The 70284-nt window shown below is 55.5% G+C and overlaps 3 protein-coding genes across 3 annotated transcripts in view; 2 read left to right on the top strand and 1 right to left on the bottom strand.

Moving 5' to 3' along the window:
• The window catches only part of Lkb1 (Lkb1/serine/threonine kinase 11), a 9583-nt gene extending 5049 nt beyond the window's left edge, over positions 1–4534 (top strand). Inside the window, exons 5-8 of the mRNA XM_037237493.1 lie at positions 73–209; positions 521–706; positions 1250–1419; positions 4347–4534. Coding sequence (XP_037093388.1) covers positions 73–209; positions 521–706; positions 1250–1419; positions 4347–4474 — 621 coding nt within the window. The 3' untranslated portion in view covers positions 4475–4534. The remainder of the gene's footprint in view (positions 1–72; positions 210–520; positions 707–1249; positions 1420–4346) is intronic.
• Positions 4535–12137: 7603 nt separating this feature from the next.
• LOC119111835 (solute carrier family 41 member 1) lies at positions 12138–24357 on the top strand. Its single transcript, XM_037235668.1, has 10 exons — positions 12138–12438; positions 13884–14178; positions 14880–15059; positions 15450–15594; positions 18285–18431; positions 20767–20914; positions 21664–21881; positions 22464–22612; positions 23475–23570; positions 23955–24357. The coding sequence occupies exons 2-10, from the start codon at positions 13900–13902 to the stop codon at positions 24042–24044; spliced, it is 1452 nt and encodes a 483-aa protein (XP_037091563.1). The 5' UTR covers positions 12138–12438; positions 13884–13899; the 3' UTR covers positions 24045–24357.
• Positions 24358–32799: 8442 nt separating this feature from the next.
• Positions 32800–45945, bottom strand: LOC119111418 (myelin expression factor 2). The gene is made up of 11 exons (XM_037235230.1): positions 45648–45945; positions 43196–43336; positions 42822–42910; positions 42284–42483; positions 41654–41989; positions 41200–41393; positions 40827–40957; positions 40200–40343; positions 39752–39782; positions 39322–39568; positions 32800–33017 (listed from the first exon to the last, which is right to left on the bottom strand). The coding sequence occupies exons 1-11, from the start codon at positions 45689–45691 to the stop codon at positions 32826–32828; spliced, it is 1749 nt and encodes a 582-aa protein (XP_037091125.1). The 5' UTR covers positions 45692–45945; the 3' UTR covers positions 32800–32825.
• Positions 45946–70284: the final 24339 nt, after the last annotated feature.

Here is a 70284-nt window from a genome sequence, read left to right as displayed (position 1 = left end):
TGAGCGCGCCCCTGTCGTGTCGGGTGGGAGCGGGTGGCTTGAGCTGGCGGCTGAGCGCGTCCGGCGCCGCAGGAGCTGGACCGGTACCGGCAGAGTGACGAGATCGCCGTCAGCCAGGGCTCGCCGGCCTTCCAGCCGCCCGAAATAGCCAACGGCACCGACACCTTCCCCGGCTACAAGGTGGACATCTGGAGCAGCGGCGTCACGCTGTGAGTCTGGGGGGCGCGGTCAGCTGCCGCCAGTCTGGTGCGCCTCGCCTCACGCCGCACTGTCGTCGCGCACTGTCAAACTGGTTCAGCGCTTGAAGTGGTGCTATTCTCGAGTGACGTTCGCTCGCAGGCTCGTGTTTTATCACTTTTATCCCATAGCCTTTCGAGCGAAAACAAAAGGTCACGCGGCCCGTGTTCGACGCTTTCATCGGCTGCTGTCACTGTCCGTGACGTCTGAGGTCGGTCTCGCTCGGCGTGCCGATCTCCACGGTGACCTTCCGACGCGCTCACGCCACCTCCGCCCTGTCCAGGTACAACTTCGTGACGGGCCAGTACCCGTTCGAAGGCGAGACGGTGTTCAAGCTGTACGATAACATCGGCCGCGGCGAGTTCGACATCCCGGAGCCGGTGGGGCCGTCTCTGGCGTCGCTGCTGCGCGGCATGCTGCACAAGGAGCCCGAGCAGCGGCTCGGCGTCGCCCAGATCCAGCAGCACGAGTCAGTGGCTGGCGCGGCCCGGGAGCGGGCTGGTGGCGACGGGGTAGCGGTGTGGACCGGACGCGGACTTTCGCACCGGGTGCGGGTGCTGTGCGCGGGTGTTGTCGCTGCCCGCCATTTCAGCACGTCCGCGCTGTCTGTTTCCCTGTCAGTCTGCGCGGCGGGCGTGCGGCGAGCGTGCCGTGCAGATGTGTCAGACACGTCGGTCATCCCGGGAGGCAGTGCTCAAAAGGTCGACTGTCGGCCTCGGTTGCCTCGGCGCGGCCTGGCGGCTGACTTGCTGGCAATCGCTCTTGTATCGGTGGATGCGCCGGCCGCGGACGTGCGGCCACGCCGCGGGTGTTTACGCGCGGCCCGTGACTTTGTACGTCCTCCGGTCAAACCGGACGGTGCATCGGCCGACCGCTGACGTGTTTTTGTGCCGTCCACGCCGCGTGTGGCGGCGCACGGCCGGCGGCGTGTGTGGCCGGCCGCCAGGGCGCCGCTGACGAATGGTCCGTGCGTCCGCTCGCCCCGGGGTAACGGCCGCTGCGCCCGTTCCAGCTGGTACCGGAAGAAGCAGCCGCCGACGTCCGAGCCGGTGCCGGTGCCGCCGCGGAACGGCAGCGAGTGTCACGCACTCACGGTGCTGCCCTATATCCGCGACCTGCACTACGGCGCCGACGAGGATAACACCAGCAGCGAGGAGTATATCACAGAACGGCAGCTCAACGGTCAGTGCGGGCGGCGTGCGGAGTGCCCCCGGGTCGGACTAGCGGTGGGGGTGGCGCCCCTGGTCTGAGCGTCTGAGCGCCGAGGGATGGCCCGGCGGCGGGCCGGCTCAGCAGCCACCAGCGTCTCATCCAGCTCTTCCCGAGGTGAAACTGTAAAATAGTGGCACTTTGGCATGTGGACAGTCAAATTTGTCCTGATTCATTGTTTCGGGTATGTGATGCCTGTACTTTTTATTTGCATCATATTTTGTTAACCAAAAAGCTAGTTTACATTGATTGAATTTCAATTAATTAAATGCAATTATTTTGCATTGGAACGGTATACTTGGCATCTGCCGCGTTTGAATGCGCCTCAGTAGGAAATGTTGGGGATTTAGTGCACACTCCCAAGCCGGGGTTTAGCTGTGCACCCCAACTGGTCGCTGGCAATGTACTATTGCGAGCGCTGTGTCGCGTCGTAACAGTTAGTCTGGTGAGCGCTTTGCGACACTGTACGGAGCGCCGACTGGAGCGCGGTGTCAGCTGCTGTCGCTGCCAGGTGACCCGGGGGTTGTGGTTCGCGGCATCGGCGGATGTTAGTTTGACGGCCGGTGAGTTTATCCCCGAACTGCGGCCCGATGGCGTGGTTCCGGGCGGCGGGCAGCTGCGCAGTCCTGGTGGCCAGCCTGCCAGCCCGTCAACCGGGCGCAGTTGCCGTACGGGGGTCTCATAGAGCAGCCCGTGCGTAACACGTGCGGTGGTTAAAACGTGGCTGATCTGAAAGTCGCGTCGGAGAACGATGCATAAGTCTCGTCTAAGAACGCCATAGGGTTCGCGTCTGAGAACGACGCAGAGTCCGCGCCTAAGAACGACGCAGAATTCGCGTCTGAGGACGACGCATGGCGCACGTAGGAATGCCTGGCGGTTGCACAGCCGTCTGTGTGTGTTATCTCGCAATACGCGCACGTTGCCGCGTCTCAGCCGTCACGCAGGTGGTCGCTCGAGCTTCCTTCCTGGTAGCGCGGAGAGGGAAGGGAGCTCCGCCCTCTGCCCCTTCAGCTTTTGTTTTGTTGCGGAAGACATTGCGCTATTTGTTATATAATCTGTTTATATAATTAATACTCATCCATTCATATAATTCTCACTTGCGCTTGGCTCCATTTTTCTTATCCGAATAACAACATTTGGTATGCGTTATACCTGCCTGATGACTTGTCGCGCTGATATCGTCAACGAACCATCACCCGCAGAATTCGGGTTATTGTGCGTTTTTGCCCGTCGCCGGGATCGACAATGCCTGCGCACCCGACCGCACGGCGACTCCCGGGGGCGTGTTTCGTAAAATGTTTACCAGCGTAAGCCCGTCGCGTACTCCATCGCATTGCGGAAAGCTGGCGCTGTAAGACACGCTGTTGGGGTCTTGTTGTTTACTGGCGTTTTAGGGGGCGTCTTCTCCAGTGGTTATTTTGCACCAATAACGATGTTTTTACTTGACAAACACGTCGCAAATCGTCAGGGACCAAGCCTGCGGTCCAAAGTGACGTCGTCGCTCTTACACGATAAAAGTTCTTACGCATCATTGGTGATAATAAGTGTGTTATATGTTAATAATACAAACAATATGTTATATCCTGGTAGGCGTGGCCATGTCGAATAATGCGGTTGTTTGCCTCCACGATGAGCATGTTTTTACCCGCCGCACATTATGCCTCTGGCCGGAATGCTAAAAAAACAGGCTAATCCCCGCGATCTCTTGTTCATCTTTACGCAGAATTGCGTATCGTTTAGCTTGCTATGACCAGCCAAATAGTTAAAGTAATGATAAGATCGTGACTTCGCGCCTGGCGACCGGGTCAGGTTGGTTAACGCCACAAAAAGTTTCATAGGTCGGTCAGTACAAAATAAGTATATATATATATATATATATATATATATATATATATATATATATATATATATATATATATATATATATATATATATATATATATATATATATATATATTTGGGAGTACGTAGCACTCCTCACTTTCACATGGTGAGCGCAATACCGAGAGAGTTCCGGGAACCCGTAATCCTGGTCCCAACTAATGGAAAGGTCAGATGTGTGTTTGTCATGACTGCCGTAATTTAATAACACGAATGTTGAATCTGTCGAATCCGCATGCACGGAAAGCGTAGGCTTGACCTGCGTACGTAGGCTTGACCTGCGTACGACCCGCCCGCCTGGCCTCTGTCCATCGTGCGGCAACTCAACTGACCTTTTCAAGCCGCCCTGCGGACTGTGTGAGCGACGTCACATTGGTGCGCCGCCCTCGGCGTGTCGGGCGTCAGGCCAGGGGTGGTGGTAACGGCAGCGGCTGGTGTGCGTGCCGTGGGGCGTCGTCAGATGACCGTGCACGATGGCTCGTGAGGACACCGTGAGCTAACCGCGCGGGATGGCTCGTGAGAGCACCGTGAGCTAACCGCGCGGGATGGCTCGTGAGAGCACCGTGAGCTAACCGTGCGCAATGACTCGTGAGGGCGCCGTAAGCTAACCGCGCGAGATGGCTTGTGAGGAGACCGTGAGCTAACCGCGCGGGGATGGCTCGTGAGAGCGCCGTGAGCCAAACGTGCGCGATGGCTCGTGGGAGCACCGTGAGCTAACCGTGGACGATTGCTCGTGTGCCGTTGTCGCCTGACCTTACGTCGCACATGACCGTGTTCCGCTCCGTCCGCCCACATCTGTTCATCGATGCTGGAATGAAGACGGGCGAGGTGACGTTTGTCGTTGTGAAATGAGTGGATTTCCACAGAACTGCTTCCTCTTAACCCGCACTGACATAAGCAATATGTTTCGTGTTGATTTTAAATCAAGGGGAAAAACGTGGATCAGCGTCAGTCGGCGCAGACATCGCCCAACCCGAAAACAAACCGTGACCGTGTTGACTGTTTGTTCTGTCCGACAGAGCGCGAGGCGGCGCGAGCGGGCGGCGGCGAGGCGCCGTCGGAGAACGGCTCCTCGGTGCGCCGGCGGACCCGCAAGCCGCGCGCCTGCCTCAACGTCAAATCCTGGTCCAGCTGTAAGCAGGCGTGACTGCCGCGTGACGTCACTCACGCCCGCCGCCGGCCGCGAGCGGCCTCGGGCTGACGTCACGGCGGGTATGACGTCACCGCCGGCCGGCCGCGGCGTGGTCGCACCACCACGGCGGCCGCGCCCGGCCGGCCGGTGCTGTGGACACGTCGGCGCGGGCTGCCCGGGCGTGACGGACCGGACGGAGGCGGGCACCGCCGCGGCCGTGCACCGCCCCCCGCTCACGGGTTTTACGGGGAGACGCCGGCGCGACGGACGGCGCGTGGCACCGCGGCGCGAATAATACGACTAGTCGGGCGCGGGCTGTCGCCGTGTCGCGGTTTGCCAGCGGCGCGCCGCCGGCTATTTTTAGAGATGCACGTCTCGGCGCTGCGGGCCGAGGTTACAGGGGCTGTGCGCCGGAGCAGCGCGGGTCAGGTGTGGCAGGGCCGGCCAGCCGGCGGACTGGTGGCGCCGCGCTGGGTCGGCTGCCGCAGCGAAGGCGTTAGACGGGCCCGGCTGCGGCCGTCCCGCCGCGCGTTATCAGTTATTCGGATATGTCGGTCGTTGTTACAAGTGCAATTTCATGATGTGCTGAAGTGGGACGGCGCGTTGTCATCCTCTCGCTTTTCCGTTAGTCAACACCGTCTGTGATTGGTCGCTGTTGTTTGCGTTGCCGCTCACCTGATGTGACGCGGCATTCCATTTGCAATCTCGCTTAATATTGTGTACAAATGGCTTGTGTTGGACGCTCGGTGCCAAACTTGGTTGCATGAGTACGTTATCGAAAGTCTTCAAGGTTTGTGGCGCTTTCCCCCAGCTGCCGGCGGCCGCTTGGGCAATGCGAATGCGACAGACTGTGTGTGCGGCCGGCTGGCGGTGAGGCCAGTTTCGCCAACAGACTAGTCCATTTTGAATATACCGTGATGACTGCCCCGGATCGTTTCTGCACGCTCACGATAGCCGTCGGGAGTCTGCTGAAATCGGTCAGCAACCATCCGGGGCGACCGACGGTGTTCGCCTCCTCCGGTCACATTCGATACGTGTTGGGGAAGGGGGTACGGGTTTGTGTGGTGAGGGCCAACGACTGGCGCAGCTGGTCACCTGCGCTGTGACCCTACGGGTGCATGGGTTCCGGCTGTGTGCTTTGTACTGTGCGTACACGAAGTGACAACTGAACCACCACTCGCGGACGTCGCGCGATGACATTCGCACGAGATTCTCTAGCTCCGTGTCACTGGCCGTCACACTGGCGTGGCGTCAAGGAACACTATCGGCGGCTGGGATACTGCGTGTGCTCCAAGTGTTTTGGAGCGTCATCGCCCATGCGATCGGAGCCACGTGTCGGCTGGTGGCACGAGTGACCGAATGGTCTGATGGTCTGACGCGCCTTCGAGCAGGCAGCTGTGTCGGGGTCACGAACGCGCGTGCTCGCACCCGTTGGCTCTCTCTCTCTCGGTGAACAAGGCTCACCAGGAGGCCTCAGACAATGTTTTGGACTTAAAAATAAGTCCGGGTCGCAATTTTGTACATCTAAACTCACGGAGCTCAAGGTATCGGCATGTAAAAAAATGAGATGAAAAGCTCAGTGGGCAGTCTTGCCCTTTTGGCCCGCGGATTGCAAACGTTTTGGAACACACAACCGCCAGTTCGGACGTGTTTGTACCACGTGGATCAGCAGTGGCGCATACAGGAGCAGTGTATCGGCAGTGGCGGATCTGGAGTTTGGTGAAGGGGAAGGGGCACGCTACATTCCCCCCCTCCCCCTGGATTGTGGATGCCTCTTAAAAAAATCATATTCCGGCCATTGAATTTTAAGATTCTTGTGTACGCTCTTTTTTGCGGGAAATCATCTTCCTGTGCGCAGCCCGAGAAGACCGGGCGTGATACGCGTGTACCATGAGTGTCGATTTCTCGAAATGATTTGGCGGCCAAAGTCACGGCAGTCGCCATGAGAGGTAGGGGACGAAAAAATTCGCGGATTTTGTTCACTTATGGTCTGCTTAGTCGTTATGAATGTACGGACTTCCAAGTTCTTTTTGCGCCAATGTGCGTAGCCACAGCATAAAGTATGGAAATCTGGCAGTTTACATCAACTTCAAATAAACGCACGTGTTTCGTGCGGCTGAAGTGGTGCAGCTGCATCCTCCAATTGCATGTGAAGGAAATCTGGGTGTATTTATCATCGAATGCTTTGGAAATATTTTGCGCATTTATTCATGTATTCACAATAGAAGTGTTTACAATATGTGTGGCTATCACAATCCGCTTTTCACTCAGGTCCTTCAGTTCTCGACACGCCTAAACTACATGCATAGTTAGAACATTCCACGCATATCAGTTAATCTAGAACAAACCATTGCACTCCTCCACCAGCCAGTTCAGAGTTCAGCCATCAAGTGTCTGAGCCCCACTGACGGATCTGGCACCAGGTGGCAGGTACAGTGAACACACCGTGATGTCGCGACTGTTGAAACAAACACGTGCTGCGTCAGCTTGTAGTGACGATTTCAAGTCCAGCCTCTGGGCTGGTACGCTGCGATGAGCCGCTAGGAGGGCACCGCCGTGCGCAGCGGTGTCAGCGGACACGTCCCTGCGGAAAATTGCGCAACCTTTTAATGCGAAATAAAAGTTCGGCTTCACCTTTGCTTATTGCAGACCTTTATATCAGCCTGGAGGTCGACTGCATTAACCGGTACTCCTCTGCAGCTTCACTGTAAAAACGTATGTGAAAGGACGTGTTGAGGGGAACGAAAAACGTCGTCGAGAAAAAGGCGAAATTTAAAAGAATTGCGTTGCTGCAGACGAGACACCAGACACCTCAAACCTGGAACAATGTTCCACAGACCCGTGCTCCAGCCTGGGTCGGGACCTTGGGCTGTCCGTCACTTGCAGACAGCGGTCCGGACGGGACACGCTTGGCGCCAGCATGCCCCGTGCGGGGTGGTGGCGGGGAGGACCCATTGCTGAGCCCCTGCCCGCCACCTGGTGACGAGGTAGGACCTCAATCAGTCTTCGTGGTGAGGGAGTGTTATTCCGAGGGGCGGGCTTCTTACCCATCCCTGCCAGCATAATGGCCGCTTTTGCCCGCTTCTGCTCAGCCAGGCGTGCCCGTGAGGCAAATCGGGCACGCCTGTCTGTCTCATGGCGCTCCAGGGTCTCACGCGCTCGTCCACAAGTGCTCGCAACGAGTGTCACGGGATACAACGACAGCGGGGTGCCAGACGGTGGGGCCGGCTAAGCCCGCTGACCTCGGCCGCGCTGAACCACCGCCCAACCCTCCCCTCCGTCGGCGCATCCGACGATGCCGCGGAGGTCGGCAGCACGGTGTGCACCGGGCGCCCCGGCACCGGCACCGCCACCACCGCGGCCGCAGCGGGGCCGGCCGCAGATTGGGACGGCGACTCTACCTGTCGTGTCGCAGTGTCCAGAGGAACAGTCGGGAGCGGGACAGAAATCCATGGCGCCACAGACCGACCGAACGTCTTCGAGGAGCTAAATAAGCTGTGACAGTCATCTGGTCCGCCCGACTGCTCTGTGGGACTTGTACAGTGGTCATGGAGGCATGGCCGACCTTCGGATGACTCACCTCGTTTAAATTATTTTCCCGAAACAATATTTATTTAGTGCATTTCAGTGTGATTATCTCGTTCTCTTTGGCATTAGCTGGACCAGGGGCGGATCCAGGATTTCATCAAGGGGGGGGGGGGGCACGCAATATTGTGGGGCCCCTGGAGTTTGGGGCCCTCTCCAAAAAATATCCTTGCATTTCAGGTCATTGCCCCTTTAAGGAGTCATATGTAGCATTATATATATATATATATATATATATATATATATATATATATATATATATATATATGTGTGTGTGTGTGTGTGTGTGTGTATGTATATGCACATATATACATATGTTGCATATAGGTATAAATAGGTATATATGTATATAGGCACACATATGTATGCATTTACCTATTCATTCATTTAATAAATACGGAAACCCACCTTACTGTACACAGCCCTATAAAGCTAGGCGTGCTACGCATGCACACATATAAAGCTCACTCATTTTCTACATATCATTTTGAGCGCTGTGGTTTTGAGGCGACGTGTTTTGGAACAAAAGGCAAAGTAAACTTGAGTAAGGTGCTAACAACCATCAAAACTAAGCATGGACTTGATTCCTAGATTATGTTTGTACGGCTAGCCGGCTAGGCGATGTACTCAGCTAATATTTTATGACTGGTGCAAAATTTGCCTTTGTTATAAAGGAGTGCAACATATTCTAGCATTCAGAACATGTTAAGAACGTAATGCACCAGCATGATAAGTGTCACACACTCAATAGGCAATGGAGATAACACATACGACGTCCGCGGCATATAAAATTACGTTCGGCAATTACGGGTAAAAAATCATCGGCGCATGTTTGACTGCTGCTCTAAGGCGAAGGCACCGAGACCAATAGGGACGGAACCTGAGTGATCATGGGTGCCGCGGAGGCCAACAAAGTGCTTCCCGTCAACAAGTATGGGGTCCTCAGAGCAAGCAAAACGAATCCTAGACCGCCGATGTGGGCCTCAAATGATCGGTAGTGCCTCGGCAGGCTGATATATAAAACCCCGGCCAGAGCACGGGGCCCCCCGAGCAGAGGGGAATTATCCAGTACCATGAATTAATACCCCTGTGCGATCAAGAATCTGCGGGCAGGTTCACAACACGAGCCTCGATAGGAGTGAAGAATCCTCCGCAAATGAGACCGAAGGGAGAGAGCCCTCGATCAAAGTAGAGGGCCCCAGAGCATCGAGTGTCTTCGTGCCTTGCCTCTAAGAGCCCTAGCAACAGCACAAGGTCTTCCAAGCGATTGGAAAGAACTCGATACTTATATGAAGGGCCCCTGAGCAAATGAGTGTACCCTGGCGTATTGGGCCCCGGAAAAAGCGCATGGAGCCTTTCGGGCGAATGGGAAGAATCCGTGGAGGAAAACCTGATCGAGCAATGATGCTCAGGCGTGGAGATAGATAGCGTCCCAACAACACATTGGACCCTACGAGAAAATGCAAAGAGATCAAGGGCAACATAGAAAGCTCCTTAGCGATCAGATTGACCCAGCAAGTGGACGTGGACAGATGATACAGATGGACAGATAACAGATGGAGGCCCGGCAAGAGCGTAGGGTCTTACGTTAAAATATGAAATACCCACGACACGATGCAGAGGGCCCGAATAATCGGGTGCGCTAGAACAGGTTAGGGAATATAGGACCCTTGAAAAGAGCGGAGGGCCCTCCATTCAAAAAGGAAATACCCCAAACCAGATGTAGATGTCCCCACAGAAGGGGCCCCACAGGAGCGTAAGGCCCTCCATTCACATCCATTTCTACTCTTAAGCGGTGAAAGGGATGAAAGGGCTTTTTCAACACTACGAAGAACCAATACCGGCGCAGCAGGAGCAGAACCTTTGCAGCCGGACTCAACGACAGTCCTTCCCCCTTTCGAGGACCGGGCGTTGTTGATAGCTTGAGAAGTCATGCGATGTAAATTCAGCTTTCGGCATCGGGGCTCCCCACTTACCTCGGAACCCAACTGGGGGACATCCCAACCCTCTCTCGGGAGGTTGTTACCGCCAAGGCCACCCCGATGCGATACGGGGCAAACGGCGCCTCCTATACAGCCAGGTGAAGCCGGGGAGATCCCATCCGGGGTGAAACCGGGGAGATCCCATCCCCGTCCTGACTGTGGTTTCGGCCCGCCTCCCCTTGGCCTCTTGGCCGCTGCGCGCGGCCAGGCGCCCCAAGCGGAAACCCGCACGGAGCACCCAGCCGCAGCGCGAGCGACAAGCCGTTAGATGAAGCCGTGTGGTGCCCTACGGGTCCCCGCGCTCCCGGATATCCCGGCCGCGCCTGGCCAGTGGAGTGTTGGGACGCGCCGTGGCTGACCTCCCGCGAGACGCCCCTCAACCACCAGGATCTGATTAACCTGGGGACGCGGATGAGGAGGTATGGCGACCATGGTACGGGTGCCCCTGCGGGGTAGACGTAACTGGTCTCGAGGTTTCGCTGGGGCGTTTTCCTCCAAACCCAAACTCCCTTCAAAATCCGGCATGATGCGTACTCGCTGAGCTCCCCCCTCAAAAACATATGGCTGCACCCCTGCTTTGATTTGAGCCCCCCCCCCCCCCTCCCCAGTTGCTGGCACTGGCCTGTCCACTGTCCTTGGACCGTCTCCAGAGACCGCGTGGCTGGCCGGAGGTACAAAGAGTCGCACGTTGAGAAATGGCCGTAAATACCCGCGCGCTGCCAGCCGTAGCCGGGCGCGGGACCTGGGGCGGCCAGGTGTCCGTCCACAGCCGACTCGCTGAGGTCAACTCTCTGAGAGGACCCCTGCCACCGGCAGCACAGGTATGGCTCTGCTCTCCAGCGCGAGCTTTGGATAGGTGTAACACTCGTTAGCTGGTAGTAGCTTCCCGCTGACATTTGGTCTCTGTTTACTGCTCTTTCTGCTCTTCTGTACAGTACTGCGTGAAAGGTCTTTATGTTTGCTTTTTAACTGTGGAATTGCCTGAGACTTACCTGCACTTAAACTGAACAGGTACGCCACGACTGAATCTCTGAGTTCATGGTGTTAGCGTTGGGTAGCAAGATTCGTTAGATATCAATTTGTAAACGACACCTAACAAATCTTGCCAACCAACCGGTTAGACCGGGACCAGCCGGTTAGAATAAACGTAGGTCCAGGAGTGGTGGATCCAGAGGGGTGGGGCGGGGCCATGCCCCCCCCCCCCTCAGGGTCCCGAATGAGCCCATGGGGTCTGAAAGGCCTCTTAGCCTTTTTTAGGACGCAGTTTTTGAACACCAAACGCAACAAAATTGGACGCCTTTAGGCCTTCAGGCGACCAAGAACAATCGTCTGCAAAAGTGAAAGTGTCATGAGCGGACAGAATGAATTCTTCGCAGATTGAAAGTATGGTGATTGGGGATATTTTTAAGCTCATTACGCTGTCCAGAGGCCCTACGCTGTTGCCGGGGACCCCATATGCTCACTTGTGGGGTCAGTCAGATCGCTAAGTAGCCTTCCACGTTGCCCTTGACTTTTCCATTTCCTCGGGGGGGGGGGGGGGGGGGGGCTCGCACCGTTGTCAGGACCCTATCTGCTAACATGCTGGGGTATCCCTGATCGATCAGGGGACCACCGCGGATTCTTCCGCTTCGCCAAAAAAGCTCTCAGCGTTTTTGCCGGAGGCCCCATATGTTAACTTTCTGGGGTACTCTCGGTTGCTCAGGGACCCTTCACATTGGTCTCGGCTGATTCACACTTGCTCAGAGGGTCCTGCACTGTTGCTGGGCAGGGGCGGCGCGGAAGGGGAATCCTGCCATGGCTGGAATCTGAGGATTTTTGAAGGGCCCAAGACTCCAGGGGCCCGCCGCCACTGGGTGCCAGGTGGCCGGTTCAAAGCGTTCCAAGCTGCCCGGGCCGTGAAACTGGGCCGTGATCGGTGTTAATAAAAGTGCTGGCGCCAGATAGAACGCAGCGCTGCTGTGCTCTTGAGGTCAAATTATTTTTCTTGAAATGGTAGCTATTCATTTTTGGTGCATTTCTGGCGCTTTGATTTCATTTAGCTCTGATGTCGTCAGCTGAACTGACTCGTGTGCAAGAACTGTGGACAAGGTAGCGCTCTTGTGTCAGTCGGTCGCGTGTGGTTTGTGGGTTGCGGTAATAGACCGGTGCTGCGGGAATGTCCCGAGCATTGTAAATTGTTGGACAATAGCACTCCTTACATTTGAGGAATAATCTTGTGGTTGTGTTATTTAATTCTCGAGGCCGACAAATTGGGGCAAGTACTACAAATACGTTTGATTCAACAACGTATAACATCACTCAACAAGGCTCGCGTGTGCTGAACGATACTTGGCCGACTAATTGAGCTCAATTAAGATTTTTAAATCTCACGTAGCTTGTACTTTTTGAAAAAGCTACCCAGCAAGGTTTATGGTGAGTGAATGTTTTGCTGTGTGCAATTTTCCGCACGTTTGTTTCAGCTTTAGATTTGTGTGCCTCGGAGAAAAGAGGCTTGAAGTGGTCCTCGTACTTCTATGTTTTAATGTTCTCCAAGGGTTTTAGAATCTAGCAAAATCTGGCCTTTGTGTTAGCTTTGTACCCAAATATGTTTGACATATTGTTACAGGCTTTGTTGCAAGTCAGGTGCATATGGAGGATTATGGAGGATTGCAAGTCATGTGGAGGATTTTGGAGATGCTTGGCTCCAGAAAAAATTGGAATTAATTGTAAAACATCTGGAAAAAATGAGTGGAATGCATTCCTTCATCCTGGCTGTGGCAGAGCTTGGACATGTTGTAATCTGATCAAAGAGAGGATATTGGTAAAACCATGGTTAATGAATATATTTGATTGTCAGTCACCTATACTGCAAACAAACTTATGCAGAATAGGATTGTTAGGCCAAGCATTTATGTATAGCAGGGCATGTCAGTAACAGTTTCGGCAAATGTATGCCTTAAGCCCGAGGCCTCAGTGATCATTGCACAAGGCACCATCAAATTCAGCCCAAAGAGAACCAATATTTTAAGAAATTATAGTATCATGGTGAATTTAGGAGAGAATACTCAAAAACATCTTGCATGCAAAGATAATCTGAAATTCAGCAAATTTGACCTGGTGTGAAGTCAGTACTTGCAGGCACTGCACAAGAACACAGTGCAAGCAAGCACAAGCACCTGTATCTGGGCCCGTTGTCATTGCAGAATGATGCAAGGCTTTTGTTTATATGATGAGCATCAGGAGTAGCTTGGCTCCCAACTTTGGTTCCAGCCCTTCCCAACTTTGGGAAGAAAGTGGGTCAAATTTGAGAGAAGTCTGTTTGTTGACATCTTTTTTGAGGGAAGGTTGGTTTATTTTTCACTGTTCAGCTCTTCCCCCCCCCCCCCCACACACACAAACCCAACCCATTTTGTAAAACTAAGCTCCTGTGAACCATTGAGTATGTCATGCATCTGCTGATTTGATATAACATGGTGTGTAGATCTGTTTCATTAGCTGGATATTTTGATCTAATTTTAGTTTTAATGTGTCTATTACCATTCATCAGTGAACACTCCTATTCTGGATAAATTCATGCTTTTTATTTCTTACCAAGGTACAGTATGGCATTACCTAGCCTGTTCCATGCTTCCCATGTCATTTGTTGGCACAACATTTGATTAGTTTTTACCAATAAGAGTTGTGAAGAAGAGCATTGAGTACAAATGTATTGAGATGTGAGTACATGTTTGTCGTGATTATCATTACATATGAGCATGATGCCGTGGAATTAATGATTGGCTCGTTTTTTTTGTGCATTATGTGGCGGATTTTTTTTCGAACCTCACAAATGATCGACACCTGTGTAGAAATTGGCACTGGTCGCCTGTTGTTACCAGGCAGCGTTTGCGGACAATGGCGTCGGCCGGTGAGCCGGAGGGCGCGCTGCGCCGGAGGGCGGCGGCCATGACACCGCCGCTGGAGCTCTCGTCTCTGGCGGACGACGCGGTGCCGCTCACGGCCGATGAGGAGCAGCTGGAGCAGCTGGCCGACTCGGAGGACGGCTTGATCGAGTTGCGCAAGTCGCCCGCCCACCAGGAGACATGGTTCTCCATCGCCGTGCAGGTGTTCTTCCCGTACCTGGTGGCCGGCTTCGGCATGGTCGGCGCTGGTATCGTGCTCGACATCGTCCAGGTCAGTGGTCCGCGCTTGTGGAGGGATGGGGTGGGTGCGTCTCTCGCGTGTCAGTGTTACATTCATTGAGATTGATGCACGCTCTCGTGAATTGGAAGATGTGTATGGATCTGGCGAGTCATCAGGATTTGTGCTGGTTTGATCCCTTGTTACAAAGTAGCCTGTCATGTAGTAGCAACTGCATCTGCATAGACATGCATCCATGCGTGCACCTGTTTATGCATGCATCCATGTACTTACATGCAGTAGCTGCAACTGCGCAGCTGTAGGACATGCCATAGTTATTCTCACGTGACCACAGATCATGTGATCATGCGCCGTGATCTGTCGCATTGTCACGTGATCTGTCGCGTTATGTGACGTCACTCGCCAGGAAAAGTTGCTTGATCTACCAGCTTACGCGATCTTTTACGTCATGTTATAGCGTCCGTCATGACACGTTTTGACCTGACGACGTGACGTTGTGCGATTGGTCGTGTTTCTTTGTGTTATGTGATGTTGGACGTGATGTATCACTTGTCGCTACCCGTTCCGCCATGTGATGTCACGTGGTATGTGGCAGTAACTTGCCGGTGGCCACGCCACATTTTTTTCATGGATTGCATGGAGTCTGGCAACGAGCCAGATCCGCCACCACCACCACGTTGTGTGGCGTGCACCGTCACGTTACGTCACTGTGCCACGTGCCCGCCTGCTGGCAGCACTGGCCGGTGTTCACGGAGGTGACGGAGGTGTTCATCTTGGTGCCGGCGCTGCTCGGGCTCAAGGGCAACCTGGAGATGACGCTGGCGTCGCGGCTCAGCACGCACGCCAACCTTGGCCGCATGGACGAGCCGCGCGCCATGTGGAGCCTGCTGCTTAGTAACATGGGTCTCATTCAGGTGCGTCACGCCACCTCGATAGGCGAACCGGTCGTTCAGTAGCACGGTTCCAGTGCAGGCACGCCACACGGGGTGGATGCCTAGCGCTCGGGTGCTTGGCGATATGTTCCTCACTCACATGGGTCGCGCCATGTGTGTCCCGATGTGGAATTAAAAGGCTATGTATAATGAAGGCTGCTATGCTAACTGAATGCTGCTGTATAAGGAAAGTGATGGATATTTGCTAATAGCGGGTTTGCCTATGTCCGGCTAGGTTTAAAATTCGTACAGTAGCGGTATGCAGGCAGGAGTCGCACTTAGTTTTTTAGCTCATTCGTGTAGGCGGGCATCTAATACATGGCGACAAGTTATTGGAAGTTCAAGTCAGATTGCACGTGTTTCCCGTTTCAGTGTCAAGCGATAGTGGTGGGCTTCCTGGCATCAACGGCGGCAATAGTGATGGGCTGGATACCGGACGGCGAATTCAACATCCACCACACTCTGCTGCTGTGCGCTAGCAGCGTGGTGACCGCCTCGCTGGCCAGCCTCGTGCTCGGTATGTGACCCAAGCCTGTGTCACGTGATCTCGGAAAATAGCGACGCAGCGTGCCTCCGTGCGTGAGTGGACGGCTGTGAGCGCGGTCGTGTCCTCCGCCGCTGGCCGAACCAGCTGAGCCGACGAGCCAGCTGCCAGCTGAGCCGACGCCGAGCCGAGGCGCCGCGGCACGGCCAGAGCCGGAGCCGGGCCGACCCGAACCCCGTCGGCCGGGACCACGGGACGTAGCCGGGGGGAGGGGGGGGGGGAGTTCTATTCCCGGCGCTCGGACTAAGAGGCCGAACGGAAAAAGTTAACAAGGATAAAGTTGAATTAGAAAACACCGCATTGAAGAACTCTGGTGGCTGAAAGCCAGAAGGATTAAACTCGAAGGGATAAATAAAAAGTCAAGAGGCTAAATGTCTTAAGGAACAAAAGCCGGCTGGAATTTGCGAGGCACTACTGAATTCTCATGCTGGCCTACTCTTATCATAAGCGCGGCTTGAAGCATCGAGTACTGGCAATAGAATGACTGCTTTGTAACGTCCTTCAACCTAGCTCTTGATGTACTGAAGTTTGATATCTTGGTATAGGAACTTTCAACTCATGCCGAGTACAGGGATGTAGTTTTCTATTCATTTGGGTTGGCGAGGGGAAGACGGGTGTCCCCCGACCAAGTTTCGGGAAAAGTATATTTATGGATGTTTTGAAGGAACGCTGCGTCAGTTCTTCTGCTCCACCCCTCCTCCCCAACTCCTTTTGCTAAACCACGCCCCTGGCCGAATAACCAGGCAGGTAAGGTCTTCCTCCGACATCGATATCAAGATGATACATGATATCAAGCGCCATAGTTTTGAACAGGGAGCGGATGTAACGATGTGTGTTTTTAGGGTTTCATAATGCACTCGCGGGTTCACTGCCGACACAGTCGCACAACAGATGTCGTCCGCTGTCGTGCGGCCGCTCACGTGCCCTGCTGCTCTCCCTCTCCCCCAACGTCAGGCGTTGGTATATCGAAGCCGCGGGTCCCCCGTCTAACCGACGAGAGCCAGGTTATGTTGCAAAAAAGCTGAGGCCGTTCTGTTGGCGTCGTATTTAGGCCCTTTAAGGCCCTTTTTAGTTTTCCCCTAAGGCTTCCTTGAAATGTGTTTGGCCTGATCCTGTCCCGTCCAGCAGCTCATGCTCCGTCCAGTTCCGGCTGATCTCGTCCGTTCCCTCCGGTTCCGTCTGTCCCGTCCGGTTCCTTTCGATCACGTCCGGTTTCGTCTGTCCCGTCTGGTTCCTTTCGATCACGTCCGGTTCCGTCTGTCCCGTCTGGTTCCTTTCGATCACGTCCGGTTCCGTCTGTCCCGTCCGGTTCCTTTCGATCACGTCCGGTTCCGTCTGTCCCGTCTGGTTCCTTTCGATCACGTCCGGTTCCGTCTGTCCCGTCTGGTTCCTTTCGATCACGTCCGGTTCCGTCTGTCCCGTCCGGTTCCTTTCGATCACGCCCGGTTCCGTCTGTCCCGTCTGGTTCCTTTCGATCACGTCCGGTGACGTCCGATACCGTCTGATCGCGTCCGGTCACACGGGGTCTCGTCTGGTGCCGTCCAAACCGGACGGCAGTCCCGTCCGGTCCCGACCCACCTGGTCCCATCTGGTCCCGGCCGGCTCCGATCCAGTCCCATCTCGGCTGTTCTCGCCCCGTCCCGTCCCATTCCATCCCGTCCCGTCCCATCCCATCCCATCCCATCCCGTCCCATCCCATCCCATCCCATCCCGTCCCGTCCCGTCCCGTCCCGTCCCGTCCCGTCCCGTCCCGTCCCGTCCCGTCCCGTCCCGTCTCGTCTCGTCTCGTCCCGTCCCGTCTCGTCTCGTCCCGTCCCGTCTCGTCCCGTCCCGTCTCGTCCCGTCCCGTCCCGTCTCGTCCCGTCCCGTCCCGTCCCGTCCCGTCCCGTCCCGTCCCGTCCCGTCCCGTCCCGTCCCGACCCGTCCCGTCCCGTCCCGTCCCGTGCTAGTCAGTCCAACCAGTCTCTTCCCGTGGCCATAACTTTATTCATCTCTCGTACCAGTTATTAAGTCCTGATAACTCTGCTGTCTTGAATCATTTTGACTTTTAACCGTTTTTACACATCCGAGCTGACCTTTATCACTGTCAGTGCAATGTCAATGTCAATGTCTATGTCACCGTCAATGTATTTTGACTTACTCCGTTTTTACTCTTATCCCTGTTGGGTTATTTTCCTTTGACATTTCTCCTATTCACCTTTTACCCTTGTTGACTGTTAGTGCGCTCAACGTTTTCCGATTGGTCGCTTGCTGCTGTCAACATTTATCTATTTCGACTTCTCGTCCCTGAACTTTTTTGTTCGGCTTTGTTCATTCGACCTTTTCACATTCAAATGTTTTCCCTCTTGTCCCCCTTGCCCCCCTTAAGCCAAGAACTTTACACTATATAGTGAACAATTTTGCAGGAATTCGGTCTGACTTCACCGCAGTTTTGACAAAATTTAATAGTTGCTCCTTCCCCCCCCTCAGGAAAAAATGTTAGTACGTGCATGCCCGGGCCGACGCGGCTGGGCGGCGTGTGGGCGGACGGGCGACCGCCGCTCCGTGGCTCTCCGCGGCGCGGCGACGACGCCTGTCTCTCGGCGGCCGGCCGGTCAGCGGCGGCGCGGCCCGAGCCGGCTGGTCGGAGCCGGCCCACTGACTCAGCGCCGCTGACGCCGCAGGCAGCGTCATGATCGCCGTCATCGTGCTGTCGCAGCGGTTCAGCATCAACCCCGACAACGTGGCGACGCCGATCGCCGCCAGCATGGGCGACCTGGTGACCCTGGCGCTGCTCTCCTGGATCGCCTCCCTCCTGCACAGAGCCATCGGTGGGTACATCCCTCCTGCACAGAGCCATCGGTGGGTACATCCCTCCTGCACAGAGCCATCGGTGGGTACATCCCTCCTGCACAGAGCCGTCGGTGAGTACACCCCTCCTGCACAGAGCCGTCGGTGGATACACCCCTTCTGCACAGAGCCGTCGGTGGGTACACCCCTCTTGCACAGAGCCGTCGGTGGGTACACCCCTCCTGCACAGAGCCGTCGGTGGGTACGCCCCTCCTGCACAGAGCCGTCGGTGGGTATACTCCGCGGCACAGGGCTACTGGTGCCTGTTATGCAACTTTTGATGCCCCGTGCTACACAGAACCTTCGATTAAATACTGGTGGCTTTTCTGAGGACGAAAACCGCAGGGCGGATGTAACTCAGCAGAATGTGATCTTGCATGTGCTTGTGGCCTCACGTTGCCAGAAGCTGGTCTGTGCGCGAAGGCCAGGCTTCTCAGCATAGCCATCAATCTTAGGCTTTATCTTTCCAATAACTATACGTAATGACCATGTCACGTCTTCCGTGCCTTTCGGGACTCGCGGTCCGAGCCGAACAGCGATATTGTTTGGTCTACGCTGTAGAAAGGAGCACTATAAAACCGGGCACGGCTGGGTAGAAGCAATTATGTCGGGCTATAAGCGGCCGGTATTTTTAGTCACGGCATTACGATTTGGGCAGGTTTGGTCACGTTCCCGCGTCGACAGGACGTTTGCAGACGGGGACGCGCTTACATGTGGTGCATGCGTCGTAGACCTGCAGCGCCAGCTTCCATAAGCGGAATATCCGTGTCATTTGGTAGCTGCCACTCAGCTATTGACAATGGTCGGAAACTCCGTGTCGAGCTCTGTGTTGCGTGACTTGATGGCGGATTCGCACAAATCACCGGAGAATGTGGTATAGTATCCTTCTATTGAGATTCGATTGGTGTTTTTTTTTTGTTGGTATTAAAGGAATCGTTCCACTTTTGAAGATGTTAAAACAAGCAAAGATATGATGGCATGAGCTCACTTATTACTATTGGTACACTTAATTAGAAAAGACTGCTCTAGACAACATAATGTTCATGTTAAGTAAATATGCTTTTTAATGCGTCATTGTTTGATAATGTCATCGTGCGTGGTACGATATTGATTGAGAATCAATTGAACGGCCATTATATATGGAAATCGTGTACACGATCGCCAGGTATGGACGACTCTACAATTATATTTTTATCGGCCTTGATCTCCGCATGGCGAGTGTAATGTCAGGCTTGGAATGACGTTGTTTTAGCGTCATGAATTCCTGGGTGACCTTTCAAAACCCCATACAAATATGGAACACTCTCTTCAAACCTGCTACGTCGCAACGTTGACGCTTTTTGTGTTGCGTTTCTGCTGTTATTGCATTTTGATATGATGGCAACGTCATAGAATATAGTTAACGTAAATGTATTACCCCGACTGTCGAGATCAGCTGTCCGCCGACCCTCGGTCAGCTGGCTCTAGTCACCAGCCTCTGGGCAGCGACTCAGACAAGCAGACATGAGTGGCGTACGCTGCTAACTTGGTGTACAACGCGGTCCTAGGGGCGTTTGACGCTCGCCGTCCTGTTCCTGTATAATTCTGCACTCCCCCCTCTCTCTCTCATCTCTCTGATGCTAGCGCCCCCGCTCTCTCTCTAGCGCCGACGACGCGCGCTTCGAGAGAGCGCGAGGCGAGCGCGCGTCGAGCGAGAGAGAGGAGAGCTCCGAGGAGAGAGGCAGACGAGAGGAGAGGTAAGGAGGCGAGAGATGCGGAGCGCGAGAGAGAGAGAGAGAGAGAGAGAAGCGCGCGCGAGAGAGAAGAGAAGAGAGAGAGAGAGAGAACGAGTAAGAGAGCTAGAGAGAGAAAGAGACTTCTAAGAATCCGCTCTAGGGATAACGAGAGCGAGATAGAGCAGGAGAGAAGGAGAGAAGCACCGCCTTCTACTCTCTTAGAAGCTAGAGAGAAGTGCTCGACGAGAGAGAGAGAGAGAGCGAGAGAGCTTCTCTCTCTTCTCCTCTCTCTCTCTCTCTCTCTCTCTCTCTCTCTCTATCTCTCTCTCTCTCTCTCTCTATTCTCTCTATCTCTCTCTCTCTCTTCTCTCTCTCTCTATCTTCTCTCTCCTCTCTCTCTCTCTTTCTCTCTCTCTCTCCTCTCTTCTCTCTCTATCTCTCTCTCTCTCTCTCTCTCTCTCTCTCTCTCTCTCTCTATCTCTCTCTCTCTCTCTCTCTCTCTCCTTCTTGCTCTCGCTGTCTCTCTCTCCCGTCCGTGTGGAGCGGGCTGGCCGCCGGGCCCAGGCTGTGTGTGTGTGACGCGGCGTCCGTGTTTGGCCAGAGCCGGACCCGTGGCTGGCGCCCACCATTATCGCCGTGTACCTGCTGCTGATCCCGCTGTTCGCCTGGGTCTCTCACCGCAACCAGTACACGCGCGTCGTGCTGCTCGAGGGCTGGACGCCTGTCATCGCAGCCATGCTCATCAGCAGGTACGCAACGGAGACGGGCGCCAGCCGGCTACTCAGGGAACACGACATTCACCTGGTAGGTAACGGAGGTGTTTGGCAGCGAACACCGAGGGAAATGGTTATCAGCAGGCAGCATGGTATCTCTGGTGTGCAGAGGTAATCTCCACAGGTTTGTAATGGGGCGGCTACCGCCTGACATGCAACGGGGCAGCAGTCGTGATCTTTGGTTAGTGAGCGACAAGCACGTGGAGGCATTACAGCCGTCAGATATGTAAAGAGACGTGAGCCGCCGTGATTCTTTCGACGGGCTTGCGGTCAGCTGGCGCGGCCGGCGGCGGAGTCGGCCGCTCGCTGAGCGGGCCAGAGGCGGTCCGTTTTCGCACAGTTGTGCGGAGCTGATCGGTGCCTGATGGCCGTGCTCATATCGATTCGGCCGCTAATGAGTGTGTTGCTCCTCGCTGCTGGTAAGTGGTCGGACGGATGGGGGCGGTCGTTAGGTGGCACGCGGCCGGATGGGTTTGACACGCCACAGCCGTACGGGGGCCATCTGCGTGTGTCTCAACCTCCGAAGTAGCTGCTGTTGTGGTGAACTGAGTTGAGTGAGCTGTGGGGCGGATGAAGACGGTGAAATGCTGACGGAATCTACAGAAGTGACTCGCTGCGATCAACATTGGACGCTCGCGTACGTGGTCAGAAGTTACCGCTCTGACGGGCGTCATGTATGACCTTTCACGGCAGTTTTGACCTGACCTGACCTGCTTCTCCCGCAGCGCCGGCGGCCTGATCCTGGACTTCGCCGTGTCGGCGTACGAGGGCGTGGCCGTGTTCCAGCCGGTGATCAACGGCGTGGGCGGTAACCTGGTGGCCGTGCAGGCGAGCCGCATCTCGACCGAGCTGCACCGCGCCGGCCGGCCCGGCCAGCGGCCGCGCGCCGAGCACGCGCCGCTCCACGTCTGCCTCACGCCCTGGGCCGCCTTCTGCCAGACAGGTGGGCCGGCCGGCACGCGAGGCAGGCGCGCGCGCCCACCTCGGCGCCGGCTGCTGCGGCCGCTGTGGGGTTGTCGGACTGGCAGGTTCCCTTGTGTGGGAGGATGAATGGCGTGGTACGTGAGAACCATACGCCAGGTGACCACACTTAAGCTTTAGCGGTTCGTTTGGGTCTGACAGTGTGAGCATGTTTTTTTTTGTTTTGTTTTTTTTTGTCCGTATTAGGTCTCGTTCAACGTGTTCGGCTTTCGGACGAAGTGTGTGGCCCGCATTAAAAATCTTCACATCTGTCCCATTATGCCGGGCGAAATCGGGCGCTTCGACGTATCGGGCCACGCCGTGGCCAGTCTCCGACTCCTCGATAGTAGCGCAGCAGCTGTCCCCACAATTTCGTTCTCACCATTTTAACCACGCTGAGGGGAAACAACGACAATAGCAGCTGATGTGGCTGCTGAACCGCGCGAGCGGCCCGGACTGACCCCCACCCGCCTGTGGTGCGAGCGCCCCGGAGTGGCCCCATTCCCACCCTGTGGTGATTCGTGCGAGCGCCCTCGGACTGACCCCCCCCCCGTCCCCCCGGCAGGCGGACACTCGCGGACGGCACGCGTCCTGCTCAGCATGGTGGTGCCTGGCCACCTGGTGTTCACCTACAGCATCAGCTACTTCCGGGCGGGCCACACGTCCCTGACGCCGCTCTTCCTGGTGGTGTACAACTGCGCCGCCGTGCTCCAGGTCAGTGGCGGCCGCCGCCTTCAGACGGGAGCGCAGCGCTCGGCGGCGGCGGCGGCGGCCGGGGCGCGGTCAGGACTGCAGCAGCGTGAGAAAGCATACTTCGGTAAAGCAAGCGTAGACGGTGGCTGTTGCTTTGAAGGTTTTCCGTAGTGGGTGAATTCGGACGCCGTAATAATTTCTGTTGCGGATGCGATTGGTCGGAGGTGTTTGTGACGGCATTCGACGACACGCTGGTTGGCGAGGCTTCGTAACGCCAGGGACGTCGCCAATAGCTTAGACCAGCCGCAGGCGCGGAAAACATAGTGTAGCGTCCCGATTGCTGGCGCCCGGCGGGGCGCTTGACCGCCGCGATAAAGTCCGCACGAAGACCCTGAGCCGGGGCGCCGCCGCCGGCTGGGCGTCCACGCTCTGCTCTCGGAGTGTGTGAACGTCCCCCCGCCCCTCCCCGCCGCAGCTGTGGGAGTGGCGGCGAGACGTGTCCTGTCGCCTCGCGACAGGACAGGACGCGAACGGCCGGCGCCCCGTCTTCTGCGCCGCCCCCGCCGTGTCACGGCGGCCGCGAGCTCGGCTGCCCGGGGCCTGTATATGCGAGGCCCGCTCTGCCTGGTGGCACCAAGTCCGTCGGTCCTGACGTCATATCCCCGGTCCGAGTTGGATTGGTGTGTGGGGGCCTCACGCGTTTGAAACGTCCGAGGTTCCCGACTGCATGCTTTACGTGCGGGAGCGTCTATTGCCAACTGGTCGATCTCTTCACCCTCGTCGTCTAGGTTGTGTTGATGACGATTGTTGCCGAGCGAGTGTGCTCCCCGTGGTCGCCGCTGATCCCCCCCCCCCCCCCCCCCCCCCCCCTCCCCCCGGACAGGTGGTTGTCCTGCTGTACGTGGCGCACTGCATGATCCACTGGATGTGGAAGAACGGGGTGGACCCGGACAACTCGGCCATACCATATCTCACAGCGGTACGTATTGCCGGCGCCGGTCTGTCGTGTCAGCGAGCTTCTTCCTGCCGCTCCCGGACACGGAGCGGTTAAACGAAACGGCCTCACACGGAGACCTGCGTCCGCTCGTATTCCCTGCCCTACGATGCCCTAGCGTGCTGGCGGCCCTGTGAAGACCGCCAATAACGCGGCAGATATTGATCCGGAAGATATTTGCAGTGCAGATTAGATTTCTTTCCGCTTTCTTTTGAGGCACGTGCCAACCCGTGTCGTGATGTGCCGTGCTGTGCCGTGCGCCAGCTGTGGCCGTCCACCTCGCATCGTGCTGTCTGCTGTTGACGGCCCACCCCGTGCTGTGCCGTGCCGATGACACCACGCGCTGAGCAGCCTCTGCCCGGCCCGCAGCTGGGTGACCTGATCGGCACCGGCCTGCTGGCGCTGGCCTTCCAGTTCCTCTTCATCATCGGCGACCGCGACTCGGACCTGGGCGACTGAGGCGGCGGCGCCGGGGTCCGGTCTGCCTGCCCGCCGACGCGCGCGGCCTGACGCGGCCAGCCGCACGAGCGGTGCGGTTCTTCCACTGGCGGTGGCAGGCACGCCCGCGGTGATGAGAGCCTACTCACGAGAGATTCACGACGGAACTTTCGCGTCGAGCGTGGCGGCAGGGTCCGCGATCTTACGGAGAGTGCGACGCGGCTCACTATTACTGCACCGCGTCCGTCTCTGTCTACGTGGCATTTTGGCATGTAGTCTGAAGTCTGCGGATGGCCTGATGTGGGACTGTCCGGGTTTGGGGGGTGGGGTGGGGTGTCCCGGGTGGAGGCTGTGCTTTTGATGGGGAGTGGATGGACGGGGCGGGTGGCGCTCCGGTGTTTTATTTCGGTGCGCTTCCGTACCTGTGGGGTCGTGTTTCCGTACGGAATGGGAAGACGCAGCTCTTTCACTTTACTAAAGAGCGAGAGTACTTAAGGCGGCCCACCGACACGACTGCGTTGCGGAGCTGGTCATTCATGAGCTTTATAGCCAAATGTGCGTGGCGTTTCACCCCAACCGGAGCTGGGCGGGTGTTGGCGTGGCGGCGGTCGTAGTATCGCGCGTCCGGTGGCCCCGCCCGATCCCGTCGGAGGGCAGGCACCGCCGCTGGGTATCATTCCGCGCTGCCGTCCCCTGTCGGGGCATCGGTAGGAACAAACAGCGAGACTTTCAAACCGTCTGCGGTCATCCCCTGACTAGATTCGCCAGCATCACCACCCACCATCACCGGCCGGCCCGGAGCGCAGCGGGCGGCCACCCTCGGCCTGGCGCGGAGGGCGGGCGGCGCCGGCCTGGCCGACGACGCCGCCGCCGCCCAGTCAGCGACGACTCAGAGCCGCCGCCGAACGGAGACGGCGGCCGCGACGTCCGACAGACGACCGAATGCCGGTTAAACGAGATTAGTGCGGGCAGGCTCGTCACCATGTGCACTGCCGGCTCGAGGCATGCGAAAATGTGTATAGCGTGTGTCGGCCATCACCGCCGGGCTTTAAAGTGCCTTCTTAAGACAGCTTTTTACTTAGCTCCCTGGTCTCATTTTTTCAGTAATCAAACAATCACGAGGCGCGGGTACGTTGGGCGTTTCGTTGCTTGGTTATTTATTGTTTGGCGTAGCTCTAGTTGAAACCTCTGTAAACGCGCACGTGTTCAGATATATCCTGTGACCTACGAAAAGGAACGTTTATACCCAGAGAATATAGAATTGACGGCGATTTGCTTGTTTCTATCGAACGTCATTTCATTTGACGAAACGCAGAAAAAGAACTAACTTTATTTGCGCAGACACGGTGATCGGCACGGCCAGCAAACAAAACATATCTCACGGCCTTGTCGCGGCTAGACGTGTTAGCTCGAACGACGTTCCGCACCAATGTCTCTATCAAAATATCACAACATCAAGATACTAATATCAAATATGATAACAATATCACGACCTTTTCAAGTATTTATCACAGCCATTTCGCGACTCCTGGCCGCTCGCATTTCTCGCGCCACATTTCTCGTGTGGCGCAAGGCGATCACAACATCTGCATCGCGCCAAAACAATCGGTGAACCTACACTGACTGGCATATCACAGACGGGTTACGTGCTGCACAATATGGTGTTGTCGGGCGGGTGCCGACGATCCTGCGGCCGCTGTCCCGGCTCCAGACGGCGCGTGCCGGCGGGGAGTCTGGACCCGGTGGTCCTGCGCCCGCCGCCCCGGCTCCAGACGGCGCGTGGCGGCGGGAGCCCGGACCCGTTCCGTTGGCGGTCCGCCCCACTAGCCGGCCGTGACGCTGCGGCCCAGGCTGATATCCGCTGCCGGTCCGCCAGCCGACCGTCGGCAGTCGCTGGTGCCCCGCTGCAACCACGGACAGCGTCACAACAGGCCAGCGTCACGTGCGACCAGCGCTACAGCACGGCCTGTGTCACATGCGGCCGCGTGCGAGACCACCAAACCTCCCCAGTACACACGGAGGCGAGCCCAGCGCCGTCGTTGGACCCCGGGAACGGAAGAAACGCCTCTCCGGGTGAGATGGGGGGTATGTTACTGCACCCGCGGCAGTGCTGGGCCACCTGGTCCTCGCCTGCCGAGCGGACCAGCCACCGGAAGCGGGCCGCGTCGGCCGGCGTCGGCGGAGTTGTCAGGGCCTCGTGACCGGCCGGGCTCCGGCGACCCCCGCCTGGCCCGGCACCGCCAGCAGCAAGGCGTATGGATCCGATCCGGCTGGCGTGTGTGTGTGTGGTCGATCGCGGAAATCGCGCCCCGTCGCCGACTGGCCGTCAAATTAGGCCCAGCGCCCGGGCCATTTCGTTAGTGGATATATTCGGGAAGGGTGGGTGGTGGGCGAGGTGTCATCATCCTAAGACTGATTGGGTGGCAACTGAAAGGCACGACGCCGTGGCCACGTATTTTCTGATGCAGAATACGTTCATGGTTATAAATAACGATACATACAAGATACGTACATACATACAAGATACAAGCACGAGATAGATGTTCCCCGTATTCAAGTCGCCGGACATCAGGCAGCGCGGAGGTTGATTGTCTAGCTGCGGAGGTGTTGACTATGCATGCTGCTGAAATATTTACTGAACAAGGGCCAGCATAGGAGAGATGGAGTGCACATGTAGCAGAGATGGTGTGTCTGACATAGAGATAGTTCATGGGGCTGGTCGCGGGCATGGTTCAGGAATCAGACTCGAGTCGATATTTTCATTCGATGAATTGGACCAGCGACGCCGAAACGGAGGATGAGAACATTCCTGGCCGCTTCGCATCCTCACACGTCGGCGTAAACACGCGCCATCAAAGCACCATCAAATCAACCGCGAGGGCCTGCCTCAGCTGTTCGGAGATCAAAGCGGATGCCCACGTAGGCGCAGACACCCACTCCATGGGCCGCGACGATCTCGGGCGCTGCGCGTGACCCCGCACCTCAAACACACAGACGGCGTGCTACAGGCCGGAGCGGTCGCGAACTGCGCTGCTTACCGGTGCTGGCGACGGACGGGAGGGAGCAGTCGCAGCCCAGAGCTCTGGCGGGCCGCCTCTCGGCGCCGACGAAGACGGGGCGCCGCCCACTGACCGCGCCGCCACCACAGTTGACGGGGCCGGACGAGCCGGACGAGCCAACGGCGGGACGCGGTCGGCCACGACGACGAAAACGATGAGCGAACAGACGACGTTCCAACACCTGGTGGGTATGTCCGAGAACGGGGGGCGACGGCCAGCAGCACATGGGCCGCTGAGTTTATCAGAAAACGTGAACGGCTCCTGTCGAGGAGCCCCCGTGCTTCACCCGGAGGGCACGTCGCTTCGAAAAGTCAAGCCTCGCGGTGGTCTCTCGTCACAGGTTCAGAGCCCGGGCACCTGTTGCCTGCCGCTCAGATTACAAACTTACTCACGGCGCACAGGGATTGGAAGTAACTGAAAGGCTTTCGACTTGAATATGTAACAAGACGGGCGACACACCTTATCTATTTTCCGCTATGATAATCTGCAATTTGACCTTAGCGCGAGCCTCTCGAGGCGGACAGGCGGTACTGGTGACTCCATTGAGACAATTCATAGCGCCGCGGCCCAATGCAAAGCGTCAAACAGGAACTTCCTCCGTTTCTCAAAATCTCCTGGGACAGAAAAGCTGCTTTTTTTACATATCAAAACCGTCCGCTCGTTCTAGAAAAGACGAAAATGCAAAACTTGTTGGTTTTAAGCCCAATCAATTCGATACGTTTGCCAACTGTATGCATTAATTTTCCACACACTTATACATTTTGGTTATAGTGTATTGTAAGGTATTAATATGTCACGGCCCATCAATGCTATAAAAGACGTCGGTATCAGATTTTTACAGACAGTACAGCAATGGATAATTCAATACATGTTATGCCAAAAAGAAGCCGGCAGCGGGACGGGGGTCAGTCACGCCTGAACAGCGTTGACCGAGGAAGACGAGGACAGATGCTCGTCTGCGCTTACCAATGATATCCCACCTACTAGAGCGCCCAGCATCATCAGGTCGTGTACAAGGCATCCCGCGTCACCCCAAAACTTCAGGTTCAGCTCACACCTCAGATCATCGGCCACGCAGCCGGCGGAGGGAGCCGTCTCCAGAAGTCTCTCAATCCCTATATACGCATTCCATGTTACATCACACCTCAGATCATCGGCCACGCAGCCGGCGGAGGGAGCCGTTTTCAGCAGTCTCTCGATCCCTATATCCGCACCCCATGTCACATCACACCTCAGATCATCGGCCGCGCAGCCGGCGGAGGGAGCCGTCTCCAGAAGTCTCTCAATCCCCATACATGCACCCCATGTCACATTACACCTCAGATCATCGGCCGCGCAGCCGGCGGAGGGAGCCGTCTCCAGTAGTCTCTCAATCCCTATATATGCACCCCATGTCACATCGGGCCGACCGTATATCCCTGCAGAGTTGTCACAAGGCGTCTCCGAAATAATGTCGTCACGGGGTGTCTCCGAAATAATGTCGTCACGGGGTGTCTCCGAAATAATGTCGTCACGGGGTGTCTCCGAAATAATGTCGTCACGGGGTGTCTCCGAAATAATGTCGTCACGGGGTGTCTCCGAAATAATGTCGTCACGGGGTGTCTCCGAAATAATGTCGTCACGGGGTGTCTCCGAAATAATGTCGTCACGGGGTGTCTCCGAAATAATGTCGTCACGGGGTGTCTCCGAAATAATGGGTTTACCTACGCTGGACAAAACAGACGTCCACCTGTACGGCTGCGCACGTCGAACGCATCAACGAAGCATGCGTTTAAGCAAGTGTTTTGTGATCGCTTGCAACAAATATAACATTTAATTGCGGATCAAATGTTTCGCTCACATGGAGACAATGCAATCCTACTGAGATGGAAGTTGACCGATGCGTCCAAGACCAGTTGCACGCGGGGAAAACCGTCCGAGACACGCTTTGCTGGTACACGAAGCAGGGGAAATCGGTCAAACCTGTCTCATGCCTGCCTGTAACGACTCATTCACTGCAAGCAGATGTCATTGCAGTCTGTAGGGAACCACTTAATACACACAAGGTTTATCCCCAAAGATCATTCCGGAATGCGCGGCTTTCTTCGAGGCAGGGGAGGGCAGCGAAAGCTGTCACACAGGTGGCCTGGACTGGAGCTGACATGACAACGGCCCTTGCCAGGACGTAGGAAGCATATCAGAACAGGCCGGCAGCAGAGCAGGTTTGACGTGGCTGCTGCGGTCTACACTGCACCAGAGGAGCGCAAGCGGGGCCGGCTGCCCGTGTCGTATGAACGACACAGCAGAGCATCGGGAGGGTCGACAGGGAGAGCTCGCCGGGGACGGCATACCACACCCCACTAGGGGCACCTCAGACAGGCTGACCCCAGACTGCACGACCCCAGATGCTGACCCGAAGCCCACAACACACGGGACGTTTCCAGACGCCCATTGCAGAGCGGACGCGCCCTCGGCCACCGCCGTCAGCGCCTCACCAGTCGGGTCAGGCGTCACCGTACTGGTCGTCGATGCCTTACCGGTCACCAGAGCCGCCAGGAGCTCTTGCCGGCTGTCGGCGCTGGCGCGCTTCCGGAGCGATGCCGCCCGCAGGTGGACTCCTGTTCCTCGCCTCCGCATGGACTCCTTCTCTTCGGCATCTCACAGAGTCCTGCTCGTCGGCCTGACCCCGGGTCCGACGACACGTGCCCCGCGAGGGCGGCCATAGACAGCGCCGCCTCGCGACGACTGGGACTCGCCCCTCGTGGCCGCAGAGCCCGCACCGGCCGAGCTCCACGCTGTCCGGTGCGCGACCGGGGAGACACGGCCGCACCACTACCCGGTCGTCCCAGCAACATCACCACACGGCGGTCGTTCCGAACGCCGAGCAAATTGACAGGTTGGAGGCAAGACGGACACCGCAGGCGAGGAACGACTCCGTCCCACTGAACGGCCTTCGCGTCAGGGAAAGCAGACTTGACCCAAGAGTACGACCCACAGCACCGTCCAGCGCCGTCACCCTGGGCCCCTGCCGCGCTGGAAGCCGCACAATATCTTCCTTCCGTCACAAGGCATGTTCTCACCAACATGACAGCTCATTGGCTGCGCATCCGGTAGCAGATGCTGTCCGGGAGCAGCTGACGCGCCACCGGACGTGCGGAACGCACCCCAACAGCCCAGTTGGGCACAGGCGGACGACGCGTATCTAGAGCCCACTCCAAAAACTGCTCTGTTTGACACCTGCCAGTTGGCGGAGTCCGGTTCCCGACACCCGCCAGCTGGCGGAGTCCGGTTCCTGACACCTGTCAGCTGGCGGAGTCCGGTTCCCGACACCCGCCAGCTGGCGGAGTCCGGTACCCGACACCCGCCAGCTGGAGGAATCCGGCTCCTGACGTCGCGCACGGCGTGACGTCTGAACCACTGACTGACAGCCACCCAGATCGCCCGCCCAGAGTGACTCGGCGCGACGGCACTGCTACCCCGGCAGTCGGTCGACCGTGACGTCACGCCGTCGTGGCGGCTCCTGGCACTGCGTTGTTCCGTTCCCTTTAAATCTGCATTTTATGAAAGACTCACGTGTTATTATACTAAATGTTACAAGTCACTTGAAAAATCGCATGTGCCCTCATATGTAGGTAGAAAGATTGTCCACCAACACAACACCAACCGTTACAAACCACCAGTCTGTTCACACAGGCAAGCGGTAGGGATGGTATTTGACGCGCCTAGTCCTGATCGGTTTGGTTGGTTGGTAGGTTATTTGGACTTTAGGGAACAAGACTGCTTGGCTTGTACAATCCGGAGACAGCTGTCGTGCACCAGTCGTGCGGTGACCGCGCTACTCAGCAGCATCGCAGGACACTCGGGCCCGGTACATTGGCGCGACCGATAGCGTGGCGGAGCGGTACGGAGGCCAGGATCACTCCCGAGAAGTCTGAGCCGGAGTGGGAATAGCCTCAGCCCACCGCGGCGTCTGGTGAGCGTCATCGACCCACCGCGTCATGCTCGGGTCGACATCGCCTGGTTGATTCGAATTACGGTTAGCGGGCTCAGTAGATCAACCGGAGGGTCAATTGCTTTTATGAGGACATGAATGTGAGGCAGTAAACCTGTTCGACTGGTTCGAAGCGCTTCTCGATGATTGCCGCCCAAAATGTGATATTTCCGACCGCCCGTGCAGACGATGTCGTGGCGTCACCGTCAGTGGTCTTGTCGGAATCAGGCGGCGGAGTATCACGTATAACTTTAGTCACACTGCCAATGCGGCCACCAGTAAGGTCCAGGTCACATCTTGTTGGACACGACGGGAGTGCTCAGGGAACCGGGAGGCCCCAGCCGCTGCGCCCAGCCATCCCCGGACGTCTCGAAGCAGATATTCCGTAGCAGTATGCCACAAGCCCAACGATACACGGCAGAGGCGAGTCGCACCGCACAGTGACCGTCTCGTTCCTATCGGCAGTCTGCGGTATGAATCCGCCGCCGTGGGTCGTTCCCCGACCGCGCAGAGGTCACAAAACGACGAGTCATCCGTTCTGGGGCGGCGACAACAACGCCGACCGAGCGGCGGGCATCGGTGGCATCGGAGCTCAGCCGTCGCGTCTTCACACCATGCACCACAGCGCGGTCACCGAGCAGCGCGCTGCACGGATGTGCGGTCGGGGCGTAGGTGACCTGCGTGAGTTAGTCGAGAGCGCAAAGCTTTTCTCAGGGAGCGCATACTGCTTCGTAAATGCTGTATTTGAGACGCCGTCCACAAGCAGACTTCCACGGCATCCAAATGCCATTCTCAGCCCCGCCAAGACCAATCAGAGGCTTCCCATCGTAATAAGCCCAGTCAGCATTTGTGGAGTTGATTTTCCATGCAGCTAGAGTGGACCCCAATAACGACAGTAAACCTTCCAAGAAAATGCTCCATCCTACTTATCTGCTATGGAGACGACCGCTCACTTATCACACAGACGTTGCACCATTCATCAGTCGCTCAGCTTATTCCAACGGCGGTAGCTGACTGAGTGGACAGTGAGCGTGCGGTGGCATTCAGTGCTCACGACCAATAAAATAACGTCAGTATTCACGTAGCAACAGTGAAACCAGAGGATTGCTGTGTCGTTCGTCGTCGCTTCGCGCAGGGTTATTTGAGTCAGGAACGGAATGAGATCTTGCCGGCAGACGACCACAGCCTGAAACTGCCCGCCTTACACTCCAATGGCAACCAACAGAGTCGCCGAGTCCACATCCCCTCCGGGCCTTCCAGCCAGGCACCACCTCAGACCTCACACACACATGGACGGCGTTACAGGTGTTTATTTCAGTGTTGCAGCGCTAAATGGGCGGGACAGGCATTGATGAATGAACGGAGCGGCCGGCCAAGCTCAGCAAGCGGTGAGGCGGCGGCCCTGACGGCCGGCCAGTCTCTGGCGGCCGTCGTCTGCCGCCGCCGCTGGCACACCCGGCTCTCCTGACTCCGGTTACTGAACAGCCCGAACCACGATGACCAAACACATACACACAGACCGAGCGGCGCTGCCAAGACGGCAGCCGCCGGCTGCGGCGCAGACCCGCCGGCTCTGTCCGAACCAGGCTCGCCGCGCCGCCGACCGAGCCTTTGTACAGCGCCGAGAGCGTGTCCCGAGGTCAGGGACCGAGCCCGACACGCCGCCCGAGGAGGCGGCGGCGTCCGCAGTCAGCCCCGCCCCGCCGGCCGGCCGCGTTCGCCGACCGCGCCCCGCCGCCGGCGTGACTCCGCTCGGCCGGGCGCCGGCGCCGCTCAGTACGAGCGCACGTCCAGCATGCGGCCGTCGCAGCGGGCGCCGTCCATCAGGCTGATGGCGCGCTGCGCCTCGTGAGGGCTCGAGAAGCGCACCACGCCCACGCCCTTACCCTTCATGTCGGCGAAGCGCACCTCGCCGATGTCGCGGAACTGGTCGCGCAGCATCTGCCACGTGAAGCCCGGGTCCAGCTGTGGAACAGACACACACGGGCGGCCCGGTCAGAGCGGCGGCAGCGCCACGCTCCGGCGCGCGCCCGGCTCGGCACCTGGGGAGGGCGGTTAGAGACCACGGAGGCGAGCGGAGGAGTCGCCTTCCGCAGAAGTCGCGGCAGCCGGAGAGAGCGGAGCAAGGTCGAGTCGAACACAGTGACGGTCATGCGACGCAATCGGGAAGACACGATGGCGCGTCGGACGGTACTCTTTGGATCTCAGACACGGACCAGTGGACTTCCAGTGTTATCCAAACATCTGACAGCAGTATGCCTTCCCACCGTGCACGAATACGGGTAACTGACCGAAGTGCAGGGAGTACATCAGCCAGTGCCGAGCGAACGGCGCCCCCGGTCAGGCGTGTCGGACGTTGTCAGAGAGCGGAATCAGAGGCAGAGCCGAATGTCGTGGGTTGACCAGTGAAGGGAACGTGACCATGGTCGGCCGATCAGTGATTTTCTCAGGCCCGGTCAGTATTCGAAGCAGTGACTAACACGAAATATTAGGAGCAATTGGCTGGCTTAGCCTGTCACCGCCGGGGCAATCAAAGGAGAACGTGCTAATTCGTTCACTTACTTAGTCTTCTAACACCCGCTAACATCACACTCTTATATAAAGGTCACTCTTATAGAAAACAACAAGCATAGCTGCCCAACAATTCATTTGACCTCCCTTCAGCAGACATATGGGCGGCTTTCACGATCATCTCGTTCCTCAAATGTCAAAACAGTGTCTTCGCACGTCAAATGTCCTAGCCTCTACCCGGCGGCTGGGAGCTTCTGAACGACTGCTGCTCAGTGAAGAAATAGACGAAGCCTGCGGCCCACACGGCCCCAGCGTCCGAGTCATCGGTGCGTACATGAAGCAGCTATGTCGCACGATACCCCATGTAAACTTCCTCGACTCTAGCCAATCATCGCTTGTCGGTGGCCGGACCCAAATGATATTTGGGTGCGTACGAAGCGCAGCGTACGGAACGAAAACAAGTAATGGCACTAGCCGCCTGTCGTCCTGCCGTCATAGCGGAACGGTTGTCTGCCCAGCCAGCCCTACATCTAAAGCCTCACTGACCGTTCCAAGCATGTGAGTCCTGATTCAGGATTGCACAGAGGCAGGCACCATTCACGTGGATCGGCAATGAGCATTCGCCAGGGTAAATCATACATTTTCCTTGGCGAGCGGCATCGTTCAACGTCACTGACTGGCACGTCCCCGATCTGTCACCCTCTGCTATCTTTCTCTCCGCGATTGGCGATCAAAATCGATTACAGAGACTTGATGTGGAGAATATGGACTGTTGCAGTGGCGCGGCTCGCACCGGCTCGGCCCGCGGTGCCCGCGGTCAGGTGTTGGAGGGCGGCGGCTGGCGCATGAGAAAAACTACGACCGCGGAAGGAAAGAGAACAACGCTACACCATTTTTACACAAAACACTTCACCGTACTGGGTGGGACGAGGTTCAATATGTACAAGGAATTTCGGAGTAAGTCGAAAGCGCGCTATGACCAATGTTCACGTGGAGACCGTTTTCCTGGAAGGCTGAAGATCCAACACAGACAACAGATACTTTTGCCGGCCATTTTCCAGACAAGTAAGTTGTAGCAGTCGCTGCCCTGTCCAGATAAGAATGAATGCCTGTTCGAAAAAGAGCGTAACGTAAACACGTTATTAAACGCCAAAACTTACCGGGGAACAATTTATTCCTTGGCAATTTCTGAGGATCTTTGTTCCAAAATCTCCTTCCTTTGTACGATCCTCCTTCCTATCCAGATGGAGGGAGGAAAGTCATCAAGTCACCGCGGAAGTAATCGCCACTGCCAACATCCTCACTGGCGGGGACGTTGACAGTGACAGTTGGCTGCAGGTCATGGATACGTTATTTGTTGATGTCCTGTGTGGTCGTCACAGCAGCCGCGTGCTGCAGATGAGCCCCAGCAGTCGGTCAGCCTTTTGAGCTGGTAAGTCGACGTGAGTTGAACAAAACAAGAGTCCGGTCAATATCAAAAGGTGACAAGTATCTACGACGGCAATCTAAAACGGCCCGATCAGCAAGCAAGAGACAGCGCTGCGTGAATGCTGCTCACCACCAACGGTTTCGTGCATTTTCTGGGAAAACCTGGGAACACACATTTCACGCATGTGGCAAAACAAACAGATGAATTTCCCGCCTGTAAAATGCGAACCTTTGCAAATGTATGAGCGACTCGACACCTGATGATGTGCTGACGATGTTTGCCTTGTCTGTGCCTCTGCAGCCACCCAGAATTCTCCTTCCGTTTGTCTTCGGGAACATGGCTGTCGCTGTAGTGGACACAGTCCTCGGAGGACTATCTTGTCAGGCATTTCGGTCATCAGCACCCTAGAGGTTTGCAGGACCATTGATTTTTACATATTGTCCTTCCTCTCGCGAAAGCATCGTTCGCTGTTTATAGTGGTGAACGGGTAGGTACCTGATTGATGTGTTTAGCCTCAAAAACCCTCTATTTCATGCGACTGTGGTCAAGTGCTTGGACATCATGGTCACTTATCGGTAACTGAAGTCACCGTGTGATGATACTGCTCATATATTTACAATTCTTAACTTATTGGATGTAGCTGACCACCTGCGAATTTGGTAACCTGCCACTAGGTGGGTCAATGAGCATAGCGATGTGACCTGGCCGAACGTGTCAACAGTGGCCCAGTGGACGGGGTGTCACCAGTGGCACAGTGGACGGGGTCTGTCGACAGTTGCCCGGTGGGCGGGCCTGCCAACAGTGGTCCAGTGGACGGGGCCTGTCAACAGCGGCCCAGTGGGCGGAGCCTGTCAGGAGGGACGGGAGGTGCAGTGGGCTCAGTTTGCGAAAGCGAAGGTCGGCCCGTGTCATGTGCTTTGAGCCTGTCGGAAAGGATGTACGCCACCGTACCAGAGATCTATGACAACAAGTACAAAGACACACCGTCACGATCGATTGTCAGTGAGCATTTAAACACACGGGCAAGGTCAGACATCCGTCTGCTATGACATCCACGCCATAACCAATATGCACCGCCTTATCTTGCTCCCTTGCAGTGCCTGTTCTCAGCAGTGTGCCCCGACCGTCAGCGGTGAGCCGGTCTCAGCGACGCCACGTTTGGCTGCTCCGGCCGGGGAGCCGCACATACGTAGCTCGGGCCCTTCGTGCAACGTAATGCTCAGTGTCGGTCACCCAGGAATGCCACAGCACTACCCCAGCTGCTACCGAGGACTGCCACAGCACTACCCCAGCTGCTATCTCTCTACCCAGGACTGTCACGGCACTACCACAGCTACTATCTCCCTACCCAGGACTGCCACAGCACTACCCCAGCTGCCATCTCTCTCTCCTTACAGGGAGCGTTCCACATCCGTGTGGAGTTTTGAACTGAAATAGCCATCTCGAATAGCATTCAGTATAGCTCGCAAACCCCGCCCTTCTTGAGACCTAACCCTTCTAGTTTTTTAGCTTCTCGGAGCGAAGATGTGTGCATTATTTAGCGGAGACTATTTTGAGAGTACACAGACATCCATGACGCTATAATAACATTTATTGCCGTTCCGTTGGCCATACGTCTTTCACGGTCAGGAAAAAACAAACTGTCGGATCACTCATACCTGGCGTTCGTGAGCATGATTTCCGGAATATGGGCAGTCAGTTGGCTCTCAATCAATGATGTGCAAGGTACGATGACATAAGCAATAACATGTTAGGGTGCATATTTAGTAAACAACGAATATGTGTTGTATAAAGGAGGTCTTCCACTTAAAGGACATATCAAAACCTATAAGTGAGCTTATTTCGTTACATATAATGCTTCCCTCAATACCTTCAAATGCTGGACATCCCCTTTAACCTACAGTTTCGAAGTGGTGAATGACCGCTGAAAGAGCCGTAATTTAGCGAGCATAAAGACCGCTTACCCGATATGAATGTGCTACTAATTGATGCACCGCTCAATACCTCACCTGTGTATCAACACTAAGTAATGGCGTTCGTATTGTCTTTAACCCAAGTGGCTGCAAAATTCGTTCGTTTTGCTCCAGCTTTGCACATGCGGCAATATAATAGGCTGCGGGAAGTATCGTGCTATGGCAGTGGAGGGTTTCGAGGTCAACCCCCCCCCCCCGCCCACCAAAAAAGGGAAATCTAGTGTCGAGCTTATGGCTGTGAATGGCAAGGAGTGGTTCAAAATGCCTTTCAGGGCCCCTCCAATCCTGGACAAACTCCTATGCTCCTGGACAATATAACCGATGTTTGTGTGATAACGTCGCTTAACTCGCACCTTCTGGTATACGAAAGATCAGTCATATCAGCAGAAGAACCCCAAATTCACAATGCTGAAAAACCAGGAGCTTTAGGCGTTTTTTTGCCACCAGTACGCTCTGATTTTCTATTAGTGCAATGACGCAATTGGGCCCTTTCATGTTAGGCTTGTTTTGGGGCATAAAGTAGTCCTGCAATGCAAGCAACGCTGAAGTAATGACATTCACTTGTTGTAAACAATATTTCCCAGCTCCTTTTGCGAAGGAGGCACATTCCGATGTTATCATTTACCGATTTTACCTTTTACCGATACCGATTTCATACTTTTATCTAATCATTGGTAAAGGCAAGGGCAGTCAGGCTGCTTGTTCATCCATCCCGCTTTTCCTCGACGCCCTAAAGCACCACATCCCAGTAAGATTCCGGTATTGACAGTATATTTTCAATCAGTTGTCTAACATTGACTCCGGTTAAGACGACTCATGTCTCCGCGGCCACCTGTTAGTGACGCGTGTATGGATTGGCAACGCCTATGCAACTGGAACCACGAGCATGCGATCGGAATTATGAGGATATTTCGGGATATCTCAAACAAAACCCGTCGGCGGTTGCCAAGTGAACCGCGTCCAGCAGAACGCCAGCGACGCCACCAATGGCGGTTTGAAATAATGTTTCCAGAACTCTCACACAAAATAACTCCAGATCATAACTTCCCAGGATTTTCGTCCACCGACAGACCATGCAAGTGGAGGACAAAGACTGTGATGAATTAAACCGACAGACGGTACAATTAGGACACAGACAACATAAAAACGCCCTGCAAGGTTATTATGATCATGGACACCTGGTAAAACACATCCAGCCCGCTCTCCAAAACGTACATTTTGTATTTGGGTTGGGTTATATACAGAAAGCGCAGGTAATAGCACTTTGATTGGTGTGATTGTGACAGACCAACGCCGGATGAAGCATGGCTGGTAGCGTAAAGTTGGACCACTCCAATACCTCACGGGGTTTCGTACCATCTGACGAAGTCCCGAAAACACAAAATTTTCGGGCGGATTGCGGAAACGATCGGCTGATATTGGGCACAGCAACGACACCGCGTGGTTGTAGTTATACCTCACAGTGTTTCCAAAGGCTTTTGACGCTGCCGCCAGGACGAGACGGGCCACGGGGCTGCGGCATCCGCCCCTGATGTCAGTGGAAAGCGTCTCAGGTCTGCGTAACCCATACAGCACCTCTTCGTTCGGGCCCCGACAGCTGCTGCTTGGACAGACACGGAAGAGACGACCCAGCCTCGGGAGAGGATCAATAGGCAAAGGCTGGCAGTGCGGCCATGCTGGAGCTTCCTACACTACCGGCTGAAGCACGCCGCGATAGGGAAGAGAAGCTCGCGATCGTACCGCGATAACAAAGATACGAAGCTTGTCGAACCGTATGATGGAAACCTGTGCGTGACGGGACATACAACCCGTCATGATGGGGAACAGAAGTTTGTCGAGACGTCAGATCGAAACCCATCCTGCTACAGGACAGCAGATCGTCAACCGTGGGATGGAAGCTCGTGTCACGAAACAAGTCAGCACGCGACACTTGACGCTCATCCAGTTTAAATGACAGTGGCGCATCCTGCTAGCCCGAACGCTGAAACGGGCAAATGCGACACATTTGGACGCCGTTTGGTCGCTCACGCCCCACTGAGCCGTTTTCGATTCAGCGTCACGTAGGCTTACGGAGCGAAAATGCGGACCTTCGAACCTACAAACTTGGAATGGATACCGGCTTCCCTTGAAGACACATCGCCTCTGGACACGAATGAAGGTTCGTTGCACGAAGGCGATGCCGCAGAATGTCCGAAATCCTTCTCGAACACCGGAAAGTCAGGGTCATGACCCGGCGCGCACCAAGCACTTCCGCAGTAATTACCAAAGAAGGACATCATGCGACGGAGTTGGGGCCTGTCTCAGTCAGACCACGGCAGCAATGCGAGACCGCGGCGGCTGCCGATCTGCTACTCACGTTGCTGACGATGATGGAGTCGGAGAAGGACCTGGCGGAGCCGTTGTAGTCCGCGCCGGAGTTCATAGACGCGCCGTACCCGCCTCCTCCGCCGCCGCCGTACGAGCCGCGACCAACACGCCCGGGCTCGACGCCGGGCCGACCTTGGTCGAGGCCGCCGCGGCCGCCCAGGCGCGACTCGTCCAGGCCGCCGCCCAAGCCGTCGCCGCGCAGGCCGCTCAGACCGCCGAAACCACCGCCGCCGCCGCTGCCGCCGCCGCCAGACGGCAGCCCGCCGCCCAGCTGAGCGAGCGCCGGTGATGACAGCTGGCCGAGGCCGCCAGCGCCGGCCAGCGAGGTGAGCGCGCCCGCGCCGGCCAGCGTCGAGAGGCCACCCGCCGCACCCAGCTGGCCCAGCGCGCCCAGACCGACGCCGGCGCCGCCCGCCGACACGCCCACGCCCGGGACGCCCACCGGGAACCCTGCGGTCGGACAGCGGCCGTCAGACGCTGGCTCGGCACGCGCCGGGCCGGTGACGGCAGATCACGTGTCACCCAGGCGCCGACAGTCACGAGCGCAGGCGCAGACGTGTCTGCTGCGTGCACCCGGAACGCACCTCATCACATCGCGTCAAATTCTACACAACACACACGCACACACATATACACGTGACTCCGGCGCCCCTGACGACCTTCGCCCGGTCCACTGACGTCAAGGCCTGGCCTGGAGAGGGCCCCGCCAAGCGTCACTTTCAACACGGACGGCATTGCTGACGTCGCTGCTGGTCCCCTGCGTCCCTGGTCCCATATCATGCCTCGTAGAAGCACAGCGCGCGTGCATTGCCCATGACCGGACATTGGTGATGGCGGTCCAGCGGCGCGTAGCTGCGCCCGACTGACCTGCGGCGGCGGCGCCAGGCGCGGCGCCCATCAGGCCGAGCGCGGCAGCACCGTTGGCTCCCGCCAGGTTGGCCGTCAGCCCGCCCAGCTGCGCAGCAGCCACGCCGGCGGCCGGTGCCGCGGCCGCCGTCGGCGGAGACTCCGCTGGCAGAGCGAACGTGACGTCAGTGGGCGGAGTACGGACATCTTCGGACACACAAGGACACACGCCGGCAGCACACAGCGGACGCGGCCTCATCAGTGGGCGGTTTGTGACCACGTGTCACAACCCGCAAGGCTCGAAGGCAAGGCAAGGCTAGGCAAGGCTCGATCAAATCTCCTAACCGAACCCAAGACCACTCGCACCGTCGCACTCGGTGGTGGCAGCGCGACACCTCGCGCCGGCGCAAAATGACATGATTGTCGATTGGGGTGTGGAGGAAGCGCCGAACATCAAAGGGTCATTTTGCGTGGCATAAACCACGCACGCGCTTCGCAGTCGATCGGCGCCAGCCCCTCCCCCCAGCTAACTGCGGGACCGGGAGCGGCCACAACAGGGCTACAACAGCAAGACGCATACCAGGCTCCGTCAATCACTGGGGGTTTAGGGTGCTCCGACTGCTATGATCACTGGAAGCCCGCACGTACCGAGCTTGGAGGCGACATCGGCCAACGGTTTGCCGTTGGAGCCGAGCCCGAGGCCGAGGCCCTTCAGGCCGGGCGGCAGCACCGGGCCCGAGTCACGCTCCTTGCGGTCCGTCACGCGGTCCATGCGCACGCTGCAACGGCGGCCGACCGGTCAAGGGACTGCCACTAGCGGCGGGCTGAAGGCGGCGGCAGCGGCACGTTCCAGACACGGCCCCCGGCACGCACGGCCGGGTCGTCACCACCGCACGGCCGAGAGCGCATTCAAAGGCACTCGCTGTAGACACGAACCACACGACACATCCGTGATAGCTGATGGCATGGCATGGGTTATCATAGCAGGGCTATTGTCGGAGAATTGCGGGCTGCATCTGACCTGATGACCCTGTCCATGTACATCTGGTTGTTCAGCATGGAGATGGCCTGCACGGCCTCCACCGGGTGGTCGAACTCCACCACGCCGTGGCCCTTGCTGTTGCCCTCCCGGTCCTTGTTGATCGACACCGAGACGACCTTGCCCGCCAGACTGAACACCTCCTTCAGCTGCTTCTCGTCCACCTTGTAGATCAGCTGTAATGAAACCAAACAAAAATCAATGGACATCACACAACTTTCAACAACACAGCACTGTGGCTGCATGACAACACGGCGTCTTCCGTGCACAGCTCTTCGCGCGCTATCAATAGGGCCCTTATATCGCCCTTACGCCGCATGCAACGCCTACAAATGCTGGCTTTTCAAAACAGTCAGCTGTGCTGATAAGTGTTTAACCAAATCAATGGATTATTTGACATAGCAGAATGGCGCTGAAACGGCCATCCCGAACTCACGTTGGCCACAAAGACGCGGTTGACCAGTGGACTCTCGATGCCGAGGCTCTCCAGGAAGCTGACGTTGAGGCCGTACGTGTTGGTGTACTTGGCCTCTGGTGGCCCGGGCGGTCCGGGCGGCCCGGGTGGTCCGGGCGGTCCGGGCAGACCGGGCGGCCCGGCCGGGCCGGGCCCGGGGCCGCCGCCGTCGCCCATGTAGCCGCCGCGGCGGCCATCGCGGCCGGCCATGTCGCCGCGCGGCGGGCCGCCGTGACCGCCGCCGCCCACGCCGATCTCGCCGTGCGGCACGCCGTCGCGCATGATCCGGCCGTACCGGTCCCGCTCCACGCCGAAGTCCTGCCGGCAGCGGCGGCCGTCAGCCGGCGGCCCGTGTCGCGCTGCGGCCGAGCACCGGCCGCAGCCGGGGCGCAGACGCCACCACAGCACCCGCACATGACCTCGGACTCACGGGCCGGGGCTTACGGGTCATCGAGAGAGCAACCGACATGCCCAGGTGCGCACAGGGATCTGCAGGTGAGGAGGCGAAACCACGTGCACCAAGCTACCCCAGCCCATAGGACACACCGAGACCGCACCACAGCCGCCGCGTCCCCCGCCGAGCAGCGGCCGCGCCGTCCCGAGCCTGCTCACCGCCGAGGCGCCAGTCGACTGGCCCGGCTGGCCGCCAAACCCCACCTCCTTGACGACGAGCTTGCGGCCGTGCAGGTCGTAGCGGTGCATCTTCTCCAGCGCCAGGTCCACTAAGTCGTCCGACTCGAACTCGATGATGCCGCAGCCGCGCGACTTGCCCGTGTCGTCGGCGAACACCTCCACGAAGGAGACCTCGCCGACTGCGGCACACGGCGCGCTCGTGAACAGCGGCACGCAAAGGTCGCCGATACGACGTCATGCTTTATTGGCGAAGCAAACTTGATGTCGCCATGAACTTGGTTAATGAACAGGTTGATGTCGCCATTAACTTGTCCTAACTGGAGCACCACCTGTGCAAACCCCAAACAAAGGTTGCAAGTCGGACAGATGATGGACAAGCTTTTCTGGAAGAGATAATGCATATAGATGGATTGCAAAACGATATCAGCACTTGGCCAGTTATCATAAATGATAAAGCACAGGCAGCACCAGCTCACAATGGGAGACCACACAACCAAGCAGTATCAATAAATCTTACCCTCGTGACGGAAAAGGTCTTTGAGTTCCTGCCATTTGTAGTCAAATGGAATGTTGGAGACATAGACGCGACGCTCAGGTCGGCCACGCCTGCAGTAGAGGTATTATGTAAAGCCAACTAACAAGGCAACATACACATCAATCTACAGCATGCTACAATGGACAAATCTGTCATTCACACATCATTCCTGTTTTCGCCGAAGCAGAAACAAAAACAAACAAAACAATGACTTCATTGTGCTACATCCACCAAACGCTGGACACATCTTCCAAGTTAAGCATCAGCCACCACAAATACACAACCATTAACCCCCAGTTCTCTCCAGGCCGGCCGGTGCCGCGTCCGCCCGGTGACGTGTGGGCCGCGGCGCGTACCTGGCGGAGCCAGCGGCGGGCCGGTCGCGGGGCGGCCCGGGCCGGTCCCGGTCCCGCTCGTCCGGGAAGCGCCGCGGCGGCCGCTCCCGGTCACCGCGCATCCGGCTCGGGTCCATGTTGCGGTCACCGCGCATCGGTGACCTGGCGGCAGCGCACGTGGTCAGCCACCGGCCAGCCACAAGCTGAGTGTGTTGGGCACCACTGCGCTGTGCGGCGTGTCAGACGACACCGGGTGTGAGAGTCGCGAGCGATGGCACACACTGCCATGCGGCGCGTCAGACGACACCGGGTGTGAGAGTCGCGGGCGATGGCACACACCGCCATGCAGCGTGTCAGACGACACCGGGTGTGAGAGTCGCGAGCGATGGCACACACTGCCATGCGGCGCGTCAGACGACACCGGGTGTGAGAGTCGCGAGCGATGGCACACACCATCACATCACAGATGATATGATGAATGAATGCAATCACCTTCTCTTCAACAATAACATAAGTGATTAATCTAGCTGGACATATCAGCTTAGAACTAGACAGATGTCACTCTGCCATCCTGCCAATGAAAATGATTAATTCATTTGGACCTGAGCTTGGGACCAGACAGATATTATCTTGCCATCTTAATGTTCATTAGGTACAGTGCTGGACATCTAGTTCCAAAACTGTCACATCTTGTGGGCCCTGGTCCCCAAAACCATATTTGGTGTATGCATCACTACAGATAGTCAACTTGCAGCTGGGCAGGCTGGCAGGAGCATGTGTAAAAGCTTTGTGTTGCACAACAAAATCCTTAATTCCACCTGGACAATGGGCATGACAAAAAGATTTTCTGCCAGCTGGTATACTTGCTGGAGTAGCAAGTTATGCCAAATTCACAGTTCACTAAGGACAGCAAGCATTTGCATGCCAAATTCACCTGAATAGCCAGGCTATGGTCTTTGCAAAGACAATCAGCCATACCATAATCAGCCATAAAATGTTTCCAAAGTATATAGCAAAAAGCCCATCGCTAGTCTGTGCACACAGACTCAAGACAGCAAATAAGATGCCACTAGAAGCACTGGTGTCTCCCCAGCTGGAGTCACCAATGTTACAGAAGCAGACCAGGAGCCAGGTCACTGCATTCTCTTTACTTTGGGTAGTGAGGATAGAACCTATAATAAAGTGGACACCTGTCTGTTTTGCTTAGACTTGAGACGTTAAGAAATCCCTGGTTCTAAGGCAGCCTAGGAGACCATGGAAGAAATGTTGCAGAAGTGCTGAGATAGATGCATCTACAGGCTGTGCACAAGTCTTGTCATCACTGGGACTTCAAAATGCACTCTGCAGCTATGGCTTTATGACATTGCCTGCCTCTCACCCTGGCAGGAAGGGAGACCTCTGGTTTCCCAGGTCTGTGGTGGTTAACTGTGCACATATCTGCAAGTGCATTTATTCACATGCCAGATTCACCCAAATAGCCAGTCAGCAGAGTTTTCTTTTCCTCTAATAGCATGTCATCATGCAATATCACTGTTGTGTAGGTATTATGCTGTATATATGCGGTCAGCACTATAAATGTGGAGGATGTGGAAAGCTTGATACCATCTTGAAAACTTGAGTGCAAAACCCAAACCAACCAATGTATGAAACTGCCATCAATTCTAAACTATGACCAATTTCTGTACAATATTTTCACTCAAAAACTTACAACACCAAGCATATCAAAAGTTGCATGGAATATGGAATCAAATCAATGAGCTGATATTAAAGTGAATTTGTCAAATTTGAAAAGAAAATGATTAAAGAATGATTATGATTTATTATGACCTGCATCAACATGTTTGCACCTTTACAAGCATTGTGCATCAGTTGGAATCTGGTCTATAACTTTGTGTATCACTTGAGCAACCTGGCTGGGTATAAAGGTAACAGAAAACATCATACATCATTATCACATGACTTGGTGTGATGAAAAATAAGCTATGTGCATCATTAAATGTCTGGCAATTGCAATGATAATGAAATTGGATGGTTTGCAAACTGGATTCAGTTACACATCTTCAAAATGTGATGCCTATGCTCAGAACACAATACCACTGCATAACAAAATGTTATTTGGATGGATCTGGTTCCCCATCAAACCCATGGAAGCCAACACTCCCCTCACCCAGTCATCAGATTGGACACTCCAAAGTGAACCTGTTTGTTCCATTTAGGACCTGAACAAAAATGCCAAAGCACCTGTCATCCATCAAATTTAACAGACCAGCCTAATGCATCTGAAGCCAGTAAAAATGCAGACAGTATCCACATTTTATTCGCTCTAGACCGGTTAAGTATGCAGCTACACCTTTGATTGAAATATCGCTAACTATTAAACAATCTTGTAAATGGGACCGTTCCCTACATTGGTAACAAAACAGGTCAGGGTCACTACACTTCACAATTGTTCACTATGTAGCAGCTCTCTCACCTGTCTCTTCGACCATTCATGTTGAGATGGTTGTATGATATCATTGCTGCCTCAAAAACGCCGGTTGTGACACGATTCCAAAAATGCGGGTAATCAGCGTCCCGATGTCAGTGACATGCAGATAAGACGAAACAAGTGTCCGGTACCCGTAGAGTGAATCTTTCGAAGCGTAGTGGCTATATTTTTCACGTGGGATGCACTTCAGCTGCTTTGGTCCCACTGAATTCGTCTCTAAAAACCGAAATTGCGCGAGCCACAACCACCAAGCAAATCGACCGAGCACGAAGGACCGAGTTCGAATAGCGTCGCGTGTGCTTCCGCTTGGACCAAGAACACCGGCGTCGCATTTGTCGACCAACGTTTTAAAATGGCGTCATTGCGTTGTACTAACGCAGCATTTTTAACACTTCAGCGGAGTTAGTTCCTCAACCTGTTACTTTTGACTGCAAAAAAACATATTTTTACAGAAGGATAATCAGTCCAAGGATTGTTGAACGTTTTGTTTTCTTCATCATTCCGTACGACAGCTTTTCTGTCCCTGTGCGACAAGACCAAGTAACAGCCACTAGTTTTGTGATCCATCACTATCATCTCCAGCGTTGTAACCAATCACCGAGCTAAGTGGGCTGATTGGTTAAAAGTGTTGAAGCGCAATGCACACCAACCAATGGGAACCGTGACAATCAGTCCAGCTGAATTCAACCGATAGGGGGCCGGTCTGGCCACTTCTTGGGTCCTTCGTACATTATCGTGGCTAGGGGCGCAGCCAGGATTTTCTTTAAGGAGAGCTCAGTGGGAAAAATCACATTGCGCCGCTTTTGACATTCTGCCGGAATCCATTCATGATGAAAAAACAAAAATCCTGGCTCTAAAGCAAGTGCGCCCCTTGATCGCCCCCGCGGCCGTAGCGTTATATAGATGACCATCCGCAACGTGCGCGACGCATGTAACGTGTATGAACGGAGAGGGGTTTCCATGGAGCATTGCCGAAGCGTAGCTAGTGGGAGGGGGATTTGGCAGCATGACGTTTTGCTCCGGTATAATTGCAAATTATGGTTTAGCACAGGCGCAGGAACGGCTGATGCGTGGGTGCCTGCCCCCCCCCCCCCTCCCCCCCCCTCCACTTCCCAATCATCCAGGGCATTAACACTATAGCCACGCATGGAAAGAATCGGCTCAAAAATTGATATTAAAACCACATTTCCTAAGACTTAATTCCACTTTCTTTATTCACATGTACGTTGTTTTCAAACGCGCACTGGTTCACTCACAGAGCACGATTAAATTCCATTTTAAAATCATGCTGTAGTTCCTGTTCACGCCTAGAGAGTCTGCCTGGCAACAGGGGCGGCGTATCCGAATTGGGGATGGAGGCAAAGACTTTATGAAGGGCTCCCAAACCGCTCAGCCATATATTTCAGTCGGGCTATGTATTCGGTCGTAAAGCGCCTGACCGCCATTGCATCTCAATGAGTTACAGTGCCTGTCTCAACTCACCGGCGCCAGGGTGGTCAGATAAAACATTCGAGTTGCTTCAGTGCTCACTATTTCCCCCCGACTGGGAAGGCCTGTGGTCGGGGTCAGTCTGGTCGCCCAAGATCAGCTGGGTGGACTGAGCCGAACATTACGACCGTCAAACTTCTGCGATAAAGTTCGGCCGTTTAGCTGAAGCTTTTCGATCGGATGGTCGGGCGGCCAGGGTTCACACAGCCAGGCACTGCTTAGCGTAGGCTCGTACTTCAGGAATCCGTCCAGTTCAGTCACATTTTGCATGTTCTATTTATCTATAAAAAGTTACCCGAATGGTGTGCACCGGTGGCTTTGACCTCACTACCTATATGTGAGCCACAGCTTGCTCCTTCCACCCTGAACCGGCAACTTAAGAGTGTAGTTCCAGTGAAACGGATGATTTTGCCTGCGGTCATTTCTCCACACGAGACCAATCGGAGGAACCTTCTTCATGCTGTGCGAGGCGACGGGACAGCTGCCCCGTGCCAGGTTGGCTCCCCGATCACCAGCCAGAAGACCGCTAGGAAAACTATTCATTTTTTCCGGGACTCTAAGCCGGCACCACGGGATCCAAATGAGCCAACTTTCCCCTGGGGCGCGGCATCGGCCATTGCTGTATGTAGGTGAAACATTTGCCGATGTTCTTCGAGCTAATTATCGCGGACCTTGGATGCGTTCAGATCAAGCATCCCACCGCTGCATAAACGGCGCTATCCTCTACAAACTTTTCATATTGGTCGAGAATAGAACAGAAAACAAAACACACCATATGATAGCACGCTATCGCTTACCAAACTTCAGAGTTTACAAGGTACGGTTAAAACCTGTTCGCTTAGGTCGAAAACGTCTGTCGACTCTTACCAGTTGTCAAATGGCGATATGGCCATATCAGCTAACGTCATCGCTATCTGGCGTTTACAATGCACGTTTGAAAACATTTCACGGACCTGATCAGGAGAACTAAAATAAAAAACTGAACTTCCGAGCCTGCACACCTGTAAATGCTAAGCAACAGCCACGACAGTTTTGCTCCCAGTCGGACATGGCGAGCCCCGAAGAGACCGCGCTACGCTTTGACGTCGGTGACATTGCCACACAAATGCCGCCAGAACACTGATATTCGCTTGCCGCGGTGCCTGAGGACGAGTTCACTCAAAATCTGATCAGACTTAAGCGTAAAGGTGCGTGCCCGATGGTCATGGAGCATCGTCAGGTGCGACAGCCGCTTCCGATGTATCGTCGCACGGAGGCACGTTTTCACCAGCCTGATAAGAGGTACCTATCAGGCACATGAAATGCTTACTTTCTCAGCCTAGAATGGATGGTCCCCTGATTGTTAAGGACCTTTTTGAGTCTGTAATTACCGTTTCCAGACCTGAAAGGGCCTGGAAGAAAACTTCTCGGGTTTACTATGGGCCTTTCCTGATCGGAGATCGATCATTTCTAGGCCTAAACTTACTTGGGCGTTTCTTATTTGGGGGTGAACTACTTTCAGACCTGAGAAAGGTCCATCATAAGTTAAAAGCGGGGGGAGACAAGTCGGGGAAGGGAGGGGGGGGGGGGGAGACGCCGGGCGCACACATATCTCCTGTTTTGTCCAGACGGGCCCTTGGGGCTCCTCGGAACTGACGGCTAAGGGTACGACCAGGGGGCCCGAAAAGTTGGCTAGAGGCTGTTTCAAGGGGCCCCGGGCCGCAAACGTCCACCAGAGGGCCTCTGGCGCCGGTTGGGGGTTCATGGGGGGAGGGGGGGGGGGGCTGTGAGGTCCTGCCAGTCGGTCCGCGACTACGAATTTCGAACCGTCTGCCCCGTGGCGGCTTAGGTCCTGTTTCCAAAGCCGGGACCTTCCTGGGGCCCACAATTGGCAGCCAGGGGCAAATGCAGAGGCGGGGGGCATGGTCCCCGGGGCCATGGCCGCTCTTGGGCCCTGAAGGGGCCCACAGGCTCCGAAGGGGCCAACAGCCGGCCGAACAGATGCAGCTTTCACACAGAACGGAACAATATTGGACGTGCAGGGCTTCCAGGCGACCAGTAACAGTCGCAAGCGAAAGTAAAGGGCCACGAATAGACAAAGATGATTTTTCGCTGACTGACAAGGGTGCTGCATGGGATGCTTTAAGGCTCATCACACTGTCCAGAGACCCTGCGCTGTTTCCGGGGTTCTGTGTGTCCACTTCCATAGTCAATCCGATCGTTAAGGAGCTTTCTACGTTGCCGCTGATTTCTTTGCGATTGCTCGGAGAGCCCTGCATTGTTGCTGGAGCCCTTCCTGCTAGCGTGTCGGGGCACTCTTTGTCAATCGGGGACCTTCTACGAATTCTTTCCATTCGCCCGAAAAGCCCTAAACGCTAGAGCCAGAGGATCCCACGTGTTGACATGCTGGGGTATTCTCGGTTGTTCAGGGACCTATCACGTTAGTCTCGGCTAACCTACCGACACACCAACGATATGCCCATGGGCTCTCTGGATGGGTAAAGGGTGCTCCCAATTCTCTGTCGCTTTCTTCGGGCACTTCGCTCTTGTCGGAGACCCATGTGTTAGCCTGCTTGGGCTCGCTCGATCTTTCGGGTGCCTCCAAAATAACCTTTTCCGACACACGGGATTGTTCGCGGACCCTGCAAATTGGGTTTTGGTTTTTAAATGCAGGACCTTACGCTCCTGTCGGGGGCCATCTGATAGCCTCCTTGAGTACACTCGATCTTAGTGGGGCTATCCACACTGTGTGTGTGTGTTTTTTTTAGCACATCTCGTTTGAATGGAGGGCCTACGCTCTTGGCTCGCCCTTCCTGCCAAGGTGAGAGACAGGCGATGACATGAAGCCTCAGCAGCTGAGTGCTTCGTAAAGCCCCAGTGGCACGCACTCTTGTCGGGGGCCCTACCTGTTAACCTATTGCGGCCCACTTGATTGCTTCGGGGGCCCCCCGCGTTGTGTCGTATTTCTTCTTTGAATGGAGGACCCTGTGCTCTCTTCGGAGTCCTTTATGTTAACCTCCTAGGGTATGCTAGATTTTTCGGGTGTCCTCCACACTGGGTCTTGGGTAATTCTTATTTGAAATGGAGGGCCATACACTTTTGTTTGGCCCTTTCTGATAGCCCGCTCAGGCACATCCGACCGTTCGGGGACCATCTGCATTACGTCTTTACGGACTTCACGGATTACGGGCTTCCTACTTAAATGAAGGGCCCCACGCTTTTGTGGAGGTCCGATCTGTTAACTTTCTCGGGTAAACTGGATCGCTTGAGGCCCTTCACATTGTGCCGTGGGTGTTTATGACCTAACTAGAGGGCCCTATGCGCTGTGGGTGCTCCACTTGATCGGGCACATTCGATCATTTCTGGGTTTTCCATATTGTGCCCTGGATGCGTCTTATTTGAATGGATGAACCTATGGTCTTGTCAGGGCCCCATCCATTAAACTGCTCGGACCATTGGCGTGCCCAGAAGGGCAAGGGGACACGGAACCATGCTCCTTGTGCCCCAAGGGGGACCCATAGGCTCTCAAGGGGCCATGACTGTCAGAACGAGCGCAGTTTCTGCGCAAAGATCTTTGGTCCTCTAGACGACAAGGATAGTCACAAGCGAAAGTGAAGTGCCCTTGAGCAGACAAAGTTAGTTTTTCGCTGATTGAGAGGGTGGCGGTTGGGGACATTTTGCAGCTCATGATGTTGTCCAGCTACGTTACGCCGCTGGCGGGGCCCTAATCTCCATCTGCTGGATCAATCCCATAGCCAAGGACCCTTCCACGTTGTCCTTGATCTATTTTCATTTTCTCGTAGTGCCCTACGCTGCTGTTGGGGGACTGTCTGCTAACATGCTTGGACACTCTTGGTCGATCAGCGACGCTCCGCGAATTCTCTCCACTCGCTCGAAAGGCTTTATATGCATTTTCCAGGGCCCCATATGCCAGGGTGCATTCAGCTGTTCGGGGGCCTTTCACATTTGTGTTGGGTTCTTTCCACTTGCTCGGAGGGCCTTGTGCTGCTGCTGGGACTCAAAGAAGTGAAGGCATCGGGCCACGCGATGCTCAGGGGCGCTCTACTTTCAACTAGCGTTCATTCTCTTTGATCTCATTTGCGGAGGACCCCTTACCCCTACCTGCCTCTTCCTGTTAATCTGCCTGGGCACTCTTGATCGCCCATGAACAGTAATTCAGTATATTGTTCTTCGGTAATTTTCCTTTGCTCAGAGAGGGCTACTAAGTATATACACTCACGTTCTTAACCATTGTCTCGCTTTGCTGGCGTACTTTTTGTCCTTACATAGCTGTTTTTTCATTGGTTATAGATTTCACAACAGATAACGTTCGACGAAAGGTATCTATTCGCTTATAAATTTTTCAAGAGCTTAAATATACGTGGATCGTATGGATAAAGAAACCCTCGCCATTGGCTTCGCTGGCCTGGACTGTGGCCAGGAACGCAATCGGTCACAGTAAGAGAGGGGCATCGCCGTTAGCAAGAGGTTTCGCTGGTGGAAAGACAGCAGGTAATCCAATCACCAAAAATCACCCCCAGAATAGGCCATCAAATTTGGCAATTTTTCCGGATCAATTTTCTTGGCAATCCGCTTTTTCGCAATTTCTTCGCTTTTAAATTTTTCAAGAGCTTAAATATACGTGGATCGTATGGATAAAGAAACCCTCGCCATTGGCTTCGCTGGCCTGGACTGTGGCCAGGGACGCAATCGGTCACAGTAAGAGAGGGGCATCGCCGTTAGCAAGAGGTTTCGCTGGTGGAAAGACAGCAGGTAATCCAATCACCAAAAATCACCCCCAGAATAAGCCATCAAATTTGGCAATTTTTCCAGATCAATTTTCTTCTGTTCTCTGTTGATTTTTTTTTTGTCTGGAAGGTGATTCAAATGCTACCAGAAGGTGCAATGTCTCGTGTATCTAGAAGCAACTGCAATGAAGTCCTCCAGAAATAAAATGTCTGCAACCTGCATCTAGTTAACTACGGTAGCGGTCAGGGGCGTTGCCGAAATTTCCCGTGGTTTTACAAAAATATTTACGGCCTTTAGAGTGAACGCCAGTGTAGATCGAAACGGGGTCCAAAATTGCTATTTACATGTCCAAGCCTTGTAAGCATGGAGAAAAACACAATTTCTTTAGAATCCATAACTGGAAAGTTACAGAAAATAGTTTTAAGCATGTGCGCATTCAGCATGCCCAGCAGAAAGCAGACAAAGGCTCGGCGTTGCAGTCTCCAAGGGCCTCGCGGCGTCAGTTCAGCAGTTAACACTTGGTGGGGCTAGCGGACGGGTGATAAAGACCACATATCGAAAATGGTACACTCAAATGTTTTTTTGGAATGCATTCGTATGCGTGATGTATCCGGGTTGTAGATTTCAACCGTACGATTTTCATACTGGTCTCGGAACAGGATATCACGCACAGCACGACACTTATAACGCAATGACTTTTTTCTGAAAATAGAGATTTTGTGATCCTTTAAGGTAGGCCCTGAACTTAATGAAATGCTGAGCATTCGTTACATGGTGACGCATGGAAAGAATCGACCCCAAAATTAGTTTTTGCACCCCCACTTGCTGACACGTTCCTCGCCGTTGCTTCCACCTTTGCCACAGAATACCCAGCAAACGTTTCTTTTCGCCTGATTTGGCCTACTTGCCTCACAATTTTGGATGGGGGTGGTTGGGGGGGGGGGGGCGGGTGCGGTCACCCTAATCTGAGCGGGAAGCTGCACCCCTGCCATGAGACCTCTTGGCTGTCCAATGGCCGGCATCTGTGGGAAATGCGTACAACCACTCTACCTACACTATATTTAATATTATTACTGATTGCTCGTGCTGGTCAATAAAAGTCGGCATACCTACGCCGTATACTTTTTGCTACCAGTCTATATGCGTCGCTGTCAAACGTCAGAAATTTCCACAATTTGCTTGCTGGATTTTTAACGTTCCGCATATAGGTACGTTAAATCATTTCAATCCCTACAAGTTGCAATCTTGCCATCCCTTGCCCATCACTATACATCACAAGAGGGGTTGCGTTCTCTCGCGGGGAGAGGAGAAGGTGTGGGACAGATAGACGTTTCGTCTAGCATGGGATCTCGTGAATAGAGGACATTCCTCAAAGTAAGTGGAATTTATTGCACTTGTCGATATTTACGTTGAGTGCGCGCCGTATAAGCATTTACCTTGTCGGATGGTGGTGACCTTGTGCGCCATTTTGGGATCCTTGTCAAATTAACCCAATTTCAGGTTTTTGTCGGATATGCTATAAATTTGGTTGATTTAACTTATTGCTATGCTTCATTTAATTCTAAATCAGATACGCTAGACTCATTGAAGGGTGGTGTGAAACCTTAGGTTCAATTCAAGGTTAAGATCCCCAATGCAGCCTTTGTAAAGCAAATAAGCATGGTTGCTTACAGAATTTGAGCTTGATGGGATTCTCTTGCCTCCTATGACCTTGAATGACATATTTTAGTGATAAACTTCACCTCTGCAAAATGCTGTCTTTGTAACATGACTTTATTTTGACACAGCAACTTCAGTAATCTGAAAACAGACATTCCACCTATCACTATCCCTTGCAATACCACATATCACATCAGTAGTGTAGGCTTTTTGCACTGCTGTTGCTGATGGAATAATGCTTACACACAAAGGTCAGCCTTTTGTACTCACTGTTTCATGGTTCATGAAATGAATAGAAATTATTTTGATGCTGATAGATGTTTGTATCCCCCTTTTGAATTGCCTGTCATAAGGATGCAGTCTCTGGTTTCATCTTCACCATACATCCAAACAGCATGTTGAATTGCCGCCCAGCTCTCAGTTCATAACTCATGCTACAGTTATATTTCCTTCAATGTTGTTGTGCACTAGAGTGATTTGTTTATGTCTTTTTCACAAGTTTTACTTTTCATTTATCTTATCAGTGTACCAAATATTTATCATCCAGTTTTGATCAACACAGCATTTAAACCTGTCATTTTTTGCCAGTTTTGCCAACAATAGTTGTACTAGCCATGTGTAGCTGGTCAAAATAGGATGGCAAGAACTGTTTCATCCAGAATAAGTTTGAATTTGGTGTGCTTTATTGCACCTTCACTGTGGGGAATCAACCATTATATTTAATATTTGTTATAAACAGATTTATTTCATGTATGCCCTTCATTTGAGATAAAGATAATGTAATGATCAGTTTTCCAACTGATGCGTGCTCTAGCAAGGTTAATGCGAGCTAACAGTGCAGGCAGATTGAGACCCACTGAGTTTACGTAATCTGGACTCGACCAGACTTTTTTAGCTGCCTTGAATGTACTTTACCTTGATTAACCACTGCCTCTTTTAAACTTAATGGTATGATTCTGGCACATATATGTATGATATGTTGTGTTGCTTGGTGTTAGTTGCAGAGGAGCATGGCCATGTTTGTGGCTGCTTGAGAATGCTAAATCATTCAATTGTTTGTGGTAATTTTAAGGCATTTTATGCTTGTTGCAGTATAAGTTATAAAAAAATTATAGTTTTTTAACATTTCTGTGTTATTTTTTATTTTTGGTCAACTATGTGGTCTGCGTGAGGGATGCTGGGCCTCATGATCCAGGGGCACTGGGCACAGTGTCCCAGAGCTGGCATATTGTTTGGCCAGACAAATGAAATGGTTAGCTGGCAACTGGCCAACAAGGATTAACACAGGCCCAGGGCTGCCATGCAGGAGCATTGTGCTACATGTTAAACCCTCCACATTCTTGTCTGATGAAAGGGCAGTGGCAAAATTATTAGTTGAACTGGGTGGCACAACTTAGGGTGGTGGTCTCAGGGTACAGACAACCAACAAGCTATGCTTACCAGGTATTCTGTACCAAAAGCTACTCAAGCAAGCCATTCAAAATAAATTTGCTAGCACAAAATATCATTTGCATCCCTATATGTTCATGTATAGTTTTTATATCCAATGACATGGTTGTGCAATGGGAGGGGTGACATTTAAAACCCTAGGTGCTCAATTGGTGAAATTTCCAAGGCATTGCCAGGTTATGTTTGTTTATTATAGCCTAGTTTGATATGTGTCATCACTGAAAAACTTATGGTACCTACTGTGCCCCAGAGGGTTTTGGTTTGGATAGGTGGGGATGTAGAGGTTTAGTGAGCATAATAAAAGAATGAAGAACATTAGCAGAAGGTCATGCCATTTTTAAGTAGGCAGAAACATGATTTCATTTTGTCAAATCAGATTTATCTATTGTAAAAATTAAATTTATTGTGCATCTAGTCACAGTGGAAGTGTGGCTAGACATCACAGTCAACAGGGAAAGTGTGTATTCAGTGTCCAGCCGATAATGCAAGTAACACTTAGTTTTAATAGTTCTGGAACATTTTGGCAACAATCTGCATTGCAGGATGATGGGTGCATAACATAGAGATCATCTCCCTAGCTATTGTGTTCCAAAAAGAACTTACTCTGGTGTTTCGCTCTTTTCCCATTAATGTAATCAAATCTAATTTTTCCCAACCCTGGGTCATATTTACAATCCATATAATATGGACAAGATGTAGAGAAGGAAACCTTTACATTTTCCAGCAATTGAGTATTTGTTATCTGACATGTGGACACAAAACCATCCATTCTCTTAGGTCAATGTATTTTTGTTTTGCAATGCCTTGTAGATTATGTGACTGTCAGAGAAGTTTGGGGTGTTTGTTGAATTGTTTGGTACAGAATGCAACTCTTGCCACTGGAAACTTCCATCAGGTGTGGTTTCTTCCAACAGCAGCAGGAGGTGACTACTGACCTTAGGCTGCTGATATGTTGGTTGCATGTTTATGGACCATATGTACACCAGCTGAGAAGATGCCAAAAGATTATTGGGAACACTTTCACATAGCTGTGAGTGTGTGAAAAATCAGTTGTGTCCTTTGACATGTGCCAGTATGTACCTGCAGTTCATGTTATGGACCTCCTGCCACACTCACATAAGTGGCTTACACTAGTGCACCTGCCTTTTATTTTTCTTAATCACAACATATTTAATGTGGTCCAATGCCAGCTGGAGATAAAAGGGGATGCCAATTGGAGTATGGGTGGAGCAGGGCTGATTGGTGGAGATGGCAGGTGCCTTTGTGTCATGGATTCTTTTGGATAAAAGGAATTTGTATGATCTTACATAAAGTCCTTTTGCTATGCTGCGGCAGCCCTTTTCCACAGACCTGTCCAAGTGTAGCATCACAGCTCTTCTGCCCAGACATCTGGAATGTCTTGCCAAGGGGCTGGTTGACAGCCGCGAACTCGCACGTTAACACTTCTTAACATTTTGTGACTAATCTTTGTATCCACTTTGTGGTAGCTTCTGGTCCTCACAGCTAAATTTACCTCAAATAACTGTACCCCAGTCCAGGAAGGTGGGTTGGACCAGGGTAGCAAACTGATAGACTAAGCTGTTTGAAATTGCTGGAAGGACTAGCCAAAGGCTGCTGCTACCCATTTGTGGCATTTTAACTGGATGTTGACATTCTGCGCCAGGTCCCATTTGACTGATGGCTGTTACCCATGCTTCCCCCCGCCCTTTGGTGCAGGCGTGCCTTTGAATCAGCCATCCATCTGTTGCATATGCTTTCCCACTTGGTGTCGGCGCGCCGGTGAGTCGGCCGTCTGAGGCTCAGCGTCTTGTGTTGGCAATCCATGCGAGAGAGCTATCTGCTTTGGGACGAGTGTGTTAGGCTTGCAAGGAATCATGACAGGTATTTGTGTCTCAGCCAGTCTGCTTAAAATCAGTCCATTGTATCGGACGATTGCGTGACGGTGGTGTGCCAAGCTCGGAGCGCGCGTGCGCCGAACTCAGGTCAGGCTAAGTTGCGCTGCAATTTTCAAGTTATTCTGCCTTGAAAAACTTTGGAGGCGGACCCCCAGTAGAAATTTCCGTAGCAACATCATGACTCCTTGAAGAATTGTATCTGTATGCGCTACAATTGGCGGCGACGCGCGGGCCGAATGCGGACCCTCGGGTTTCCGCCGTGCGTGTGCTGAAATTGCTGCCAGGATGTCGCTGCTGCGCGGGGCATGATCGGCGTAACCTTCAGTTTTTGCAGTATGGTGTTTGAATGGGACTTCCAGCAGATCGATAATGCTTAACATTCAGTCCACTGACAGCTGGATGTGGTGCGGTATGTCAGGCAGGCCAGGAGGGGACGCACGAAGCACCAGGGCGACTAGGACTGAAATGTTTGCGGTGGTGCACTTGTAAACCCGCGCGTCTGGGTGACCAGAGGCACGGGGCTCGATTCCCCGGGTGGCTCGCATTTCTTGTCGGGGGGGGGGGGGGGGGGGAGGGGGAGAGTCAGACGGGGTCATATAGCATAGCTGAATATGACATACAACATTAGCCCACTACATACACAAATGCAAAACTGAGGATATACGGCAGTATTGAGGCAGGATCTCATGTAATCTGTCATCCTGTTTTTGATTCCTGACGTGGATTCAGTCCCAGGATGCTACAGACGGACACAATCCAGGTAGCGGACCCAGTCCAAGTGCCCAACTCAATCCTGTAGCAGCAGCAGAATGTCCTGGATACAAAACTCGATCCATGCGGTTCTCCAATCGATCCGTGCGGTTCCTCCACGGGCCATGTTCGTCCAGTAGTCTGCGCTCACGCGCACTGCAGTGTGAAGAGGACATGAACAACAGAAGAGCAAGACTTGCTTCTGACATACATGCCGTTGCGCGAGTGGAGAAGGCTGAGTAAAATTGCTGTGCGGAACCGGCCAGAATGGACATGTTTCAGCGTGAAAATGGCGAAAGTATGTCCATTTCAGTGAAAGCTGGTGCGGCCGCCGCGACACCGGCAACTTGAGATATGCAGTTGCCACGGGTGACAGGAGAAGGCTGGCACGCTTGGTAGAGCATTTGCCCGTGACCTCGCGCGGGAAGTCGTGGGTGTCCAATTTGGCAACGGGCCAAGAGTTCCGCCGTTCTCCACAACGGCCGGCGTTAGATATTGCCATGCTGGATGGCTGGGAGTGCGTCGCTAAACCCAAAAGTTCTTATAGCAATGGCGCGTTTATGAACGCATGAAATGGCTGGGAAGCTCCATGTGTTAGCTGCATACTGATCCTTTTCTGCTGACCACTCACCTATTTTTACACCCATGACATCACCGAGGGCCATGCACACCGTGATGGGGTGGGGTGGGGAGGGGAAGGGGGACACACCATGATGGGGTGTCTTTCAAAGCAATTGAGTGCCGGGTATCGGAATGGAGCTTCCGAAGCGAGAGGTTCTGACGGCCCCATGACTTGCCGGCTGTTGCGTAGCTGACCCACGAGAGGTTTTATCGGCCACAGACTGCTCTGTCATAGGCCGCGTTCGATCTTTCGTCAGCACATTTGTCAGCGCCAATCACGGCCTGGTATTTTCCCTACGTCACGTCACGCCACGTGACCACAAAGTCACGTGTTCTGTGACGTCACGCGCTGGCTGACGATGATGCCGGGATTTTGATCAGCCCGTCAGTATGGAGGGAAGGTGCTGCCGGATTAGAAAATCATTCTGGCAAAGAAGCGGGAGTTTGATTTGATAGCTCTTGCGTTGGCGAGTGCTTTAGGTGGGGTAGAGACACTTGTCTCTAATTTTGAAGGAATGCGACGTAAAGGATAGATGAGAAGGGAAGTAGCCATAGCCCATAGTAGCCATGAAAAGGCGAGTGACTGACTAGTGTGGTGTACAGTTGCGTTCCTCAATAAATTAGGTTAGAATAATCGTAAAAGATGGAGAACAGGAACGAAACGCGTCTTGTCTCGAACATGGGCCTTTTCAGTACAAGTGTGGGTCCAATGAAAGGGTGGAATTCATGCCAGCACAAGTAGCAATGAAGGATCGATTGAATTTTTGCGCAAAAATGAGGAATCTCCAAAATTGAAATGAGGAAAAAAATTCAGTTTGGTGGGAATGGGAAAAATGAGCAACCTACCTATGAGAAAGATGGTGGTAACACCGGAACAAGAGCCACACTTCCACACATCACCTTATAGGTGATGCGTCCGCGTCGGCGGTAAGCCACAGTTAGTGTTTGGTCGGAAGTAGTTAAAAGGTAAAGGAAACAAGGAAGGCAAAATTGAAAACTTTCCCGTCAGCTCGCATGACGTCACGCATTCCAGCCGTCAACCGTGCTGACGTCAGATCGAATGGGGGGGGGGGGCATAGCTCTACTACAGGGGAAAAATATCACTACCGCGTAAGGTAAAAAGAAAGGAAAAGTAAAAAAATAAAGAGGAAACAACCGAAATGAGCTCTGCAGGTGCCTGCGACCAATTACGCTTTTAGAAGAAAGGCCATTTATGAATGGAAAGGCTGCGCTCGTCCTCCCGATGGTCATTATCTGTAACGAGCGGTATTGACCGCTCACGCTGCGTAGGATAAGAAGCCATTATCACAAGCCCCCCCAGAAAAGAGGGCGTCATAAGTCTTATCTGGTACTATTCGGCTCGTTCCCAAAAAGCTAAACAAGATGTTTTCCTAGCTGATTTGATTCACACGCTTCTGTCGGGGACAAGGAAATTAATCGTTGGTGCGTTCTCGCGTTGGAGCGTGCTGGCTCATTACTCATTGAAAATGGTTCTCGTTAAATTTGCCGAACTGCGACGTTTGGTGCCGGACAGTGTCAACCGAGTGGCCGGGTTTTCGGCCACTGTGCCTGACATGCGCTGTTCCGCTCCGTCTATTGCAGGTCAGCTCCCATGAGTGGCGGCGTGCGCATCCTCGTGACATAAACAGCTGAATGACCCTCCCGCCGCCCCCAATGGCCGAGTAGAATGGCTGGCGCCTTACGTAGGCAGCATGCCTGCCTCGGCTGGCCAACCAAGCCTGGGGAGGAAGGCGAAGCCGACGACGCTCCAGTGATGCTGTGTAGTCTCTAAACTTTGTAGGCCAGGTGAGATGCCAGACTCCAGACCCGTACATGCTACGGCTGTGTGGCTGAGCACCACGCTTGTGGTACGAGGCTAAATGCCACCACTTGGCATGCCCGCGTAGCGTCGTATATGGCATGCATGGCATAATGTGCCTACGTGCGCAAGATTATCGCAGAGTTATCACAGACGACTATTTGGTGATTGCAGATGGGATGATGTAATTTAAGATAGCAGCAGTTTAAGTGCTTCACGCCAAGTCGTCTCGGCCGTCAAATATATCTCGAAGGTGATGAATGCTTGGACTGTGGTCTGAGGGAGCACTCAGCAGCCTGCAACCGGGTTTTGAGTACCATTCGGAACTGACCGCATTCTTGCTTTTGCCTCCAGATAGATAACTGTGATGAAGTATCCCCAGCTTGTCTCCACTCCAGCTGTGGTCAAGGTGAGCACGTGGTGCCTGGGTCTGCTTGGGGGGTGCAGTTTGTGGTGTTATTCAAGTCGTCCTTTTTTGGTCTGTTATACTCAGCAGTTCTATGGCATGTGCCGGCCCATTTCCTGTTCGGAGTGATTGGTATGGTGCACATTAGCATATTCATGTTTGGGTTACACACAAATATTATCTCATGGCAGCAGATAACATGATTTCCCTGATTTTCTGTCGTAGTATAATGAGGCTCAAGTGCGCGGGAAAATGACCCGGCGTATTGGCATTGGTGTCTGACGACTTCCACACGGTCACGGCTAACCGAGGCGACAGCAGTACCCTACACCACGTGTAATCGATTGTAAGCCCTCCCACCCGTGGGGGAACACGAGAGCGCGATACGGGAGCCTGAAGCCTTCCTCCCCTGTCGACGTTCTCTCCAACTGACGGGCGCGCCGACCGGCCGGCAGGAATGGCTCGAGACCGAGTTGGAGTGCCTCGGCATCGACTCGGCCGCGTACGCCCGAACCGTGCTCTCCCTGCTGGCCCGTGACACCATCGACCCGGCCGAGGTCATCCAGTCCGGCTATGTCCTGGTCGCCAACAAGGTGGGACACCGCCTCGGGGGGCATGGCACGCCGGTGCCTGTCGCGGGAGGTCGTTAGGTGTCGGATGCTGGCTCAAATCAGGATGGAAAATGTCGCTTCCACCCGTCACCTGGTTGCGACGGGCATACTTCGTATGGACTTTGTTCTTACCGATTGCTTGTTGGGCTCTCCTGCCGTCATACCTGCCCCGTTGATGAGTCCCGGGGAGGCGCGTCACAAGACCCACCGCCTGACACCGGCGGATGGTCTGGCCGACCAGGCCCCTGAGCGCGGCCACTGGAGCACCTTGTGGCCCCCTGAGCGCGGCCACTGGAGCACCTTTCAGCTCTGAGCGCGGCCACTGGAGCACCTTGTGGCCCCCTGAGCGCGGCCACTGGAGCACCTTTCAGCTCTGAGCGCGGCCACTGGAGCACCTTGTACTCACTGGGCGCGGTCGTCCGGTGTGTGTCTGTGCCTGTTTGTTTGTCGCTGTGGTTCCGGGTGCCGTCAGTGGTGCGAGACGGGCCGAGCTAACAGTGGCGCGTCGGGCAGTGCGGCCGCGGCGCCGGGGGCCCAGGCGGCCCCCACCCGCCAAGGACCAGGGAGGAGGAGCTGAAGAGAGCTGAGGTGATCGAGTGCCTGAGGTCGGCCTCCGAGGACCACTGCGGCATCCAGCTGCTGGTCGACCAGCTGATCAGCATGCTGAAGCAGCTGCCGGCCTCGGAGGCGACCAGCTCGGCCGACATCCGCCGCCGACCGGACACCGTGGACGCGCCCACCGACGACCCCGTGCTCAGGTCAGCGGCCCACCGGTGGCGTGCTGTTTGGTGCTGCGTCACTGTAACCTATCGGGACTGAGCTGTGATAGCACCTTGGGCACATTATTTGCGATAGACCTTGTAGTCGGCTTTCTTTTGCCTTCTCGTACACGGGTGCCAGGGGCTATAAACTCAGACTGTACGCAGCTGTAAGCGTAGACTGTTGCCCTTTTGTCGATGTCTTTTTCGAGATCCTCTTCCTTAATATCGATGTGGATCGTCTTTCAGTAGACTGGCGTCGCCTCTGCCAACGAGTGTCAGCGGCTGACTGTGTGCGTGGGTACGTCGGCAGGTACGAGGCGGCGTTCCCGGCTCTGAGCCGCGGCTCGCCGAGCGTCGTGCCGCTGACCTACTTCAGCAAGATGGGCCGCGCCCCCACCCAGCGGCCCGTCTCGCTGTCGGCGTGGTGCGCGGACGCGGCGCCGGCCGACCGCTGGCACTCCACCGACGACCACCCCACAACAGCTGTCTGGCCTACAGCACTCCGCCTGAGCCTGCTGCTGCACCCGGCCGGGCTGGCCGGCCTGCCGGACGCCGTGGCCGGCTGGCCGGGCCGGCTCGCCGCGGAGCCGCTGACCGGCTACACCAGCCTGAGCACAGCACCACTGGAGCTGGCCGCCGGCCTGCCCGAGCCCCCGCCGCCGCCGCCCAAGCCGCCCGAGCGGCCGGCCGACGCGGCGCGCGCCATCCAGCCGTCGGCCGACACGCACTTCCAGCCGATCCGGCGCGCCAGCGACGGAGACGACGAGCCGGCCGGCTGGGCGTCGCCGGCCACCTACGACGCCCGCCTTTACACGCGCTCGGACAGCGGCGGCCTTTACCTGGAGGACGAGCCGCGCCCGGCTGCCGACCGGCCGCAGAAGTACATGGTGTACCACGAGCCGGCGCCGGGCCGCGGCCTCGTGCCCAAGTTCAAGCTCAGCTGCAACGAGAAGTACTGTCAGACGGACGAGGCGGTGCCGGCCGACGGCGCCGGCCGCGACCTGCTCCAAATATTGGTTTCCGGAGAGCAGTCGGGCGCGGTGCCGGACGTCGAGGCGGACGACGACGACGACTCGAGCCACGAGGTGCTGTCGAGCCTGCAACACGTGCTGCACAGCATCTACGAGGACGGCAGCGACGCAGCGGCCGACGACAGTGAGCTGGAGCCGCCGGCCGCCGGCGAGCAGCCCGAGCCGGCGCGGCCGGCGCGCCGGACGTCGGCATTCGCGCGCGTCAGCCGCCCGCTGGTCGGCCATCGGCCGCTGTACCTGCGCGGCGGCGGGGCCGACTCGCTGCTGGCCGCCGTCTACACGGGCGGCGCGTGGTCGCCGGTCGGCGCGCCGGCCGAGCCCGACCACCGGCCCCTGTACGCGCGCCAACCGGCCACCGCCTCCTCGGCCGCCGCCGCCGCAGCCGCCGCCGGCTACGCCGAGCATCGCCAGCTGAGCTCGGGCCGCATCAGTGGGACCGTGTACCGTCAGGGCCCGACCGAGTACCCGCCGCTGCGCTACCAGCTGGCCGGCCGCGACCTGCCCGAGGTCACCTTCTGCCGGCTGAGCAGTGACACGCACAGGTACGCCGCACACCCAGGCCACTCCCCCAGCCCGCTGTCGTGGCGCTCGCCAGGAGGAGAGGAAAAATCGGTTATGCAGTGGCCTCCGTGATCGGGGGAAAGGACGTCGTACGTGGGTTACTGTTACTTGTGCCGTGTTGTATTACAGCTTCTTGTCATTCTTGATAGCTGCGCTACCCGTTGTGCCCCGCAAACAGCCGCTGATTGGTCTTTCCATTTCGGCAGCGCTGCCTCCTGGCAGGAGGAGCCGGCATTGACGGGTGACGCGGCCATCTGGGAGTGTAGCTCGGACGACGTGCGCGCCTCGCGCGAGTCGAGCGTCACCAGCGAGGCGTCCGGCTGGCCGGGCGGCGGCGAGCGGGCCGACGACGCCACCCTGTGGCAGGCGTGCGGCGAGCGCCACCGCCGCGACCCGTCCGCCGACCGCGCCCTGTGGGAGGCGCGCGCCGACGCGCCGCCGCTTCAGCGCTCCGTCGACAGCGCCATCTGGGAGCCGCCGGCGGCGGGCCGGGAGGAGGCGCCGGGCCGCGGCGGCTCGGTGGAGACGGCTGCCTGGGAGCCGCCCGGCTCGCCGACGCCGCGTTCACAGCTGATCAGCGACGCTCTCTGGGAGTCTCACGATCTCACCGAGCGCGAGATGGCCATCGACGAGACCCGCTGGGAGTGCTGCGACGAGCGCGCGCGCCGCAAGACGTCGGCCGGCGAGGCGCGCTGGGAGTCGCGCGGCGGCGTTCACAGCCTGGAGAAGCCCGTCGGCAAGGACCCCTGGGAGCCGCGCGGCGACGACTGCAGCCTCGAGAAGCCCGTCGACAAGGGTCCCTGGGAACCGCGCGGTGATCACTCGGCGCGCAACTCGGCCGACAGGAGCGTCTGGGAGTCGCAGCTGAAGATGTCGGTGGACGCGCCGCTCTGGGAGTCGCCAACGGACCTGGTGGAGCGCGAGCCGTCGCTGGATGCGCTGTGGCAGCTGGACGGCGAGCTGCGGCGCGGCCGCTCGGTGGCCGCCACGCTGTGGGAGGCGTGCGGAGAGCCGGCGCCGCCCGAGCAGGCGGCCTGGCCGGCCGACGCGCCGCGCTGGGACGGCGGCCTGATCCGGCCGCCCGAGCAGATCTGGCGGCGCGCCGAGCCGGCCGAGCCGGACCAGCCGCGCGAGCAGGTGCGCCGTCTGCTGCGGCGGCTCGGCGGCGATGACGTGCTCGCCCAGACCGGCCTGTACCCGGCCGACGAGCTGGCCGACCGCGGCCTCAACTGGGAGTTCATCGATGAGAACAACGTTAAAAACAAGATAGATAAAAACGTGAGCGCTCATCGATGCATTGCGAGGCAACGCAGCAGCAGCCGACAGATGCCTCTGGCTCGTGGTGTGTGTTCCACCAGATCGCTGCGATATAGTTGAAAACACGCTTGGCGGATAAGCTCTTAGGGACAACTCGAGCACCAACGTTCTTAAACATACCAGCCGGCTCCAGAACCTCGATTGACCGGTGGCTTTCGGTGTACTGCTCTGGTGAGCTGGTCTACGCGTGTCCCCCCCCCCCTCGTCGCGCGCGCGCTCATGTGTGTGTATTTGTGTGTGCGCGTGCTGACGCGGCCCGTCCCGCCGGCCAGGGTGCGGACGACTCTGGCCCGCTGGCCTCCGAGCTGGTGGACGGCGCGCTCGGCTGGCGCGCGCTGCCGGCGCTGCGTCAGCTCTCCGAGTGTCTGGGCCTGACCGAGGGACGCCCGCTGCCCGACGGCGTGGCGCTCAAGGCCTGGGCGCTGGAGGAGCAGTGGCGGCGCGACGACGGCGTGCAGCGGCCGGCACGCGACCGGCGGCCCAGGTCAGTCAACCGCCAGCTGCCGGCGCCCGGCCGGGCGGCGGCCGGGTCAGGTGGCCGCCGGCGTCGGACAATTCGGTTACCCACGCTCAGGAGCGGCGCGGCGTCAGAGGCGAGCCGTCCGTGGTGATGGCGGCCTAGTGAGGAGCGGCGCGGCTTCCCGGTGTGCTGACATTCTCGTGTTGCCTAACGCCCTGCTCATCTCCCAGTTTCCCTGCTGCTGTAGCGTGCCGGAGTCGGGCTCGTAACACCCGTACCGCTGGTGTTTCTCCAGCGGCAATAGCCTCTGGCGAAACGACATGCGTGCATGCTCTCCCAGTATTTTGCTCATATTGCTCTTACTTTATCTTAATCTTCAATCAATGTGCATGAATGCCATTGAGTTGGCTGCAACGTGTTCTTTTTGGGTACAGATCATGTCATGGGATGTGCCCAAAACATCAAAGGGACAATGTTGGCAACTGACACCTTTTCAGGGTTGGCCAATGGACGGGAACACATGTATGTGTCATGTCAGTCATCACAAGCGCACGTATAGACGGCGTTCGCCCTTCAAATATGCAGGCCACACGCACACGCAAAAGCGCTGCCCTGTTGCGCTGACTCCTTCGAGCTGTGGCCTATTCTATTGCTTGGTGCACTAACGTGCACGGAAGCGTATCTAACACGGCATTACCCATTCAGCATGTTAAGCTTCCGCATCTCCATTCAAACTGGAGTATCCACACCAGCTGCACGTGCGTGCAGCCGTTTCCGTCTGGTGCATTCGACGGCCAGTGTCACCTGGACTGAGCACAAGACGACACGCGGGCAGGGGCGGTGCTCTTGCTGAATCCGGGCTTTATGGTTTACAGGAGGTCTGATCGCAAACGCCCCTGTAGCTATTTTATGGAAGGCAACTGCAAGCGGAACGATTGTAAATTCTCGCACGACCTGTCCGCAATCACGTGCGTGTTTTGGGAGGAGAGCGGCTGCTTCAAGGGCGTCACCTGTCCCTTCCTTCACGGATATCCGGCGTGAGTACCGTTAACGGTCTCCTCCACCCACTCGTCCCCTCTAACTGACCTGTCCGCTGGCGAAATGCGGTGAAGGGGCTGCGCCTAGGTGTGTGCATGCATGAATGCTATTTTTAAAATAAAGATGCTTGAATATTTCAAGTTCAGTGTCAATAAGTATGAAATACCAGCCCGGCTCTACTCAACCCACTCATTCACCGCTAGAATGTGAGCGTTGAGTAGATGACTGGATGAGTAGATGAATGTGTGAACGAACGATTGAGTGGGTGGGCGAGCGAGCGGGTGAGTGAGTGAGTGGGTGATTCGGTGAGTGAGTGAGTGAGTGTGAGTGAGTGAGTGAGTGAGTGAGTGAGTGAGTGAGTGAGTGAGTGAGTGAGTGAGTGGGTGCTTGAGTAAGTTAGGAATCAGGTGCATCGACGAATGCATAACCATGTGCATCAGTGTTGCATGAGTAATACAATCAGTCATAAAGTGTTGCTGAAAAAGATAACCCGTTCCCCACCAGCCGTGTGTCGGCGAGCGGGGTGTTCTGCGTGGGTTGGTGCTGGGCCAGATACCGGTGTTTGGAGTGGTGCTCCGTGGACGGAACTGCTTTCCTGGTGTATGACTTAATGCCGCTGCCGTTGCGCCCTGTTGGTTTCCTCGGCTGTTTTGGCTGCACTACTGCTCTCCTTAAGACTGCACATTGCGGTGACCAGTTCGCTTGGGGCTAGTTCACGCCGTGTTTGGAGCCGGGGATCATGTCATGCGTGACTAGGTGGTAGCCGGTGTGATTACCGTGGGTAGGTGGTGGTGACCGTCGTATACTGATTGACAGGGACGATGAAGATGATGAAGACTCGAGTGACTCGGCCAGAAGAGCAGTCCCCAAAAAGTCATTTAAACTGGAAAAGGAAGACTTTCCCTCTCTGCACAACATGAAAAAATGGCACAGGAATGACGAGGTATGATTCGTTGACTTCTCCGGCTGCTGTCTTTTGCGTCACCGAACTTCGAAACTGGAATGGGCTGAGCGTGGTTCCATTGCATGACATGGACACATTTATGTCAGCTTACGCAAGGAAACCATTTACATCGTAGTTGATTGTGTAAAGCAAAATGACTTGAGTATAAGTGCATGGTGTGCAACAAATCAGCTATATTCCTGGTTGATATGGAGACGGAATAAGGCCATTTATGCTGCTCTTTTGTGTGTATAATGTTCCTAATGTTCTTCGCAGCTGCGCTGAACAGTTAATGTAGAATTACCTGAAACGTTATTAACAATTCGTAATTGTTTATCATCATCATCGTCCTGGGATTTCATGTGACACATAAGAACAATTGGTAACGGATAAGTCAAGTTCTGATGGGTCATAGCAACTGGCGTTCGTAAATCAGTGAGCTCAGCCATTTGTGCTGTCGGCGTCTTATTTTCATCCCAGAAATGATTCATGTGTCCCGTCAAACGTAATCTAAATGCGATGAAATACGCTGCTAAGTCTTATTTTAAAATTGTCAAACTGTGTGTCAGACGACCGCTAAGGCTTCGCACGTCGTAGACCTCGGCCACGTACCCGCCAGTCTGGAGTTCGCTGCCGTGTTAACGGCTTCAGCCCCGGTAGCCTCTTCGCGCGGTGTTGCCCAGCGATCGTGATCGTCGCTTGCAGCAGAATGCGAGCAATGCACGTAAGGCTGTTACTGTCTCCAGACAGATTTGCCGTCGCACTCGGTCGTGTACAGACTGCGATTGAGTACATAGCAGGAGGCCAGCGGGCTATCTGTGACGGCTGCGTCCGCGCCCCAGGAGGACAGCCGAAGGCCGGGCCGGCGCGGCTGCCGACGACACAAGTCGTTCTCGGACGCCACGCTGAGCGTCGGCGGCGGCGACCAGGAGCTGCACCGGGCCGCGCTCGGCGGCCGCGGCAAGCGTCGCCGCCACCACTCCAAGAGCGAGGGCGTGCGACCGGCGGACGCGGGCGCGCGCCGGCCCTGACCGGGACCGGTGCGCCAGGAGCCACCGCCGGCAGCGCCCGCCGGCCGGCTCAGCCCGGCGACGCGGCGCAGCTGGCGGCCGACTCGACTAGCGTGAATACGCCGAGGGAAGGGAAGCGAGTGAGGTGGGAAGGGAGTTAGACGCGGAGCGAGCTGTGGGAGGGGAGAGATACGTGAAACAAGGTGCGGAAGGGAAAGGAGCGAGGTGCGGGAGGGGAGGGAGCGAGGTGTGGAACGGCGAGCGCGAGAGACGCGGAGCGAGGTGTGGGAGGGCGGGTGAGAGACGCGTGGGCCGGCGAGGGGAGCTGGTGGGGCGGTGAGAGGCCGCGCGCCCGGGCCGGTCGGCGGCGGCCCGGTCCCCGGCCGTCCCTGTCTGTGGCCCGGCCGGCGAGCGAGCCGCCCGTCCGACCGACCGCCGCACCTGGCCCCGCCCCCGCCCCCTACGCGGCGCCCGGCCCGCTCCCATGTAATAGCATGTGCAAGCGCTTCGCTGACAAAACTATTAACTCACTGTTTCGTAGTGGCCGTGCGTTTGGAATGGTGTCGCCCCAGCCTTGTTCAGAGCGCGGAGTGTTTTAATCCAGACTGCCTGCTCACGTCGGCGCGGCAAGTCCGTCTCTAAAAGAGCTTAACCAATGGCCGTCCCGTCTCGAAGCGGCCAGCAAGTAAACGAATCTTTACCCGCAGTACCTTCTGAAACTTAGTGTAGTCCCCCTAAAAAAAATCAGCAGATGTTAGAGTAGACGATTTTGACGGTCAGGCCCGGGCAGACCAAAGGACGCCAGCTGTGAGTGGCAGACCGCCGGACTCCATGTGGGACGCTGAGAGAGAGGGAGAGACAGTCAGTCACGCCGCGTAGGACAAATGAACGATATTAGAGTAGCAGCATCTTTTGTCAGCCTCACGTATTGTTTTGTTCCTGTTCTTCGTCTTACCAAACACGTTGTGTCAGTGTTCTAGTTTCCTTCACCAAAGTCGGAGTCGCCGCGGCGGCGCACCGCCGACGGAGACACACAAATGGAAACCAAGCCCGACGCAAATAAACGGCAAACCCCAGCCCCGTGTGTTCCCGGCCAGTGCGGCAGTTGTGGACATGCCGTCGGCGGCACCACCTGGCTTGCTCCGTTACGCTCTCAACGCGCTGACTCGGCAGGGCGCGCGCGTGTCTCGCCTGTTCGCCTGTTGCCATTCTAGCAACCGCACCGGCGTGCCGACATCAGGCCCGATCTCGTGGGTGGGTTTCTTCTCTACGACAGCCCAGATATCCACGCCCCAGTCAGCGTCTTGTAATAGCGTGTTTCATTGAGACGTCAGCGTCATGAGGCGTTGCGCAATCTGCCGCCCCACGCCTGGCGCTCGCGCCGGCGGCACTGTGCCGAATTCCGGGCGAGCTGGGCGACCGGGGCCGGCCTTGAGCCGTTCCCGTGCCCCGTGCAAAGTGGCGGCCGGTCATCACGGGCTGATGGGCCCGATCGGTCCGCCCGGCGCCGTTCCCGCCGATCACGGCGGGTAATGGGCCGCCAGCCGCCAGCCCGCCCGTGAACGACACGGCCACCGACCACCGGGACACGCGCCAGGGGCCCGTCCGGCGCTGCCAACCTGACGTACGGGAAAGGCGCGTGCACGAGCTTGGCTCGCGATCCTTCGCTGTGCTCACCGGCCGGCAGAACCCAGCACACTCGCGTCACCGGCACGTCCCAGAGACAGTTCGCTCAACCCGGACAAACCGGGGGCCCTGCCAACGGGAGCGCGCGTGCGGTCCGCAATGCACGTTGAAATCACCAGCAAAGAAATGGTGGATGGAGCTGTTCAGGCAGCACCGCGGATGCGAAATTGCCATTGAATGCCAGTGAACGACTGCTGCGGCAAACTGGCACACGGTCCACCACATCTGATCAACATGTTGACTCATACTTCTTATAATGATTTGCGACGCGTTTCGCAGCCGACATCGCTACATCGCTAGACAAAAAAAGAACACCATTAAGGGTTGACGCACGCTATACAAACTCAACACACCGTAAAAGCACATGCGATGTCATACGACTCACCGAC

The sequence above is a fragment of the Pollicipes pollicipes genome, unplaced genomic scaffold (genome assembly GCF_011947565.3).
Source record: "Pollicipes pollicipes isolate AB1234 unplaced genomic scaffold, Ppol_2.1 Scaffold_7261;HRSCAF=8764_pilon_pilon_pilon, whole genome shotgun sequence".
NCBI classification, from domain to species: domain Eukaryota; kingdom Metazoa; phylum Arthropoda; class Thecostraca; order Pollicipedomorpha; family Pollicipedidae; genus Pollicipes; species Pollicipes pollicipes.
The sequence above is the reverse complement of the archived record's forward strand: the minus strand, read 5'-3'. Positions and strand labels throughout refer to the sequence as shown.

Excerpts from the sequence above, each read along its gene's own strand:
- LOC119111835 (XM_037235668.1), top strand. The coding sequence starts at position 13,900 with ATGGCGTCGGCCGGTGAGCCGGAGGGCGCGCTGCGCCGGAGGGCGGCG. Across the intron at positions 18,432-20,766 it reads CCTCCTGCACAGAGCCATCG|AGCCGGACCCGTGGCTGGCG; the intron begins GTGGGTACATCC and ends GTGTTTGGCCAG. Across the intron at positions 20,915-21,663 it reads GCAGCCATGCTCATCAGCAG|CGCCGGCGGCCTGATCCTGG; the intron begins GTACGCAACGGA and ends CTTCTCCCGCAG.
- LOC119111418 (XM_037235230.1), bottom strand. The coding sequence starts at position 45,691 with ATGATATCATACAACCATCTCAACATGAATGGTCGAAGAGACAG. Across the intron at positions 40,344-40,826 it reads CGATGTCGCCTCCAAGCTCG|CGGAGTCTCCGCCGACGGCG; the intron begins GTACGTGCGGGC and ends TCGCTCTGCCAG. Across the intron at positions 33,018-39,321 it reads ACTCCATCATCGTCAGCAAC|CTGGACCCGGGCTTCACGTG; the intron begins GTGAGTAGCAGA and ends TCTGTTCCACAG.